Here is a 72,089-nt window from a genome sequence, read left to right as displayed (position 1 = left end):
CGAACATAAATGGTGGAGTACTCATTTCACATAAGCTGAAATATCATTTATACGGGGTCAAGTGTTTTAAGGAATAAATACATTGTAGGGTGTAACGGTAATCTAATCCCTTTACAGTGTAGATCATTCATATAGAGGATCATTGATCACATTAGGATTATAACAATGGATAACTAATGATGTGTCTATATGGTTGAACATATAGAGCATTCTATATAACTGAGAGTGCAATACTAAGTTCTATGCGTGGATTCAACGAAGAATTAATAAGTTAGTGAATTTTAGTAATAAATTCTTGATCTACTTATTGGAAGCTCGGTTATATAGACCCATGGTCCCCGCACTAGTTGAGATAATATTGCTTGTAAGACTCATATAATTGGTTTTGATTAATCAATTATAATTCTCAAATTAGACTATGTCTATTTGTGAATTTTTCACTAAGTAAGGGCGAAATTGTAAAGAAAGAGTTTTAGGGGCATATTTGTTAATTATGATACTTTGTATGGTTCAATTAATAAATATGATAAATGACAATATTATTTAATAATTATTTATAGTTATTAAATAGTTAGAATTGGCATTTAAATGGTTGAATTAGAAAATTGGCGTTTTTGAGAAAATCAGATGCAGAAAAGGTAAAAGTGCAAAATTGCAAAAAGTGAGGCCCAAATCCACTAAGCATGGCCCAGCCACTTTTGTAGGCAATTTAAACTGATATTTTCATTATTTTAATGCCAAATAATTCAAACCTAACCCTAGTGGAATGCTATAAATAGATAGTGAAGGCTTTAGGAAAATTACACTTAAATTTTCTATTTTTCCTTCAGAGAAAAACCTGAGCCTTCTCTCTCCCTATCTTTGGCTGAACCCACTCTCTCTCTCTTCCTCATTGAGATTTCGAAATATTTAGTGTATGAGTAGTGCCCACACACAGCAAGTAATACCTCAATCATAGTGAGGAAGATCGTGAAGAAAGACTTTCAGCAAGAAGGAGTTTCAGCATCAAAGATTCAGAGAAAGAGATCCAGGCTCAGATATTGATAATGCTCTGCTACAGAAAGGAATCAAGGGCTAGATATCTGAACGGAAGGAGTCATTTAATTCTGCTGCACCCAATGTAAGGTTTCTTAAACTTTATATGTGTTTAATTTATCGTTTTAGAAAGTTCTTATTTAGGATGTTAATAAACATACTTGTGAGTAGATCTAAGATCCTGGTAAAATAAATTCCAACAACTGGCCTCAGAGCCATGGTAATTGATTTACTTGCAAGAAATTTGGACTTTAAAACGATTGTTTGTATGTTCTTTGGACGGTATCATGTTGTATTGAGTGTTATTTGATGATTGATTGATGTTTGTGAAATTTTCGTGAAAAATAATTGCGATTTTATCTCTGGAATATTTTTATTGGATAGTATGAAAAAAATTAAGCAAGTTCGCCTTTTACAGAACTTAATTTGGATTTTATTTGAATTAGTTATGATTTTTTGAAGATTTGAAAAAATCGGGGCTGTGCTGATATTTTCCTGCGATCGCAAATCTGTCCGTACAGTTTCGAATTTTTTTGTTTTTCTTCGATTTTTCATGCTTTTTCATGGAATTAACTTCCAATTTTTTGTATAGTTTTGTATTTATACTATTATTATTCCTAATTCAATTCTAATTATTATTTTGAATTAATTTAATATTTTTTAAATTTAATTCAAGATATTAGTGTAATTTGAATTTGAATAGAATTAGTATCTATCTTCTTGCTTTAAAATCTATCTTATTTTTAAATTTGATTATATCTTATTTTTTTTTTTTAAATTTAAGGTCAGATTTTATAAGATATTTATAAAATCTTTTAAAATATTTTTAAGATTTCTTATCTTTTAAGATATTTTTAATTATATCTTATCTTTTAAGATTTTTTTTTAAATTTTTTTAGATATTTTGACCTTATTTAAATTTAAAATAAGATATTTATAATCATGTAATTTTAAATAGATGTAAGATATTTTGCTAACTTTTAAATTTTGTTATTTTATTTATTTAAATTAAATTTAAAATCTGAAAAGATATTTTATTTATCTTTTCTAATTTTATTTAATTTTTATTTTTTAAAATAACATTTAATTTTTAAAAGTAGTTAGCAAATTTTGAAATGATATTTAGGTTGGTTGAAACCTAATTTTTCAAAAAGTAGGTTTAATTTTAAATTTAAATTTTTTTCAACTATCCAGCTAACCTTGTTGCAGGAGTATGTGTTTTAGCTTGTTTGTAAGTTTTCAAAACCTATTATTACTTGATTGCAAATAGCCATGGTTACTTTTTGCCAGATCTAATGATCTGATGGCTCCCTTGGTCAAGTTAATAATTTGTAACAGGTATATTTACAATCTTCTTTCATCTGTGTATGACCTAGCAACATGATAGGACCCATCCAAAGTGTGCCTGTGTGAGCCTATGTGTTTAATTTTATTATAGGTACATATAGGTTGCTGTTGCTAAAATAAATTATCATAGTTCTTGATAGAATTTATTTAGGCCCATTTAGTTTTTGGGCCTATTCAATTAATAACAGTTGTTCTTATTAAGGTTAAATTCCTCTCTTTTGGGCCTTGTGTGAGAGTTGGGAGCCATAGTAGTGGGTACGACATACTGAACCCAGCACCCCCTCACATGAACTACCCCAATTGTGAAGGCCCATTTACTTTGATTTGAATAACTGTACTAGGTTAATTAAACTAGTTTAACCTAATAAAATTGATTAGCAACATAATTAATTTCATTTATTTTGAAATTAATTTAAGAAAATTATAGTTTAAAGAATTTTTTATTCTAAGCTAAACTATAAGTATTTTCTTGTATTTAATTAAATATAGAATTATAACCATCTAGATTCTTTCTGGAGCTTAATTTAAATTTTTCATTAAATATTCCTATTTAAGTTGATATTTAGTTATCTTCAACTAACCAACTTAAATCTGAATATCTTTTGGATTTAAAATTTCAAAATTAAGTTGAGGAATTTTAGGCATTGGTTATTAAGATTCTTTAGATATTTTTTAGGTTAATATCTTTTCGAATATTAACTTAAAATGGAATATTTTAGATATTTTTTAAGTTAATATCTTTTCGAATATTAACTTAAAATGAAATATTTTCAAATTAAGTGGTTACAACTTAATTTTTGATATTTAATTAAATTTAAATTTGAAAAATATTTAGGTTCTAGATTTTTTCTAATACAACCTAAATTAGATATTTTTTCAAATTTTGTGGAAAAGATACTTAGTCAAATAAGATATTTTCTAGATATTTATTTCTAGACTACTTATTATTTCTAATACTAAATAGGAAAATATTATAAATTGTGAAATTAATTATTTAAATAATTAATTTTGGTACAATTTATTTTAAGTATATTTTTTCCTAGTATTAAACTAGAGATTAATAATTAAGCCTTCTCTACACTTAATTATTTATTTCTTGAATTTAATTAACTTGAAAATTAAATATCTAAGTTGATTCTCATCATCATACTTAAATATTTCTTTTTCATGACACTTAATTAAATAGAAAATTATTTTTAGTTGAAATTTATTTTTTCAACTAAATTTAAATAATTTTCAAAATATATTTTTTCTTTATTTTATTAATCAAATTTCGAAATTGCATTTCTTAAATGCTGGAATTTCGAATTTTATTTGAAAAATAGATTAAAGTTGTAAATTATTTATTTTAATTTTGGACCAACTTAAATCAATAATTTTTTCATTTAATGATTAATTAAAATAAATTGAATTAAAATATATTATTAGAAATTGAATTTAATTAGTCAAAGGAAAATCTATATAGATGATATTTTTGCATGAAGTATTTTTCTAGTGTATTTAATTAAATAGAAAATTAATATTTAAGTTGATTTTCATCATCATACTTAAATATTTGAAATTTTTCTTATATATTTAATTAAATAGGAAAATTATATTTTTTGTTGTAAATTAATTTTATTAATTAATTTTGGGCCAACATTAAATTAGAATAATTTTTCCAAGATTAATTTTTTATTTTAACATGCATTTTCGAAAATTGTGTCCTAGAATACTTTAATTTTTCGAAATGCAATATATATTTATAGAAAATTAAATTTGAGTTGTAAATTAATTTAAATTAATTTTGTAACAACTTAAATTGAATATTTTTCTAAATATTTATTGGAAATTATTACTAAGATGGAAATAATTCATGTTATTTTCATATCCATCTAAGTAAAATTTATAAATATTAAATTAAAATTTATATTTAGAATTTTTCATTCTAAATTGGAAATTTTAAATAAATATATATTTAAAATAAATAAATTAAATAAAGAGAATCAAAGAAAATACAACTCACTTTAAATAATGAGCTTGATTATTATTAAGATATTCGATCTCCATTGTTGGTCTTACAAAAGTTAAATGTTTTCAATATAACCTCGAGCCGCTAGACTTCGTCCCCCTATGGATGGTTATTCGTTGAACGCATTTAACACCGTAAGATTTCATTTGATAAGTGTTTTGTGAGTTTTCGTCTCTATTTAGACTCTCCCCTACGGTGACTACTTAGAGATAAACTCATAAAACATGAAACAATGGTGGAAGCTCATAAAATAAGAATAACCTTGACTCTCGCCTACCGGGACAACGTTGGATTCTTATTTTGATCGAATAAAAGGTTGCTAGAATGGTTTCTATTTTAGATGAGCTGACAACTCTATTCAATAAATGATACTTTGACTCTCGCCTCTTAGGGACCTTTGTATCAGTTTGTTGAAAACCTTGGAAATTATTTAGGATTGTATGTTTTAGTATTTTCACTAGTCATTCCTACTTGCTATATGTTTATAATTTCTGAATTGTGTATGAATTTATATTGAACCATGTTATTTTCTGTTATTAAGTTGTAGTTTAATTTCGAATCTTCATTGTTGGTCTAACATGTTTGTTTTTCTAATGAGATAAATCCCTAATAGATTTTCACCATTAGACATACATAATAGTGTAAGATCTCGAAAGATAAATATTGTATATGCAACATCTATCTGTTCATCAATTGATGACACCTTAGACTAGTATTTTTACAATATGAAACAAGAAGATTACATAAATAAGATTACTTTGTCTTTCGCTAATCGAAGCATCGTTGGATTCTTATTTATAAACGAAATTATCCTAATTCCTCTTAGCTTATTCATTTCGGATTAGCTCAATAATATATCATTGGATGAATGGTCTATAAATCATTTCATGTCATTATATTTTCTCTTAAGAAATTAAATGACGCATATGATTATAATCCCGAAATTCTATTCCCAATTGATATAATTCCTCAATCTTAGAAATCTCCTACTTGTATGAGCAAATCTGACTTAGAGTTTGTATTAGTAGTGCTGGTCCAAGATAGAATTACTCATTATATTTGGTATAAATTTAAGTCTTTGACTTTAATTTTAGATTCCAAATAGAAATTTTCTTATATTTCTAATTCCAGAATACAATACAGTTACACTTTCTCAAGTGTTTAATATCCATCTTCTATTAATGGATTAAAACTGTATGGAATATGAGTTAGGTGATTACGTGACCAGGATCCACTTGCAGTATTCTAAGAACTCTTTGATGTAACTAAACCTATGTCATCAATAGACACTACCACATTTTTTTAATCTATGGCATTTGTATCTTGTTCATAGTGGATTTGACAAGATCAATCTCTGCAAAGAGTTAATATGCCTATATCCACTGAAAGTAGTTCATCTCATTTGTAGATGGATGTACATTCAGGGGTGGATATGAGTTCTTCGTTGTATTCTTAAAACGATAACTCTAGATTATACCTTTTAGCAAGAAATTTGAAATGTTTAAAAAATTTCATAAATTTCTAGCAATGGTTAAAACCATTAAGGTAAGTGGTTAAAGATCTTGCGAACTGATAGGGGTGGAGAAATAGTTAGTAGATATGCAGTTCAAAGATCATTAAATTGATTTTTGAATTATATCCAAACTTACCTCCCCAGAAATTTCGAGTTGCACATTGATGATTAGTTACTAGTCGTTGCCTAAATCCTTCTATGGTAATACAATTTCAGAATGATGTAATGGTTGGGTACTTAATGTAAATCATTACTAGATTCATGGATGGCCTAATCAAAATCTTAAGAAAAGCTAGACCTGTCAACCATGGTTTGTTAGCTATTCTAAGTGATTAGGGGTGGACTATCCCATTGTCAATAGATAAGAAAGTGTTTGTTCAAACAAATACTACTTTTCTAAGATAATGACTAAGTCTGAAAACAAGTAGCAAATAAAGGAGATATTTAATTCTTGATTCCAAAAGTGTTCTATCATCTTATTTGATATATGATGATCCCACTGCCTCTGTTGTCTTGTCACAACCGAAGAGGTCAATACCATTTAGTTTTCTTAGACATAATTCACGGTACCTCGTCGTAGTGGGAGAGTTTCTAGGAACTCACCTTCTTATGACTTGGGAGACACTAGTGATTAAAATCCATTGTGAGTTTAAACAAGTAATGGATTGTCAAGATAAGAAACTAAGAAGAAAAGCCAATAGTAACCTAAAGTTTTCTATTACAAGGACATAAAAGGAAATTTTCGTTTATAAGTCTATTCAAAATTCAATAGGCTTAACAAAACTTCCTGTTCCTAGTATTATAGGTTTGAGTTTATCTAAACCTATGGCTTGTGGTATACCTGGTAATTACTTACTCTAATGCAAGCAACTTACTTTAGTAAGATGCCGAAGCATTTTCTTTCAAATGGCAATCTATAGAAGCTTCACAACTTCTTAGGTATAGATTTTTTTTTTTATCTAAGGAAAAGTCTTAACTATTCTAGAAAAGATAAAGCCATGAAAGAATTTCTTAAATCAACAGTGAGAGGTCTTAGATATGCTTTTGTATGCCTTAGACCAGACACCTGCTGTTGAGTGGGAGTAATGAGTAGGTATCAGATTAATCTAGGAGAAGAACATTGGAAGACAATCAAGTAAATCTTAAGATTAAGAAGAGGAACTATATGTTAGTCAATAAGAGTGTGTTTAAAACTCTTAGACTACACCATATCAGATTTCGAAATTTGCCTTTGTGCTAGAAAATCTTTCTGATAAGATAGTGGTTACTCTGGGGGTGGAATAGTGATTTTGGAGAAGTGTAAAAACCTATCTGAAGTCTCTAGGTCTACCAGGAAGAGACTGAATGTTAAAGCTGCAGGAAAGGTACTTATTCAGTCTAAGGAAAGTTCTATACATCTTTGGCACCATTCCAAATTGCCTTAAACTACTAGTGTTAATTTCCTCATTAACCAAAAGTAGTTGCCAAAGGTATAGAATCCAGTATCCCAAGAGAGTAGACATATAGAGAGGAATTTCACATTATCAATGATTTTGTGATTAAAGGAAGAGTAATGGTGGAGAAAAGGTTGTGTTTAATTCAACCTTTCAGATCCTATTACGAGGAGTTTACTACTACTACACTTGATTTGAATATCAAGGTGTTGAGATTATTTGAAATGCACTTTTTGTTTTATATTAGTGCAAGTGGGAGTTTGTTGGGTTTTATGCCCTAAATAAAACTCATTTCAATATAATCAGATTTACTTATTAATATAGATCAGAAATAACATTTAATGTTCATGGTTCACATGATTTATTTCATGATTATATGTACATAATGTATAAATTCATCTGAAACCCTTTTCACATACTTGATCCTGTTTATTGTGCTGTCAACACATTGGAAAGTAAACATGACTATGTGAATAAAGTTTCCTAGATTTATCAGACATAGGGTTTTACTGATATGATAATCTACAACAGAGTTTACTCGCATTTGGAGAAGTGCTATGTTCTTTCCAGAGCATTGGTTAAAGTAAAGCTCAGGTTGGATGCATGGAGTATGCATCGGAAGGGATCGATATTGAACTTTGACTTAGATTTATTAAACTTACCGTAATATCTATTCAAGTCAATATCGCCTAGTTGATCCTAGATCAAATGATCTTAATCCTGATATGATTAGGCTCGATGTCAGGAGGCTATTCGTGTTCTTTGATTTGTTAGTTAAGCCTACTTTTAGGTCAGGGTGATACGTACATTTTGGGAACACGGTAGTGCAATTGAGTGGGAGCGCTATCATAAACATGGAATCTATAGCTTCTATCTGGCGAATAGTAAGCAAAGGATGATCTCCTTCGAGCTTGACCAAACGAACATAAATGGTGGAGTACTCATTTCACATAAGCTGAAATATCATTTATACGGGGTCAAGTGTTTTAAGGAATAAATACATTGTAGGGTGTAACGGTAATCTAATCCCTTTACAGTGTAGATCATTCATATAGAGGATCATTGATCACATTAGGATTATAACAATGGATAACTAATGATGTGTCTATATGGTTGAACATATAGAGCATTATATATAACTGAGAGTGCAATACTAAGTTCTATGCGTGGATTCAACGAAGAATTAATAAGTTAGTGAATTTTAGTAATAAATTCTTGATCTACTTATTGGAAGCTCAGTTATATAGACCCATGGTCCCCGCACTAGTTGAGATAATATTGCTTGTAAGACTCATATAATTGGTTTTGATTAATCAATTATAATTCTCAAATTAGACTATGTCTATTTGTGAATTTTTCACTAAGTAAGGGCGAAATTGTAAAGAAAGAGTTTTAGGGGCATATTTGTTAATTATGATACTTTGTATGGTTCAATTAATAAATATGATAAATGACAATATTATTTAATAATTATTTATAGTTATTAAATAGTTAGAATTGGCATTTAAATGGTTGAATTAGAAAATTGGCGTTTTTGAGAAAATCAGATGCAGAAAAGGTAAAAGTGCAAAATTGCAAAAAGTGAGGCCCAAATCCACTAAGCATGGCCCAGCCACTTTTGTAGGCAATTTAAACTGATATTTTCATTATTTTAATGCCAAATAATTCAAACCTAACCCTAGTGGAATGCTATAAATAGATAGTGAAGGCTTTAGGAAAATTACACTTAAATTTTCTATTTTTCCTTCAGAGAAAAACCTAAGCCTTCTCTCTCCCTATCTTTGGCTGAACCCACTCTCTCTCTCTTCCTCATTGAGATTTCGAAATATTTAATGTATGAGTAGTGCCCACACACAGCAAGTAATACCTCAATCATAGTGAGGAAGATCGTGAAGAAAGACTTTCAGCAAGAAGGAGTTTCAGCATCAAAGATTCAGAGAAAGAGATCCAGGTTCAGATATTGATAATGCTCTGCTACAGAAAGGAATCAAGGGCTAGATATCTGAACGGAAGGATTCATATTATTCTGCTGCACCCAATGTAAGGTTTCTTAAACTTTATATGTGTTTAATTTATCGTTTTAGAAAGTTCTTATTTAGGATGTTAATAAACATACTTGTGAGTAGATCTAAGATCCTGGTAAAATAAATTCCAACACTTGTGCAAGGGCATCAGCGCCCCTTGCGGGCCGTGAGCCCCCGACCAGGCGCACATTCCCTTATCAGGGTTTATGGCACGATTGTCGTGGGTGGGAATGTAGCAGTCCAACTCGCCCAGGTACCCGTCCTGGTCGAGAGTTCGAAGGCGCGCCTCCATAATCTTGGACGGAGGACTTACCCACTTGGCGCCCAAGGCACCCTGCCTCCTATGAGGAACCGCCGCAGCGAGCTCCTCACTGATGTAGTCCATGCCCTCAACCAGGACGTCTCCGTCAGCATCGACTGGCTGCCCAGCCTCATTGTACTTTCCAAAGTTTGGGGTTCAACCTCTCCCTCCGCCTCGAAAGGACTGCCCGGACGCACCTCGTCCAACTTTTCAACCTCCTGGACCTCAGCGTCCCCCTCACGATCCTCCTCTATTGGGACGGCCGAATCTTGTTCAGCGTCGGGCAGAGTGGCAAGCCAAGCCACTTGAGGATCAGTAGCGTCGGCCAGACGCGTGGTTTTCTTTGTACGAGCCATCATTCTATGGCTGGGTACAAGGCCAGAAGAATGTCCTTCACTAGAAGGAGGACTAGAACGAAGACGGGGATGATCTTCGTACAGAAGTTGAAGCAGATCCTGGTTGATTTGATGCACGAGTACCCAAGACTCACCTGAGTTCATCCACAGAAGACAACACACAAGATGAGTGTTGGATGGAATATCAAACGATAAACAAGCAAATATGCCGACCAAGAGTACTCAACAGATTAAAGAACGGCTATGTCTAAAGAAAAGTCAGAACTTAAGAAGTCACAAAAGTTTTCTTGAGTTAGGGCAAAAAAGTTCATAAAGCTTAGAATAAGAAAAATTAAAGATAGAGGCAATGCAGTTCAGAGACAAGCTCTATGGCTGTAAGCCTACATGAAAACATGATAAAGAAGAGTCACAGAAGTTTCTAACCCTAGGGTTTCCTAAGCATTTTTCTACAGCATAGTTGCATTCAAAGTGTAAACATGTAAAGGAAAGCATAAAGGAAATCAGAAACTTACTCAAAGATTCAAGTGTCTGGGTGCAAGCAACATCAATCCAAGCAGCAATCGTCTGAAGGCACTTCGGCAACTTTGAAGCCAGAAAACTCTCTTTTCGCTCTAGAGTTTACTTAACAGCGAAGGGTGGTAAAATGAGTTTATGTGCTAATGTTATGGGTATTTATAAGCAAGTCATGAAAAGAGGCAACTGCATCAAAGGAACCTCAGACGCCTCAGCACCCCGCCTCAAAAACGAATATGGAAAATCAAAAGTAATCGAGTGCAACCGTCAGCCGTGGAGAGAGAAAATCGGATTTCAAAATATTAATTGTCAGAGCATTTATTAGCCAAAAATTGAAGGGACGACCAGTCAGCTTCACATCGAGTCTCGAACGGTCATGCTCGACACGTGTCCCCATCCAAAGGCAGAGCCAGCTCGGAAGAAGTCTACACGCAACCTCAGAGGTCCCGTACAGACTTGGGGGGCAAATGTTATCCCAAATTTTGCACTCTGACGTGGCATCACGAGAATGGTGACACGTGGAGCCCACTTGGAGCATCTACTTGGGAAGATAGACCGAGCAGGATGCCTCGCTGGCACATCCAGAATGAGATATTCAGCGAGCCGTGCAGAGCACTCAACACTTAGCGGATTCAGCTTTCTCATCATGAGTCATCACTCAATCCCTATAACTCAGGGATCAACTTACGTGGATATGGCATACACACGATCCCACTATCAGTGTATTCAGCCTCAATCCCACGATCCTTGCATTCAGCATTGATCACACGATCTTTCTGTTTATGCGCATTGTAACGAGAGAGGAAACTCTTCCTCCTCAAGTTTCCTAGCCCTATAAATAGTGAGGAATGTTCACTGGGCAAGGGACCGAGAGATTGAAAGTCGATACGCAGCTAAGCTAAGACTATATTATTATCTAAGAATTATATATTCAGAGATACTGTGTAAGAGCTATAAGAAAAGGAATCTTCTTCCTTGTTCTTTAGTCAATACAAATAACGAGGATTAGACTATTACTGAACTGCTCAGGCCTGAACCTCTATAAAATTCCTGTGTCTTATTATTGCTTTATTAAATATTCATTATGACATATCATTTATCGCTTATCAAAAAGACTCATTGTCGTTGGCTAAAAGCAAAGTCAACAATAAGTATGGTTTCGGAATTGTTGCCCGAAACCATCTTGGTCACCTTGTTGCAGCATGGGCCGGTTGCCATGGTGGAAGATATGCAGCTGAAGTCATCGGAGCCATGGGGATTAAAGAAGCTTTCAGTTGGGTAAAGACCAATAATTGGCAACATATTCAGATTGAGACGGACAGTCTTGTTTCAGTACAAGCTATTCGAAGAAACCAAGCAATGAAGTCCACTTTCGGCCTTTTAATAAAAGACTGCCAACTTTTGTTATCTACCCTCCCAAATGTTAATTTATTTTTTATTAGACAATCAGCAAACCGAGTAACACATTATATTGCTAGAGATTCTCGGTATCAATCTGATCGTAGTATTTCTGATATTTCTATTTCTGGTAAACTCTTACATCTTTTGTATTCAGAATGCTAATTTATTTAATGAAGTTGATATTTCATTTAAAAAATATATATATATAATTTTTAAATATCTCAAATAAAAAAAAAAAAAGAAATAAAGCCAAAAAAAAAAATTAAAAAAAACATGATATTAATTTTAGAGTTATTATTATTATTATATATATAAATAAATAAAAACTAAAAAAATGTGATGAGGGATTTATAGTTATCATTTTTTAAAAAAAATAAAAAAATTAAGTAGAAAATAAATAAAGATATATATTTTATATTAATTAATATTTATAAAGTTAATAAAAAATTTATAAAAATAAGAGAATTAATGAGAGAATAAATAATGCTAATTTGAGAGATTTTAGAGTGTCACGTCACCGCCTCATATCTCTCCTTTATATATAGTTAGATAGATAGATAGATTTAGTTTACATTTATTATTATGTATTTTTTAAAAAATAATCAAATTAAGATAGATAATTTTATAGAAAATTTATTAAAATAATAATAAAATATTTTGTAAATTTATGCTCTAATAAAATATTAAAAAAATTGAGAGAATTAAGGAGAAAAAAAATAGCTTTAGAGAGATTTTAGACCGCCACGTCACCGCCTCAAAATTTATTAAATAAATAGTAAAATATTTTATAAATTTATGCTCTAATAAAATATTAAAAAATTAAGAGAATTAAGGAGAAAAAAAAATAATTCAGAGAGATTTTAGACCGTCACGTCACCGCCTCATACTTCTCCTTTATATATATATAGATATTGATTTTTTATATATATATATATATATTTATAGATTTTACTGTATGTGATTATGCTTTATAAATTATTATATATTTAACATTAAATTATTTTTATGGTTTGATATCTCAATTTAAGTATAATATGAAATTAAACAAAAAAAAATAATAAAATATTTTTATGTAATATCTAATGTTGGTGAATAAAAAAAAAATAGAAAAATAAGGATTACTTTTTAAAAGTGAAAAATAAGAGAATAGATATAGGGAAAAAAACAGAAAAATACAAAAAAAGAAAAAAATTACAAAAATACTTTGGGCCGGCCCATTAAATATTTATACAGTTCACATACAAATATTTACAAAAGTACCACATGCACCAAGCCTTCAGATGTACAGAGCGAACCATGAAGATGAAAATACCTTGATCGTTTCAAAACCGCAAAACAACCAAAATGAAACCAAAACGAGAAAAATACAACTATTAATTCTGGCGAAATCAACTGGAAAAGAAGACCTGCAATGATCTAAACAGAAAATGACGAAAAAAAATCAGAAAAACTGTGAAGAAACTGAAATTACACATTTGTTTTCTGTTTTATTCGATCAAAATAACTCCCTCTAATATCGAAATCTATATTCATGAAATGTAGATCTGTAACAAACAGATCTGGAGCTCCCATCAAATCCAAAACAATGTATGATGTGAAATTTTTTTAAAAAAAAAAACCTCATGAATAATACATCTACGTTATATACAGTTGCATTTTGATTGATTACTGGTTTCCAATATAAATATATTTTTTTAGAAACACAATAAGAAGAGTAAATTCGAATTAAGGTACAACCAGTTACGTATAAGTCTGTTTATTTTTTATTTTGGTTGCCTTATAGTTGCATTATCGTTTTATGATAGTTTATATATTATGCAGGAATTTAATTTGACGGGGACTAAGAAATAGTAGTTATACATAGTAATTTTTGTGCAAATAGTTGCATATTAGTTTTATAATGAAATAACATATGCAAGAAGCAAAACTATAATAAAACTACAAAACAACTGTATACAAACTAAAATACAGGAAAAACTCTTTGAACATCAACATCCATGATAAATCTCATTGTTACCCATTGATGATATAAAAATGGACAGGAAACAACTAGATAAAAAAATATATTAAAAAAATACATACAGAAGGTGTTTACACTATTAAAAAACTATGAAAAAACTATTACAAAATGAGAAATCAATAAACACAAAACCCACAAAAGTTGAATATGAAAAAATTTTAAAAATTGGGGAAAACCTAGAATAGCACAAACGAATACACAAAACCGAGAAAAATGTAAAATACAACAAAATCTAGAAAAAAGGGGAAAACTAAAAAGAAACGGTAAACAAACCTCAGTTCGAAGACCACCACCAATATTATCGTTTTTTTAAGCAACATCTTGAGCCATTTTTTCTTGGGCACCCACCTTCGATTTCTTCTTAGGAGGAGCTCGACCACACTTAGATAATGGAGGAGTAAAATCAGAGTCATCCTCCTCCATAACAGGTCGTTTACCCTTGTTCTTATTAGCTAAGGATTTTAAACCCATTTTAGAGCTTTTCTTTTGAACAGGGGAAGGAGATGATGAAGAACAGGTAATAGCCATATATATACGGATTGAGAAAGAAATAGAAAGAGGGGAAACGATTATGGGATTCGGTTACTGGGATTTAAAAAAAAATTGAAGAACACAAAGAGGAGGGAAAATGGTGGGATCGTGGAGAGGGAATGTTCAGCAATGGAGGTTACTAAATTTTTAAAAAAAAAATGAAAAGAAATGGAAAATAAAAGGAAAAAAGAAGAAAAAAAGAAAGGGAAATGATGGATGGTTGATTGATTGATAGTGTGTTGGAAATTATTTTACCAGGATCTTAGATCTACTCACAAGTATGTTGATAACACCCTAAATATGAACTTCTAAAACGATTATGAAATAAACACATATAAAGTATTAGAAACCTTACATTGGGTGCAGCGGAATAATATGACTCCTTCCGTTCAGATCTCTAACCCTTGTATCCTTTCTGTCGCAGAGTATTATCAAGATCTGAACCTGGATCTCTTTCTCTCCTTCTTTAGTGCTGAAACTCCTTCTTGCTGAAAGTCTTTCTTCACGATCTTCCTCACTATGGTTGAGGTATCACTTGCTGTGTGTGGACACTACTTTAATCACTACGTATTTCGAAATCTTAAGGAAGAAGAAAGAGAGAGAGTGGGCGGCCAGGTATAGAGAGAGAAAGCTCAGGTTTTTCTGAATGAAAAGTGTAATTTTCCTGAAGCATTCACTATCTATTTATAGCATTCCACTAGGGTTAGGTTTAAATTATTTGGCATTAAAATAATGAAAATATCATAGGTAAAACCCTACAAAAGTGGCCGGCCCTTGGCAATATGGAATTGGGCCTCACTTTTTACAATTTTGCAGTTTTATCATTTTTTGCACCTGATTTTCTCAAAAACGCCAATTTTCTAATTCAACCATTTATCAATGTATATTCTAAAATAAACAACAAAAATAATAACTAAATAGGGAAACCAGTTACCAATACAACCTAAAACAATCAAAAAATAAATTGAAACCTAAAAACTAGTTTTTTTTTTAAAAAAAAAAACAAAACAAAACAAAAAAAACTACCAATTAAATTGCAGAAACCAGCTACATTAGATAAATTAAAACATAAAAAATAGTTCTTAGAAGAAATAAAATAACAACTAAACTGTAGAAACCAATTACATATTAGATAGCTAATTAAACAAAACTAACAATTAATATAGAAACAAAAACATAAAAAACCTAAAATATTAAATGATACATTGAAATACGAAATAGCTAGTTCATTAAAGAAAAGTTCAAGGGGCATGTTTTAGTACATATCAAAGTTTGAGGGGCATGATTTAGTAGATATCAAAGTTTGGGGAGCATAGTTTAGTACATAAACAATCACTGAAACAATAAAATTGAATGAAATTAGACAAAAGTCCTTAAATTTAACAATCTCAATAGTTCAGGGGGAATTTTGAATGGCCGAAAAAGTTAAGGGGGCACGATTTACTACATGTCAAAATTTAGGGGGAAAAATTACTAGTTAGCCATAAATAAATTTAAATTACTGAAACTAGTTATGTTAAACAACTATTTAAAAAGTGACACAGAAAAACTAGTTACATAAAGGAAGCAAATAACGTAAATGTGACGCAGTAAAACCAGTTTTTTTAAAATAACAAAAGAAAAAATAAAACTTAAACCCCAATTACGTAAAATAACATACCAACAATTAAACACGAAAATCAATTATTTAGTACAACCAACTAACAAATTAAACATACATAAGAAGATAAATTAAAACAAATTAATATATTTCAAAAAAAAAATTCATACAAAAAATGAATCCTTAAAATTTAGATCATATTTACTTTTTTCTTGTGAATAACCTTCCTAAGAATTTTAATTTTAATTAGATAAAGTTTCTTCTCTAAGTCAAAACTTGAATCCTTAGCAACATATGTTAGACAATTTATATGTATAAACTGAAATATATGTATGTGTATATAAAATGCGGAATAAATAAATATATACACTATATAACTTAAGGATCGAAATACCTCCAGCCATTGATTCTTGAGCTTCAAAACCCACATAAGTTTTGATCTGCAAAGGAAACTGGTGGATGTGGGTAATCGGGCTTCCTCGCTCTCTCAACTCTCTTTAGATGGATTTTGCTGTTATGAACAGAATGAGTGAGGAGCTCGGGGACCGAGACCCTATATTTATAGGTGAGATACTCCATCAGTATCTATGCCACATTAATTGTCAGAATATTATGACAATTAATTCAGGAAATCAAATCAGGTAATGAATATAGAAATCTGACCATATATAGAATATTACGTAATTGATTCTGTCCAGATTCAATGAATATAAAATATTCATTTTTCAGAAAATCAATTATTTATTTATTTCCTTAAATAGAAAATCATTTCCTTAATTAGAAAATAATTTCCATAAATAAAATATTCTAATATTCTCCCACTTGGTCAGCATTTAAACTAAAATATTCAAACCCAACGTTCCTCATTATATAATAAACATACGAATCATAGCGACATGTCCTCATTATGAATCGAGTATTATCTTCCATGTATTACAATATATTTATTATATAACAATGTACTTAATGTGGTAATGTACTTAAGTGAATAAACCCTAAACCTTATGTTTATTCAGGTCCTCTTACGATAATTTTCTCAGATGAAATTAAGGTGCACATAAATATGAGAAAATATCGAAATTAGAGTTTCATTAAATAATTTTTGGTTGTACAAATAAAAAAAAAAAACTGCATATGGGTTAACTGAATCCCATTTTTACTTTATGATCCTTGAATTTGTGTTGCGGCATGCCTTTAGTCAAGGATCTATGCGATCACCCAATTCAGTTTGCGTGATTAATGACCACTTATCACGCCTTTTTATGGCTAAATACTTAATGTCGATATGCTAGCTTCGACCAGTACTCTTAGAGTTATTAGCCATAAATATTGTAGCTGAATTTATCGCAAAATTTTCTTAATGGCCTAATGAAACTGTAATTCTGAACTCTAGGACTACTATGAAACTCTATAATACATCATACGAGATGTATCCTCAAAACAATAAATGAATCTGACTTCTATAGTGAAATAGCAATCAAGATTCTCTACAATATAACTTACTGGTAATCTTAAGGACGTAATAAAATATTGATTTACGTTAATAAATACAACCAGTGAAGTATGTTAGAATCTAATTGGTTAACTATATTTCCAGATGGTCAATTCATCTTAAAATATGTATGAATATAATTTTTAGTATCTTAAAGATACATCATCACTTTGTATGAAAAATAAAGTGGTCTTAACTTTAGTTATTCTGATACTACTTAACGATCCTGAAACAAATGTAATGCAAAGTCTTATTCAAACTCTTAGGCATACATTAGGCTTCTAAAATAGAAGCAAATGAATGTTCTTAATTTATTCTCACTCCAGATCATTTTTTCAGATGCTGGTTCGAGTTGAATTTATCACACTTAAAGATAAAAGTTATATCAGATGAATAATACATAATTTTATTTAAACAGAGATGCTGTGGCTACTCTCTAATTAATTAAAAATATATATATTATTTATATTCCTTATCTCAAAATAATAATTTGAGATATGAATTATTTCAACTTATATAGAAAACTTTTATCATCATTTGCAAGTAACATATTGTCTACGTATAAAACAAATATTACTCCCACTAACCTTCTGGTATATAATTATTTCCATAATTCTCTTTTCAAACCTAAAGGAAAAGATGATATAATACCAATTTGTGAGATGTTTGTTTTAATCTATAGGTAGACATCTTAAGCTTGCATATGTTCACCACTATTAGAGAAAAATCTTTATGGCAGCTGTATACCTTCTTCTCTAGTTCACTGTTTGGAATTGATTAATGAATTGAAACAAGAAACAAATGCCAAAGTCTATAATAGAATCTTTTATAAAAACAAGTGAGAATGTAAATCTCATTTGTTATTGATTCTTAGTTCAAAATGAACTTCTTAGCAATGAATATTCTTTTATATCTTTATGTTTCTCAATGTTGCCTAATGAATATTATTGGTGAAAAAACCTATGCTTAATTAATGTTCTCCACCCCATTAGACAACTTTACTAAAGATAAACTTTATTGCTATTTAAGATATTCATTTCTTCATTCATGGCGTATTGTACTACAACTTCAATTCTTTATCATTCTATAATTTAATTTGTGTCTCAAATTAATATTGTAGTTGAACTCTTATTGTACAAAATGTAATCACTAGAAAACATTGATCTTACTGTTCTAATAAGTCATCTTAAGGATGGACCAACAAACTCTTAAAAGAGCAAATGGTTCAATAACATGTTATTTTAGAAATTGTAAGCAATTACTAAATAACATAACTTATTAGAATTTTACTAATGACTTGTATATTATTAATGATTAGTTATGAATTCTCAATAACCATTAATCTTAAGGGATGTTGTGAATCATAATTAATCTAACACTTGAGGTGGAAGTTTGAGAAAATATGAATGATCTTTCTCGGAAACTAGGTTCCTAGATTGATCACTCCCACTGATCAAGTCAATTCTTAATTCCACAATTCTAGTGTTGTGAGATGGATAATAAAATATGTAACCCTTAAACCTTATAGCTTTTCAAATGAAATATGCTCATTTATGGTTTAGGGCCCAGATCTTTTCTTTGACAATTGTACTCTAACTATATATGGGTATTTATAAAATGTGTACATGTCATCAAGTCGGTTTTCAACCTTATCACAACTCAAAATATGTTTGAGAAACAACTTTGGTTAGAACACGATTCGATATGTACACCCCATTGTTGAGTATCAATAGACAAAGATTTAGGAAAGATTGGAGTTTGCTATGTAGGCTCCACCCCATGTCCAAAAAATGCTTAGTTTCTTAAATCTGTTACACACTATAATTTGGGTGTACCAAGCATATGTATCGGGCAATGAACCCATGCTTTTAAAGAAACTTTACAAATACACTGGGAGTTTATCCATACTCACGAATTTTGATGTAGTATTCTCCATTTTATATTTGATCTCACTATCTTAATATGCAAAATGCACCATTTCTCTACTTAAGATTTAAATGTCTTTGAAACATATAAATCTATACTTTTGTAGAAAAATTATTTATGTGAGTAATCGTTAAAAATGAGATGCTAAATTTGAGTCCATGTATTCAAAATTAATTGATTTGTATGATTTCTAATATGATAGAATTCTAGTATGCACCGATTTTGACTTGTTGGAATACATATTCTTCATGAAATTCACACAAGTTCTAAATAAAGTTAGTAAAATCAAGTGAATATCCCCACCATTTACTAACATTTATTCTATTTATGGAGATATGTCCATAATCTTTAGTGCTATAATGTAGAAGAATTCTTATTGATAAGATATTTCTTATTGTCAGATTGAACTTGCATATCTTTATGAGTGACATCATTTTATAGTAAAGATCTTTAAATGTGTCTAAATCAAGTTTCAAAAGAAGCTTGGAACATAAAGGTCTTTGCTAATTTTAAAACAAAGTCACTACTATATTGCTTGTTCCTTAAACTCCTCAATGTGAGAACTTATCTTGTCTGTGGATAAGATTTGCTCACAGTTACTGACTTTCTTAGGTTTATTTGTAAACCTTGCAAGAAATTATGAATGTGGAATAACAATCTAAAATAATCCACTATGTGTTAATAATCACATTAACTATATTAGAATGAATTCATACACAATAAATTAAAATTTATTGGTGATAATAAAGTGTGATTTATTTTTCTTAATTATACAGTAAAAACTGTATATGCTAGATGAAGTTATCAGAATAAATTTTGAAAATTTCTACTGTTGTGGAAGAAATTTTCTACTAGTATGGAAGAAATTTATGAATAGTGATGTAATAAAATTACATGTATAGTTTTGAGGTTTAAATGAATCATGTTTTTACCAATGAATAAACATGCTTAAATATGAAATCTTATTAAACAAAAATTGCCTGTGGGCTAAATTTTTAATTTAATAAGATTAGATTTAGATGTAGATTATGATAGATTTACACAATTTATGAAAAACTTAAAGTTTAATATTTCTATCTCAATGAAAGGTATGAAACACTTAATTATTTATAAATGTTTCAAAATTTTATACTTTATGATAAAATTATTAAATTAAATCTACATAATTTCATGTGGGATAAATTAAGAGAATTTAATTTAACATATTAATCATGTGAATATAATAAAATCCCTGTAGGGTAAGATTATTATGTTCACATAATTCATGTCCATTATGTGATCTTAATCCACTTAATATATATAATTTTATATAATTAAGGATGCTGTGGCTACTCCCTAATTATTTAAAATTATGTGGTTCACTAGACACCAAAGTATAAACTTAAGATTAAAATTTTACTAAATCCAAAATTGCCTGTGGGCTAAATTTTAAATTTAATAAAATTAGATGAACTTTATGATAGATTTAATTAAACAATTAGTTTTGGAAAATGAAGGTTTATTATCTATCTTTAATTAAATTTGTGATAACACTATTAAATTAAATCCCCATAACTCCCTGTGGGGTAAATTAAGAGAATTTAATTTAACATATTATCCTAATTAATTATACAAATATAATAAAATCCCTGTGGGGTAAAATTATTATACCTATATAATTAATTACAAGGTATGTCCATTAAGGTGAATTTTAATTAATATATAATTTTATACAAATAAGGATGCTGTGGCTACTCCCTAATTATATAAAATTATATTTTCACTTTGACATTAGGTATTGGGCTCTACCTAAAAGTAATTTCGTTATTAACATAGTAGACAATCACTGAGATTAATGCTCCTAGTGTGGTCGTCCGAAGATCATTAAAAACCGTTCTAGATATGAGCATTTGTCCCAAATTCATGTTTTCTTATGTCAAACCACAAAATTACTTACATTTTATTCATATTTTATTCATTTTAGGAAGTTTTATGAATATTTTATGAAGTTTTATGAAACTTAATGTGCTATATAAAATATTCAACCTATCTTAATGTTTGAATATTTCTAAATATATCTAGCACTATAAAAGGAATTTATGTATAGCATTTAAATCATACAAATCTAAATTAATTGCATTAAACATAAATTTGCCAAATAAATACAAATTAATACAATTATTGTATGATAATAAATTAAATGCTTAATTCCATAATATATAATTAATTATGCATTTATGACCATATAATATCTTAAATATTTATACTAATAATTAATTTGTATAAATAAGGTAATTATACAAATTAGTACAATTAATTATATGGAATGAATTAAATGCAAAATTAAAGACTATACTTAATGGCAGATTTTTCAAATTTTATTAATTTAAACAATAAATTACATAAATTTGGTAATAAATAATTAAATGCACAATTATACAAATTGCACAATTATAACATGCCTAAATAAATCATGTAATTAATTACCATATTAAAACAAATTTCCATTTTCAGTTTATACTAAATAACATATTAATTCTAAATATATGTATTAAATTAAAAATGGAAATTAATGAATGTAATTTATTGACTAAATTAATAATAGGAGAATAATTTATATTTCCAAATAAATAAAAAATATATAAAAAAAAATCGAAATTTTTTCCCTTTTTTTTTTTTTGAAAAATACACTGCCATAAACGACATGATAAAATTTCCTTAAACTTCCAAAAATCACGAAATCAATTCCAAATGAATCTAAATGCAAAAATTAAGACATTCATATAGATTTTATGCATCGAAAATACATAAAACAAAGACTTTAAAAATCACCAAAATTTTCTGAAAAATAATTTTGAGATTTCTTTGTTTTTTCAAAGTGGATTTTCATGCTTAGAACAATCTATATTAATATATGAATGTATTAATACATATACAATATATATATAAATATATATACATATATATACAGAAAAATAAAAATACTGTATGTATATATATAAACATGAAATGTATATATGTATATATTTGTATATAGCATTTAGATATATAAATAATATATATATATATACAACATATATACGTAATGAAATGGAGAAAAAATATATATATATGTATATGAATATATATATATGAACTGAATGAATAAACAAGTATATATGTATGAAAATATATATGTATATATATAATTGGGATTGAATGAATATGAATATATAAATATATACACAAACGAAAATAAATATATATATCAACACTGAATTAAATATATATATATAAACACTGTATATACGAGTATATATATATATGAAACTCAAACTAAAATCAAGGCAGAGATAAATACCGCTCTGATACCAACTGTTAGACAATTTATATGTATAAACTGAAATATATGTATGTGTATATAAAATGCGGAATAAATAAATATATACACTATATAACTTAAGGATCGAAATACCTCCAGCCATTGATTAAACACTGTATATATTTATTATATGTATAAACTGAAATATATGTATGTGTATATAAAATGCGGAATAAATAAATATATACACTATATAACTTAAGGATCGAAATACCTCCAGCCATTGATTCTTGAGCTTCAAAACCCACATAAGTTTTGATCTGCAAAGGAAACTGGTTGATGTGGGTAATCGGGCTTCCTCGCTCTCTCAACTCTCTTTAGATGGATTTTGCTGTTATGAACAGAATGAGTGAGGAGCTCGGGGACCGAGACCCTATATTTATAGGTGAGATACTCCATCAGTATCTATGCCACATTAATTGTCAGAATATTATGACAATTAATTCAGGAAATCAAATCAGGTAATGAATATAGAAATCTGACCATATATAGAATATTACGTAATTGATTCTGTCCAGATTCAATGAATATAAAATATTCATTTTTCAGAAAAACAATTATTTATTTATTTCCTTAAATAGAAAATCATTCGAAAATAATTTTCATAAATAAAATATTCTAATAACATATTCCATTGTATCCTTATTGGAGGAATCAGATTCTATATGAACAAAACACAAAAAATAAATCGAAATCAATTTCATCTTACAACAACAATGAACACTATAAAAACCAAACAAAAATTAGTTTCATCACATAACAACAATGAAAATTATGAAAACAAAACATAAATGATAAACATTGAAGATAACTGAAACTAGTTTTGTCAATTAACCAAATGAAAAACGCACACACACACAAAATACAAAATTAAAAAAAAAAAAAACTTACAAATATAATTAAAGCATCATACGGCACAACAATACTCTAAAAACAAAATATAAGTGCCAAAACCAATATCGAACCTAGAAACAAAATAATAAAATGAAACTTAAAAATCAAAATATACATAATATATATATCATAAAATGGAGCAGTCCCATTACAAAACCCTTAAAAGATGTTAAACCAGTTTCAAAACTCTTAAAACATGTTAAACCAGTTTCAAACCTGTGAATAATGTGAAACCAGTTTCAAACTTGTGAACCCTGTGAAACCATTTTCGAACTTATGAAACTTGTGAAACCAGTTTCGACCATATGAAAAATTATAACAAAACCTGTGAAATCATAGCAAAACTTGTGAACTCATATAAAATTATAACAAAATCTGTAAAACTAGTTTCGATCATATAAAAAATAATAAGAAAAACTTCAAATGAAAAATAGAAAAAACACTACAAAAAATAGAGCAACCTCATTACAACAAAACATAACAACTAATTACGTAAAGTAAATAAATTAAATATTGATACACAAAAACTTAAAAAAAAAAAAAAATGCATTATAGCTTTTGGCACTAGATTTTGAAATTCTTTCTTGCTATGTCATTCTAAAAAAAAAAAAACATCTGAGTAATTTTGTTACAATTCTTTTTTTTTTACTATTTTAACTGTGTAGCTGCAAGTGGCCTTTAATAAGATCAGAACAATAAAAAAAACCATAATTATATATCACTAAGAACAAATTATATAAATATCTCTACTAACTATTCAAATTTAACATATTTAATTATTACAGATCTAATAAGTATAGCCTCTTGTTATGCTTATTTTTTTATAATTGGTCTACTTATAAATTGACTTTACTATTATTTTATATCAGATTTGCAAGTTTATAAGACTAATTAAAGCTAACTATACAAATACGACTTTTTAAAAAAAAAATGTACAAATACAGAATGTAGTAATCACTATGGGTGCCCCCTAAAATATTTATTAGTGCTTTGCATTCTTACTACGAAAGAGAATTTTCTCATCAATATCATCAATATATCTTTATATATTAAAAGTGCCTATCTAACCGCATTTCTTGGTTTAACATAATATACTTAAAAATAAAAGAATAATCTGTTAAATTTAACGATTAAGTTTGATCTCCCGTTAACAAATAAACCCAATAATTAAACCATAACTCAAAAAAATAAAATATATATATATATAAAAAATAAAACTACGGTCGTGATGAAATTAATTCTCCTCAAATTACGATTCCATTTATTAGATTCGTTAACTCAAAAAAAAAAAAACATATATAAAAAATAAAACTTTACGATCGTGATGAAACTAATTCCCCTCAAATTACGATTCCATTCAAATCAGCAATTTTACTGGGATGAGATGCAACCAACATCGGTAGAAAAAGAATTCCAAAATAATACGAATGTTTCTGCTATATGACATCCGACAAGAACCGAACCATGCCTCGTCTTCGTTCAACGGAGAGAGCCCCGTGAATGGAAATTCGACACCAGTGTCTGCTCCTGATAGTTCCGGCGCTTGTATGGCCATGAAGCACAACCCGGGTATAGCCATGGATTGGACCCAAGAGGAACAGACTGTTATTGAAGAAGGCCTTGCCAATTGAGTATTATCTCGATATGTTGTTTTGTTCAATTGTTTGAAATTTCTTCTTGTTTTGACTCTTGAGCTTTCTAACTACGTTTTTTAATGAATTATTTTGGCTTCTCCATTATTGAATTTTTGTGTTAGGGTAATTTGAATTTGTGCTAACTCGGTGTATTAAAATATGGGTTTTTGGTTTTGACAGTAATAAAATTGTTATGTACAGTTGAACAAGATATATCTCCAAATTTGGAATTAATGCTTTGTAATTGGGAAATTTAGGTGGGTTGTGATATTTTGTTTCCTTTCTATATTATGGCTACGAGTGGGCCTTTGAATAGCAATGCTTTTTTTGCTCTCAGTTAGACCTAAATCCAGTAAGCTTTTTCATTCCATTTATTCAGAACATCTTTTTAAGAACACAAACCAAATTATGTTCTGTTTCTATTCTTAGTGTCAACTTTTAAAGAATGAGTGTCCTGACAAATTTAAACATTCATCTTTGGTTTGTGTCACGAAAGTTTTATCTATTATGATTTCTGTTATTTCTGCTATATTGACTTGTCGGATGTCATATGTGGCTATTATTAATAAATTTAATACCATCAATTATATTTTGATGAAAAGCATTATTATTATTTATTTTAAAATTATATATGAAATTGAAAAAAAAAAATTATAACCATAATTAAAACCTAAAATAAAACTTAGTATACGTGACAGGTCACGTATACATCTACCTATATATATATATATATAAAATCCCAAAAAGAGTCTAAGTGGCATGTTATTTTTTTTTCTTCCTATTTTTTCTTTTTTCTAATACACTCTTATTTTCTTTCAAAAATACACTACATATATAAATTAAAAGTCTCACATTAGTTAAAGACTTTTTAGGTGTTATCCATGTAAGTTATAAATAATAGCTTTATTATTTTACTTACTTTTGTTTAAGAAATATTATTTTTTATGGGTGGTTGATTAATATCTTACCCAATAAGTAGTTATTTATTTTCCAATAATTAACTTTATAATAATAATTTTTAATTTTATATATATATTTATGAAATTAATTTTATTTTACTCTAGATTTTTATATTGTTATTTATTCGGGTTAAAAATATTTTCTCTTAAACTTTTTATTTTTTCAAAAGTTAAAATTTATCAGGTGAACATACTTATATGACTATTTGAGAATTCTTGATTATATATATATATTAATTTTTTGTTACTTTTTTTATTATTTAAATTTTAGAATATAAAAAATATCTATTTCTACAAATTGTTTTTTTATAGTATAGCATTTTTCTTATTATAATTTTTTTAAGTTTAGTTTAAATTATTTAAATCAATATCTATTGTTTAGGATGTATTTAGGGTGATGATGTGGTAGTTTAGAAATTGAGTGATCCAATTTTTTAATTTTGTGGTTTTTTTAACTTTTACATGTTTTTTTTTTTCAATTCTCTTCAAAAATTTTCATTTAATGACTTTTCAATTATTTTTCTATTTATTGATTTAAGTGGTGACCTTTCAATTATTGACCCATAGATGCATTTGTTGTATTAATTTTGCATGGACATTAAGTATAATTATAATTAATGATATTTAGAAAGTGAAGAGACTCAAAGTTTTTTGAAACCTATGAATTAATAATGATGACCTTATACGTGAGTCATATAGATTTGTTTCTCCTTATCCACCATTAAAAGTAATACCATAACTTCATATATGTATAGTTAAAATATGAGCATTGTTATTAGGCACTAGTGATGTCTAATAATTTCTTTACATGTTATCTTGTAATTGGCTAGCGATACTCCCTAAAAATAATTATATTAAATTATATGGGATCCGATACTTAAGTACACCAATAGCGATATTAACCTGTAAAAGGGTGTTAGGCACCACTGGTGCCCTTTAGCATTTCCCTTAAAATATTGCATAGTAAATTAATTCAATTAATCAAAAATCAAGAAGCAGATATGCTTTAAAATAATAAAGTTTTCCAAGCAAAAGTCATATATCAATGTATTAATATTTTTTGATTAGTTTTTATGTGAGTTTTGATTTGCTTAACCAATATCCATGTAACACCCTAACTAGCTTAGGCGTGTTAACGTGATTTTAAACTTACTGTGTAGCTCGTTGCTAGTCAATGAGGTTAATGAAAAACGTGATTAATTAAAAACTTATAATATTACATACAAAATATTTCGGGATCCCGTTTACAAAATACTTTACAAAAGATTTCTATTCATTTACAAAATATTTGTCGCCCAGCGACTAACAACAAAAGCCCTGATGTCTCAAGGATCGTACGCTCCAGGCCTAACCGCCCCGACATGTACAATCTTCATTTGCTCGTCCTCACGGTTCCTCGGCCTTAGCCTTGCCCTTACCTACACATAAACATAGCACTGTGAGTCAACAGACTCAGTAAGAAAAGCATAAATCATATAACATACATATATCCGGGTTATGATCAGAGGCCCATACCCCTGACCATAACCCTAATCCCCGTGTCCCACATGGTACTGAGTCTCGAACGTTCGTACGACGGTACTTTTGACATAGTAACAGCCTATACTCGGTTCGCTAGTCATACTCTAGCCGTACCGATGTGATACTGTCAAATAATAGGGTGCTAATGACCACAATATCAGTCTATACTCGGTACGCTAGTCATACTCTAGCCGTACCAATGTGATACTTTCAAATAGCACGAAAGCCAATATATATATCTAATGTAATCTAACAGGCTCACTAACATGCACGCTAAACATGTAAATACATATGCATACTGTTATACTAATCTTACCTCAATTCCGAATTCAGGTGTGTCGGTCAACCTGAGTGGAACAATCTCCTCGGCGAATTACAGGCTCCTAAATCACATCAATCACAACATTGATAAGCGATACGCTAAATCACTTCCTGGGGACTTAAACTTAAAACTAAAAGTTTTCCTATCGATGAATAACATGGCAATACCCTAAATAACACAAAAATGGGAAAAACTAAGGTTCCCAAATTTGCCCCAACCGGTAGACCAGTTCCCCAACCGGAATTCTGAATCTGGGAAGAAATCGTGGAAGCCAACCAGAATTCTAGTTCCTACAGGCCTCTCTGAACTGGAATTCCGGTTCAGTGCAGGAAACACCAAAAAATTCATATCTCGACCAAATCAACCCCAAACCAATTCTAACTTTCCAGACCTGCTAATTAGACCCCAATGAACATTTCTAAGGCAACAAAACAAAGATTCAAGCTCAGAAACAAGATTTGCCATGTGAGAGCAAAGCTTGAGCTCATAAACTCAAACTTTGACAACTCTCACCACAAGCCCCCAAATCAACTAAAAATAACCTAAATAAGCATAAAACAACCTCAGAAAACAAACCCAAACACAAACAATAACCACAACAGTTACAACACCATTTCACCATTAAAACCCAAAGATTTGAGTTCAAACTCCAAACTTGAATAAAATCAACTAACAACCATAAGAAACTGCTTAAATCTTCATATCTAAACATTTTAAAGCTTTAGAAATCAACATAAAACATAAACAGCATCTACAACATCAAAATCACCAAGCATGCAAAATTTACTTTTCCTTACAACTCAAGAAACTCAAAGAGACAAAGTTAAAGGCTTACCAAGAGTTCAAGATCCCTTATGTTGGAAATTATTTTATCAGGATCTTAGATCTACTCACAAGTATGTTGATTAACACCCTAAATATGAACTTTCTAAAACGATGAAATAAACACATATAAAGTTTAGGAAACCTTACATTGGGTGCAGCGGAATTAAATGACTCCTTCCGTTCAGATCTCTAACCCTTGTATCCTTTCTATCGCAGAGTATTATCAAGATCTGAACCTGGATCTCTTTCTCTGAATCTTTGATGCTGAAACTCCTTTTGCTGAAAATCTTTCTTCACGATCTTCCTCACTATGATTGAGGTATTGCTTGCTGTGTGTGGGCACTACTCTAATAAACAAGGGGTTTCGAAATTCTAAGGAAGAAGAGAGAGAGAGAGTGGCGGCCAAAGGTAGAGAGAGAGGCTCAGGTTTTTCTAAATCAGAAGTGTGTTATTTTTCTGAAGCCTTCACTACCTATTTATAGCATTCCACTAGGGTTAGGTTTGAATTATTTGGCATTAAAATAATGAAAATATCAGAGGATAAATCCTATAAAAGTGGCCGGCCATGGCTTATTGGATTTGGGCCTCACTTTTTGCAATTTTGCAGTTTCATCACTTTTGCATCTGATTTTCTCAAAAACGCCAATTTTCTAATTCAACCTTTCAAATGCCAATTCTAACTATTTAATAACTATAAATAATTATTAAATAATATTGTCATTTATCATATTTATTAATTGAACCATATAAAGTATCATAATTAACAAATATGCCCCTAATAACTCTTTCTTTACAATTTCGCCCTTACTTAGTAAAAAATTCACAAATAGACATAGTCTAACTTGAGAATTATAATTGATTAATCAAAACCAATAACATGAGTCTTACAAGCAATATTATCTCAACTAGTGCGAGGACCATGGGTCTATATAACCGAGCTTCCAATAAGTAGATCAAGAATTTATTACTAAAATTCACTAATTTATTAATTCTTCGTTGAATCCAAGCATAGAACTTAGAATTGCACTCTCAGTATATAGAATGCTCTATATGTTCCACCATATAGACACATCATTAGTTATCCATTGTTATAATCCTAATTTGATCAATGATCCTCTATATGAATGAACTACACTGTAAAGGGATTAGATTACCGTTACACCCTACTATGTATTTTATCCTTAAAACACTTGACCCTGTATAAATGATATTTCAGCTTATGTGAAACGAGTACTCCACCATTTATGTTCGTTTGGTCAAGCTCGAAGGAGATCATCCTTTGCTTACTATTCGCCAGATAGAAGCTATAGATTCCATGTTTATGTTAGCGCTCCCACTCAATTGCACTACCGTGTTCCCAAAATGTACGTATGACCCTGACCTAAAAGTAGGCTTAACTAACAAATCAAAGAACACGAATAGCCTCTTAAGATTGAGCCTAATCATAATAGGATTAAGAACATTTGATCTAGGATCAACTAGGCGATATTGACTTGAATAGATTTTACAGTAAGTTTAATAAATCTAAGTCAAAGTTCAATATCGGTCCCTTCCGATGCATACTCCATGCATCCAACCTGAGCTTTACTTTAACCAATGTTCTGGAAAGAACATAGCATTTTTCCAAATGCAAGTAAACTCTTGTTGTAGATTATCATATCAGTAAAACCCTGTGTCTGATAAATCTAGGAAACTTTATTCACATAGTCATGTTTACTTTCCAATGTGATGACACCACAATAAACAGGATCAAGTAATTGAAAAGGGTTTAAGATGAATTTATAAATCAAATAGACAAGCAATTGATAAAGTGAACCAAAACATACACAAATGAATGAAAAATACTTCTGTTTCTTTATTGATGTTAAATAAAATAAATTACATTGAAATGGAGTTTTATTTAGGGCATAAAACCCAACAAACTCCCACTTGCACTAATATAAAACTAATTAGTACATATCAATTAATCCTAAATTCTGACGGTGCTTTTCAAATGCTATCACGGCCAAGACTTTGGTAAATAGATCAGCTAGGTTGACCTCTGTGTCAACTTTCTCAACTAGTACATCCCCTCTTGCCACGTATTCTCTGATAATGTGATACTTCCTTTCAATGTGTTTGCTTCTCTTGTGGCTTCGAGGTTCTTTACTGTTTGCTATTGCTCCATTGTTATCACAAAGTAGGACCAGAGGCTTTTCCATTCCAGGAACGACACCTATACTGGTGAAGAACTTTCTTAGCCAAACAAGTTCTTTAGCAGCTTCGGCTACAACTATGTATTCAGCTTCCATAGTTGAGTCCGATATCGCGGTTTGTTTTGCACTTCTCCAAACCACTGCTCCACCCCCGAGAGTAAACACCATCCCAGATGTAGATTTCCTGTCTTCAAGACTTGCCTGGAAATCTGAATCAATGTAGCCTATGGGATTTAAAGCACCACCCTTGTAGACTAACACAAGATTCCTTGTACTCTTTAAGTATTTCAGAATATACTTAACTGCATTCCAATGTTCATGTCCTGGATTAGACTGATACCTGCTCACGATTCCCACTGCATAGCAGATGTCAGGTCTAGTGCATAACATTGCATACATTAGACTTCCAACTGCAGACGCATAGGGAATTTTCGCCATGTCCTCTATCTCTTGAGGATCAGTCGGAGACTGTTCCTTAGATAGACGAATACCATATCTAGAAGGCATGTTTGCCCCATTGGTGTTGTTCATGGAGAATCTCTCTAAGACTTTGTCTATGTAGGTTGTTTGCGAGAGAGCAAGAGATCTGTTCTTCCGGTTTCTAATAATCTGAATACCAAGAACATAGGCTGCTTCACCCAAATCTTTCATATCGAATTGAGTATTGAGCCATTCCTTGATGTGAGTCATTTTCTTAACATTGTTTCCAATAATCAAAATGTCATCAACATAAAGGACCGGGAATACTACTACTTGGTCTTCCTTGAGTTGCTAAACACAAGGTTAATCTTCATTCTGAAGAAAGCCGTAGGTCTTGATAATTTCATCAAACCTTTTGTTCCATGAGCGAGAAGCTTGCTTAAGTCCATAGATAGACCTATTTAATTTGCAAACTTTCTTTTCCTGCCCAGGAAGAACATAACCTTCTGGTTGCTCCATATAGATGGTTTCTTCAAGTACCCCATTAAGGAAGGTAGTCTTGACATCCATTTGCCAGATTTCATAATCGAAAACAACAGCTATGGAGAGAAGAATTCAGATGGATTTGAGCATGGCAACAGGACTAAAAGTTTCCTCATAGTCCAGGCCTTCTCTTTGGGTATAACCTTTGGCTACAAGTCTAGCTTTAAAAGTTTTGACTTCGCCTCCAGCTCCTCTTTTCTTCTTGTAAACCCACTTGCATCCTATCGGATGATAGTCGTTAGGTTCGTCTACATATTCCCTGACTTTGTTCTTTTTCATGGAATCCATTTCTGAATCCATGCCGGTCGACCATCGTTTCCGTTGCGGACTAGCCATTGCCTGTTTATAGGTTAATGGATCGTCATCAATACCGTCACCTACGACCATATTGATTTCACCATCCAAGCCATAACGAGTTGGTTTTGTTGAAACCCTCCCACTACGACGAGGTGCGGTGATCTTCTGAACAGAAACTTTAGTAGTAGATTTCTCAGTTGGTTCCACTGAGGGAGTGGGATTGTCTTCTTCACGAGTGGAAGAGGACGGAACATTGGAAGGACTTATATCTGATAGCAATTCCTCTAGAACAACTTTACTTTTCAGTTTGTAGTCTTTAATATAGTTCTCTTCAAGGAAAGTAGCATTTTTAGAAACAAACACTTTGTTATCCTTGTGACTATAAAATAGTCCACCCCTAGTCTCTTTAGAATTTCCGACAAACATGCATACTTCGGTACGTGATTCAAGTTTGCCTTCTTTCTTTCTTAAGACATGAGCAGGGCACCCCAAATTCTGTAATGGCGTAAACTAGGTGTACGACCATTCCAAAGTTCGACGTGTGTCTTAGGGACTGCTTTAGATGGAACAACAATTAAAATGTCATTTTCCATCTGTATAGCATATCCCCAGAAGGACGTAGACAGAGTTGAATAACTCAGCATAGACCTAACCATTTCCAAAAGAGTGCGATTTCTTCTTTCTGCAACTCCATTTTGTTGTGGAGTGCTTGGGGCAGTGTATTGGGATTCAATTCCAAGTTCAATTAAATGATCTTTGAACTGCATATCCATATATTCTCCACCCCTATCAGTTCGCAAGATCTTTAATGATTTACCTAATTGGTTTTGAGCCAAAGCATGAAACTCCTGAAACTTTTCAAACGTTTCAGATTTCTTTTGCATTAGGTAAAGAAAACTATATCTAGAGAAATCGTCAATGAAAGTGACAAAATACTCATAACCACATCGGGCTTTTACATTCAAAGGTCCGCAGACATCAGAATCACTACTAGAAAATTGGGTTTTAGTGACACACATTGAGTAACTCTAAAACTATATAGTGACACTTCAACGCGTGTCACTAATGAGGGTGACTGGAAATACAGTTTTTAGTGACACTTCACACATGTCACTGAACCCTTTTACATTCATTTTCTGCGCGTCACTATAGGCGTATAGAGTCAGTTTTTGTGAGACTGAAAAAGTAACAGCCACACACATGAAGTGTCACTATATCCCTTTTTTTCTTTTTCTTTTTTATTTTTATTAATAGTTTTGGAGATATAGTGACACACAAAAAGTGCCACTATATTAAATATTTTTCTACAAAAAATAATATTTTATTGTGTTTTTTCCAAATTTTGATTTTTATTTATTACCTAATGTTATTGTTGTGAATTAATATATAAATTTTTTTTAATTTAATTTAATTTTATTTTTAATGAAAAAGACACTAAACTTAAAACTACAAAATAATATGGAAAGTTATTTCTTCATATAATAGTTTATACAGTGTACTGTATATACAATTCAACAAACTATTTCTAGCAAAAAAAAAAAAAAAACACAAAACAAAAATAAAATACACAACAATCATTCAATATTTACAGGTATGAACATTAATTCTAACTCATAATAATTCAAAATAAGATCCGAAATTCGAAATAGCTACAAAGTAAATCCATGAAATACACAAAACAGACAAGATTCGAACTCCCCTTCAAATACTAAATCTGTAAAACACCGAAGGCCCAACCCCCCTCAACTAAGATTCGAACCCAGAACTGCCCTTCAAATACCAAATCTGTCAAATGCAAAACAACCAAGACCTTCGGTGCCACCTGCATAAATGAGACAAAGAGAGAGAGAGAGAAACAGAGAAATACACAAAACAGAACGAGAAAGAAAATAACTTCGGCGCCACCTTGAACTGTCGAGAGAGAACGGGAGAAATAGAGGAGTGTCGCAGGGGGTGGAGATGGCCAAAAGTCGTTGAAAGTGTCTCCTTGTGGTGGAGTCGAGAGGAGCGAGCGAGAGAGAGATAAATCAGGGGAGAGGGACGAGAAAGAGAAAGCAAGCTCGAGATTTTTCTTGGGCATGGACGGCTGGAGAACGGCTGGAGAAGGCTGCCGCCGATGAGGGAATAGAGAGCAGAGAGCTCGTGACTTAGAAGATGAAAAGTGATGGGCTTTAGGGTTTCATCATTTTCCTTTTATACCAAACGTAAATAAATAAAATTAAAAAAAATAAATTAAAAATCTGCTGTAATAAATTAAAATTTGCAGTGAAATAAATTAAAAATTGGTCTGCCTTCTAATAAAAAAAATTTGATTTGCCTTTTTTTTTTAACATATAGTGACACGCCTAGCGTGACTGGATACACATGTACCAACACGTCTGGCGCGTTACTGTATCATAATTAAATTTATTTAAAATAATTTAATTTTTTTAACATATAGTGACACGCTTGGCGTGATTGAATACACATGTCCCAACACGCTTGGCGTGACTCTATAAGTTAACATTTTAAATAAAAAAATAGAAAATGATGGGTATTACTCTTTAGTGACTCTTCATATTTTTAGTGACACACATTACAAGAGACTAACATCGTAAGTTTAGAGTCTAATCGTGCGCGTCACTAAAAATCACTCATAACTCTTTAGTGACACACACAAAAGTGCATGTCACTAAATAGTGTCACTAAAAGGCTAAATTGTAGTAGTGAATGCACTAACCCTAGATGGATTTTGGCACGCTCTCCCTTTGCAGAGAAAGAACGTGTAGTCATTTTTCCTTCTAGGCAGGACTCGCATACTGGCAGTTCACCTAAGACGATATTTTTCAATGGACCGCCTTTGGTTAGCCTATTGAGTCTATCAAAGCCTATATGACCTAAACGTAAATGCCATAGATAAGTTTGATCATCATTATCAATCTCTTTTCTTTTGAGGTTTCTAGGTTTAGCTACATTGAAAAGTTCACTGTTTAGTGAGATTTGTGTATTCGGTCTTAAAACATAAAGCCCTTGTTCCATGGTAGCAACACATATTTGAAATCCATTACGAGAAATTGAACAATTTGTACTCGAAAAATTCAATATATAAGATTGTGTTTGCAAACATGAGACACTAATCAAGTTTCTACTAAAGTTTGGAATAAATAAAACATTTTCTAAAATTAAAAATCTTTGTTGAAACTTGATGCGGGCTTTTCCTCTAGCTTTGACCGACACTAATTCCCCATTGCCAACTTTAAGCTTTAACTCCCCTAGAAGCAGATTTTCCCAAGTTTCAAGCAACTGCAGTGAAGAACATACATGGTTAGTAGACCCAGAATCAACAATCCAAACGGATTTGTCGTTTTCTAAAACACATGATTCAAAGAAAAAAGCATTACCTTCGTTTGAATTGTTTAGAAGCATGGGACATCGTTCTTCTTGATGTCCCTTTTCATTACAATTCGAACATAGAAGATTATGTCTGATAATTGTACTTGAAGAAGCAGCTTTGCTAGACCCTTCATACCTAGTCCTTTTCCTCTGATTATGAATTGCAAACCCAGGGGGACCCATTGCAATCAGATTCCGTTCATGAGCTCGTAATTCTGCTTCGAGCTTGTCCATGTCGGAGGAGTTGAAATTGTTGATCATATAAGAAATAACAAATTCATTATACTCCGGAGGAAGACTATTAAGGATGAGTTGGACCCATTGTTCTCTTGATAAATCAATTCCTAGTAGATTTGCCTTTTGGAACTTCAGATTTATCATCAACAGGTGCGAGTTTATGCAACTACCAGGGTGCATTTTCACACTATAGAGTTCTTTTGCTAAGATATTAACTAGGAGAGGATCGGGGTGAGGGTTATTCATAATGACACTACAACACATCAATAAAACAGAAGTAAGGTTTTGGTTCATAAATTCATACACAGTTCAGAAAATAACAAATAAACACATATGTTATAGAAATACTAAATCTAACATAGTTTATTTTCCAAGCTCTTTCAACAAACTGATACAGTGTCCCGTTTAGGCGAGAGTCAAAGCATCATCCATTGAATAGAGTTGTCAACTCATCTAAAATGATAACCATTCTAGCAACCTTTTATTCGATCAAGATTGGAATTCAGCGTTGTCCCGTTTAGGCGAGAGTCAAGGCAATTCTATCTTATGAGCTTCCACCATTGTTTCATAATTTGCAAGTCAAGTATGGTCGCCACCATTAGGGTGATCCATACCATACAAAACACTTACAAACTACTTATCTTTCGAGATTAAACGGTGCGGAATTGCTAATGAACGTTCCTCCATTAGGGAGGATTACTCACTAAAACAAACGCGATGTAAAACCAACAATGGAGATCGAATGTCTCTTGATTAAAAGCTCATTATTTAAAAAAAATATGTATTTTTTATAATCATTTTATTCGATATTATAATAATGAAAAATTACAAATTAAAGTCGGTTTAAATAAAAAAAAATCAACTTTAATTAATTTTCAATTATTATTTAATTCGAAAAATAAATTCGAATAAATATCGAACAAGTTCCATATTATAATAATAAAAAATTACAAATCAAAGTTGGTTTAAATAAAAAATCAACTTTAATTAATTTTCAATTATTATTTAAATTTGAAAAATAAATTCGAATAAAATGGAACAAATTTGAAAATATCTTGTTTAAGTTGTTTTAGAAGAATCTAAAAAAAAATCAACTTAAATATCTTTCAAATCAGATTTAATTAAATTAAAATTAAGTTGTAACCACTTAATTTGAAAATATTCCATTTTAAGTTAATATTCGAAAAGATATTAACTTAAAAAATATCTAAAGAATCTCAATAACTAATGCCTAAAATTTCTCAACTTAATTTTGAAATTTTAAATCCAAAAGATATTCAAATTTAAGCTGATTAGTTATAGATAACTAAATATCAACTTAAATAAAAATATTTAATGAAAAATTTAAATTAAGCTTCAGAAAGAATCTAGATGGTTATAATTCTATATTTAATTAAATACAAGAAAATACATATAGTTTAGCTTAGAATATAAAATTCTTTAAACTATGGTTTTCTTAAATTAATTTCAAAATAAATGAAATTAATTATGTTGCTAATCAATTTTATTAGGTTAAACTAATTTAATTAACCTAGTACAGTTATTCAAATCAGGCAAATGGGCCTTCACAATTGGGGTGGTTCATGTGAGGGGGTGCTGGGTTCAGTATGTCGTACCCACTACTATGGCTCCCAACTCTCACACAAGGCCCAAAAGAGAGAAATTTAACCTTAAAATGAACAACTGTTATTAATTGAATAGGCCCAAAAACTAAATGGGCCTAAATAAAATCTATCAAGAACTATGATATTTTATTTAGCAACAACAACCTATATGCATCTATTATGAAATTAAACACATAGGCTCACACAGGCACACTTTGGATGGGTCCTATCATGTTGCTAGGTCATACACAGATGAAAGAAGATTGTAAACAGACCCCCCACCACAGACTTAATTTTATAAGGACAAATATAGAAAAAGACGTATATTTTGATGGAGATGAAGACATTCTTGAAGTACAAGATGCTACTATACAAAGCACCCACGAAACTTTGAATGATAGTGTTGAGTTTAGCATTTCAAGAGATCAACTTCGTGAAATGGCTAATGTCCGTGATGAAATTGCTGATCATATATGGAGAGCAAATCGACGATGAAGATAATGAGTGAAAATTATTAACAATTAGAACTTTTTTAATAGTTTTCTTCAAGATTAAATAATTATTAGTTCATATTTTATTATGAATTTGTCGGTTTTGTGTTATAGATAATGTGTTTCGTGATTTTAAATTACTTGAATTTTTTTAAGATGTTAATGAGTATTTTTTATTTGATTTCTTTTATAATTTTTATATATTTGTTTAAAAATAAAAATAAATGATATTCATAATTTTTTATTTAAAATAAGAAAAAAAAAATCAAAATTTATGTTTTTTGTTTTTAAAATTGAAAAATAAAAATGGTTACAGAATATACTTTTGATTTCTGTTTTTAAAATTATAAAACAAAAGTGGTTACAGAACACACTTTTATTTTCTGTTTTTAAAATTTAAAAACAAAAATAATTATAGAACACATTTTTATTTTTTAAAAACAAAAAATCTACTTTCATTTTTCTGTTTTTAAAATTAAAATACAAAAGTGTTACCAAACGCAACCTAATAAATTTTTGAAAACCCATATTTGCTGTATAAAAAAACCCTTTTTTAAATTCAATTACTATTAGATTGTATCATGGGATTGGGATGCCCACTACTCGCAGTACTCATACTCATATATATCCCGTGGCCTTCTAGTAAAACAGACCCCCCACCATAGACTTAAATGAGGTCGTTCACTTGGAATAATTGCTCAGTTCATCAATGGCTTCGATGTTTCGAAAATCCCACCCTTCCAAAAACTTCAGCTCGATTCTCTCCAACGATCGCATGGTCAAACTTTCTTCTTCTTCCCACTTCCATGGGCTTACCTATACCTAGTTCCTAATCTCCATACCCACACTCTCGAAGTTTCTCTGATTCATATCAATTCCCCGTTGAAATTGCTTTGCATTCTGCAATGACGGCCATATCACTACCTTTATTCACCATTACTCATCAATCCAAGTTCTCACTCCCTCCAGTTTCAAGGCTACCGAACAAGCCATTTTCACTACCCTCCATTTTTTACAACGCCGCCGCTGCTTCTCGTGGAGCCAAGCCTGTGCGAGCCTCCACCAGCGAACCGGCTTCCACTAAGTCGGCGGAGACGATAGCCGTTGAGAATGCTGATTCCGAAGAGTCAACTCTCTTCGTCATCCGTGCGCGTAACCAGATCGGACTACTCCAGGTTATCACCAGGGTCTTCAAAGTCCTTGGCCTGTCCATCGATAAGGCCAGCATTGAATTTGAGGGCGAATTCTTCATTAAGAAGTTTTTCGTTACCGACTCGCACGGAAATAAGATTGTCGACGAAGAGAGCTTGGAGAAGATAAGGAATGCTCTGATGGATGCAATCGGCGATGGTGGCGACGGCGATGTGGTGGGTTCAGCGACGAGGGGTGTGACTGTGAGGAGGCCAGCGTCAGGGTTGGTGTCCGGGGAGCGGAAAGCCAAGGCGGAGAGGATGTTTGCTTTGATGGATGGGTTTCAGAAGAACGATCCTATGAGTCTTCAGAAGGATATTCTTAATCACGTTGAGTACACTGTCGCTAGGTCCCGCTTTAGTTTCGACGATTTTGAAGCATATCAGGTATCCCGGTCGCGGCCATTGCTTTCTTCTATAAGCTTTTCAGATTAATATGTTACCGAAAAAAAAAGGGAAAAGAAAAGAACAAACACACTTCTTGCAGTTCCTATGCTGCACAATTTGTTATTTGCGCGGGAAATGTGAAATTGTGTTCTCTTCGATTTTGGCGGGAAAGACTTATTGTTTCGACATGTTGGTCATAAATTGATTGGTTTCCATGGTGTTGAGGGGTACTGGAATGAGATATGTTCAGCTGGACTTTAAATTTGTAGATTGCAGAGGAAGGTTTTGGATGAAGATAAGACGAATCTTGTTAATTTGTAAGGGTTATGCCATCATCATTAATTTACTTAAATGTGTGATGCTTTCAGGGTTTGTCGCATAGTGTGAGAGATCGGTTAATCGAGCGTTGGCATGATACTCAACTCCACTTCAAGAGGGAGGATCCTAAGCGCGTATACTTCCTCTCACTCGAGTATCTTATGGGTATTTATGTGTTTTTTCTCTTCTTCTATATATGTACTTTTTGGTGAAGGTAGTGGCCTCCTGGTTTAAGTCATAAATCTCTCAACATTGTTTTTATGTCCATTTTCGTTTAATTTATTGTAATATGGATTATTTATTTTTCTTCATATGAATTTTCTGCTAATTTCATGGAAGTTACATACCCGCGTGACTTTTAACTACAGGATAGTCATTTTGGTGACAATTATTAAAAAGAGTCATTGATTTTCTTCAGGGTGGTCTGTATTACATCCTTTCAACTGAGGCAGATCAATTTTGATGCTTATATTTTCCTTTATAATCTCAAATACAGTGAAACATCATGTAATATATATTACTTGCTTGAAAGTTGTAAGGCATGCAATGTTTATAAACTGTAATGCTGACATTGTTCAACACATATCTTCAAAATTGTCATCTTATAGTGGAAAGTGGATAGATGATTTTCATCTTGCACATGACTTCTTTCTCCCAACCTGTATTATCTCGGTGTTCTAGAGATCATTATTAATAGTGGATTGAACTTGTGTATAAAAAACTATCTTTGTTTTTGATGGATTTCCTGCCAAAACATCTACTGCTATTTGAAATCTCAGGTAGGTCCTTGTCAAATAGTGTTATTAACCTTGGTATCCGGGATGAATATGCTGAGGCTCTGAACGAACTTGGCTTTGAATTAGAAGTCCTTGCAGAGCAGGTTTGTTTGATAACTGGTTTTTCACTTGTTTCTTTATCTCTACTGTGAAAAGTTGTGTGGTCAATCTTCTGTATGTGCACTTGCCATCGTGCTTCAAGAATATCTGGGCCATCTTTTATAAAATAATATGTGCCATTGGAATCATTCATCACAAGCTAATTAATGAAAAAACAAATGTATGGATGTATGACAATTAAGGACATTCAACATACACATTATGCTAACTATTAAAACTTAAGATACCTGCAGTAGCTTAGGTTGGAAATTTTGTTGTAAGCACTTCATTTATCTTCACTAGATAAGATCAAGTTCTATTGTATTTTGATCTATTTTGCTTTAAGGTCCATGGTGATTTTGATTTCATATTCATGTGTTATTTCTGCATTATACAAGGAGGGAGATGCTGCCCTTGGAAATGGTGGACTTGCTCGTCTTTCAGCTTGCCAATTGGATTCTCTAGCAACTTTGGACTATCCTGCATGGGGGTATGACTTATGTGTTGCTTTTCTATTTCATCAGGTTACTGAATAGGAAAATTAAAATAAAATACCAGCTCTGGCTCTTATTTTCTTGCCCCTCCTTTTATCTGTTGGTGTGTTAAATAGCTTCCTTTAAAAGAGAGAACTTCAATACATTGTATTTTATTTTTCGATAAAACATATAAATGTATGTTAATTTATACGGTTTTTTTTTTTGTTTGAATTGATTTATCATTCACGTGGTATTAAAAGTTAACTAAATAATAGGGTACTAAGCTGGTGATACTGAAATGGTATAAACCCTGGGAGCAATTCTGATTGGTTAGTAAAAATATATTTTAGTGCTATTTCTTTTTTCCCTAACTTTGACAAGCGGAATTAATTTTCAAAAATAAATTAGATCCTCTCTTATCACCATTTCTTTTTCATAACAATATCAAAGAATTTGTTGAATCTTATCTGTCTATAGTTATGGACTTCGCTACCAATATGGTTTATTTCGCCAGCTAATTCTGGATGGTTTCCAACATGAACAACCTGACTACTGGTTAAATTTTGGAAATCCATGGGAGATAGAGCGAGTTCATGTAACATATCCAGTGAAGGTTTGCAATAACTACTCTCTATCAATAGTTAATATTAATCACTATTTAAGCTCTTTTTGCTAATTTTATTTATCTGTTTTGAATAGTTCTATGGAACTGTCGAAGAGGAACTTGTGGACGGAAGAAAAAGTCGGGTTTGGATCCCTGCAGAAACCGTAAGCTTATAAACTCTTTCACATATTAATCCTTTGGTTTTTATTCGTCTTTGTTATAGAGAACATCATTTAATAATCACAAATATATTTATTAAATGATCCCAGTGGTTTATGTTTCTCTTAGGTTGAAGCTGTAGCTTATGACAATCCTATTCCTGGCTATGGAACTAGGAACACGATTACGCTACGCCTTTGGGCTGCTAAACCAAGTGATCATTATGATATGGTAAGAACTCAATGAAAGTTCAATAATATGCAACTGAAGCATGAAACTAGAATTCCTCTTATATAGAATGACATATATATATTTAAATCCATTTATTGATGTATATTTACTATTACTTTAGACTTTCTTAACCTTTTTTTGTTAGTAGGCGAATTTTTTTATTTTTTTTTTTGTAAGGGTTAGTAGGCGAATATAGTTTACTAGAATAAGTGTAATAGATGTGGCTCATGTAAATAAATATATATTTATTTTTGTTTTGTTTTGCTTAGTTGTTTTTCCTTCAGGGCCAAAACTAGAGTAGTAGTTCCTTGTTTTTCCATTTCTATTTGAGGTTTTAAAGGATTTTTATTTTCCCTGTATTAAAGAATCTTTAATTTTTCCCTTGAATTAAAGGATCTATTCTACATATATTTAATGCAGGAGTCTTATAATACTGGAGATTACATAAATGCTGTTGTCGATCGACAGAAAGCAGAAACAATAAGTAGCGTCTTGTATCCTGATGACCGCTCTCATCAGGTTTATTCATCTACCTCTTGTTCTTCTTTAGAAATAGATGTTTTTTTATTTATTTTTTACTTATTGTTCACTTTTATCCTGAATTTTTCAAATGTTCAGGGAAAGGAACTTAGATTGAAGCAACAATATTTCTTTGTCTCAGCATCCACACAGGACATCATTCGAAGATTCAAAGATGCTCACGACAACTTTGATGAGTTTCCGCAGAAGGTTCTAATTTCTATATAATTAGTGTATTTTTTTTTCTGTAACCATATGAACTCGACAACCATGGAATGTTATGCAGCTTCTTTTTCTCTGCTCCTTCTGATGGTTTTCTTTTTCCTGTTATTGTTGTACACATTTATTTGTGCCCAGCTGGATATTTCTTAAAATGTACTGTTTACTGATCACAATATCCATTTACCTTTTAGATTTTGGATTTGGGATTTAGAAGGATTTTCTTCCATTATTATGGTACTATGAATTTGTCTTGTTTGTTATGCTTGTAAGTTTATGTTTCCCCATCTTATTCAGGTTGCACTACAGTTGAATGATACTCATCCATCACTTGCCATAGCTGAAATCATGAGAGTTCTCATTGATGAAGAGAATTTGGATTGGGATAGAGCATGGGGCATTGTTTGCAAAATCTTCTCATTCACAACACACACAGTATTGGCAGAAGGACTTGAAAAAATCCCCGTTGATTTATTGGGCAGTCTACTTCCTCGCCATTTGGAAGTGCGATATTTGGAATATCTCTTCTCATTTTTATAAAACTTGACCACTTCTTGCAATTATTTAGGATGACTCAATTGTGATTTTGAATAAACTTTTGCATTATACTTTTCTTGAATCAAAATTTGATTTGTGGCAGATTTTTTTTTTTCTTTTTACTGAAATTGTGGAAAGTTAACTAGAGGTTGGAGATGCTTTATAACATTTTAAAACGAACGGGTCGTAAATAATACATTTTCATATAGATGCTCCAAAAGCTTATTTATTTATTTATTGCAGATTATATATGACATTAATTTCAAATTTATGGAAGACTTGAAGAAGAAGGTAGGTTTAGATTACAGTCGACTGTCTCGTATGTCAATTGTAGAAGACGGTGCTGTGAAGGTATTTGCACATACAACATGAGCTCATACATTTATTATGGTGCATTTTTGTTCATTTTTATGAACTTTTTGTATTGATGTGTGCGTGAGATAGATTGATAGAGAGAATTATAATATTATTAATAAGTTGTAAAATCTGCATCATATCTTGTTTATGTTCATTTTATATATATATAAAAAAAAAGAAATTCCAGCTCCATTTGTCTGCTTTTCTCTTGTCAGGAAAATACAGTATCATGATTTTGTTGAATTTTCTAAAAAAGAGATACCATATTAGAAGAGGGTAAATGTGCTCCAATGGAGAGTGTCTCACTCTTTTGTAGATTGTAATCTGATTGCTTAACTGTTATTTCTTAATATACCTTTAATTTTTACATCTATTGTTCATTAAAATCGATTACCATTTAATTTGACAGAGCATTCGGTCAGCAAACCTATCAATTGTTTGTTCACATACTGTAAATGGTGTTTCAAAAGTACATTTTGAGTTATTAAAGACCAAGGTGTTCAAGGTACTGTAATTTACTATCATTGTCAGTTTATCGTTCAAATTAATTATTTTAGAACAATGAATGGAATCACCTGACTCCTCTGTTTCTCAAAAGGACTTCTATGAGCTGTGGCCTGAGAAATTTCAGTACAAGACAAATGGTGTAACCCAGGTAGAAATGGTGCATTGCACCTTCATTTTGCATATTGGTTGAAAGCATCTCATTGAAATTACACAGGAAAAATTGATTGCTTGTATTGACCTGCTTTGTTTTTGGTCAGCGACGATGGATTGTAGTAAGCAATCCCAGTCTTTGTGACCTTATCACAAAATGGCTTGGAACGGAAGCTTGGATTCGCAATGTTGACCTTCTGACTGGCCTTCGAGAATATGCTACAGATGCAGTTCTACAGCAAGAATGGAAGATGGTACTTTCTAGCCAATATCACGAGCATTGATGAAAAAGTAATGTGTTAACATGTTCTGTTCACATTGTAGGTTAGGAGGGTTAATAAAATGAGGCTTGCAGAATACATTGAAGTGCTGAGTGGTTTGAAGGTCCGGACAAAATGATATCTTCATTTAATTTTTTCGGCTATTAATATACTATCATAAAAGATGCTCAGATATCTTGAGATTTGTGGCATGTCATTTTAAATGCAGGTGAGTTTAGACGCAATGTTTGATGTACAGATCAAGAGAATACATGAATACAAACGACAGCTGCTTAATATTCTTGGCATTATCCATAGATATGATTGTATCAAGGTGACTTAATTTGACCTTGGCACAATATACTAAGTACAAGATCCTGTTACTGCGTCAACTCATGCATACTTATTTCCTGCAACTTTTCATGCCTCTTTCGTCTTATCATTATTAAGTGTTATTGAAGTGGTCACATTTTTCTGCAGCTACCAAAATGAGTAGTCCGCAGTAGTTTGGATCTCTTTCTTTTTCCTTCTTTCACTACATGCTAATAGGGAATGCATTATTCTAATACCATTTGAGATTTGCAAAATTAAATGTTTTGTCAGTAATGATCACATATATAAACAATTATGACAAGTTTAACTGGTGCATTTAATTGGATTTCTATACTAATGTATTCTCTTCTCTCACTTTTTTTTTTCTTTTTCTTTTTTCTTTTTTCTTTTTCCTCTTTCCTTTTAATGTTGTAAGTATTTTTGAGTAAGTAGCTGATAGTTGGCTCTTCCCTTTCCAGAATATGAATGAGAGTGACAGGAGGAAGGTTGTTCCTCGTGTCTGCATAATTGGAGGGAAAGCTGCTCCAGGATATGAGATAGCAAAAAAGATTATCAAACTTTGTCACGTTGTTGCAGACAAAATAAACAATAATAGTGATATTGGAGATCTCCTAAAGCTGGTAAAGAGAAACTTCTTTCTTATCCTTTTCTCTTTTGATTATAAGTATTCCTAGGGCAGACATGCCCATGGGGTGAATGATGTGCCAAATCTCACAAGTTTCACATGTGAAACTCTTAGTTTCATAGTATGATGTCAGGGTGATAGAACTCAGCCAAGAAACCTGCACACAAACCAGAAAACTCTCTCTTTATATCTTAAACCCTAACCCCCTATTAGAGTCTAATCATACAAAGAATAGAACAGTAGCTAATTTGAGATGGCTAATTCTCCAAAGTCTAAATCTCAACTCAAATCCACTTATTTAGACTCCTAAACTAACTGCTGCTCTTAACAGAATAAAACTCCTAACAGAAACATAGCAACCTACTAATACAGCTCAGCTAAGTAAAACAACTTGCTTAGTTGTTCCTCTTGTTCCTCCTCTAAGTGAACCTTATGGGAGGTTTATTACAGGATAACTAAGCTATAGCTTAGCTTCTTCACTCTTGCTTGGATGTAGTATACTTCAATTGCACTAGCAGAAGAGCCGTGCTACTATGCTGTCATTCTTTTTGTTGCTAAAAGTTTATTTATAATTTCAGGTTTTTATACCTGATTACAATGTATCTGTTGCTGAGTTGGTGATACCAGGGGCTGACCTTTCACAGCACTTGAGGTGTGTTATTTTGAAAGTAGATATGCTGGATCCTAGTGTTTATTGTACAATATCTTTTTAATAATTTGAAATTGATAGTTATTTTATTGGTTGGTTTTATTTTCCTTCTAATTTTTCCTCAAGTAAAGAGTCACTTTTGTGGTAAAACCAACAAACTCAGAAGAGTAACCCGGCCCATTTTAAACATTAGCTCCCACTTCCACCTGGAATAGAAAAATGCTCTTTCAGTTTTCCCAAATGTTGAGTTAAATTTCCCCAGAATGCTAAATGCTTCAATCATGAGTGGTGCTTGAAAAACCTATATTCTAGAAAATGCTAATTCTATATTCAGGAAACCATCCAAAGCCTTTAGGCCGGGTCACAGGTTATCCTGTAGTGGAAATGGTTTCTTTGGTCGTGGGTTGAAGTTTCACTAATGATTAGTGAAGGGGCTTCTAAGGAATTAGGGAGTAGAGCATTGCTTTTTGGTACTACTAATGACCAATATTACCATGAGGTGACACTTTACAATTGGTTAACTATTTTCTATAATAGTTATGTAATTAAAATATGTGGGATCTGATGTTAACTTGCACAAATAGTGATATGACATCTCATGGTATTGTTGAGCACCATTGGTGCTCTTTAGCAATTTTCTTTATTTTATCTAAGAGCCTATGTACTTTGTGTGAGCATGACCGTTTCTATGCAGCACTGCAGGGCATGAGGCCTCAGGAACTGGTAGCATGAAATTTCTTATGAATGGATGTCTACTTTTAGCTACAGCTGATGGTTCAACAGTTGAAATTATTGAAGAAATTGGGTCAGAAAATCTGGTACTAATGTTGTTATTTTGAATTCCCTTTTTATAATCAAAAGTATGGTATCATGGGTTGAGCGGAGAAAAATTTATTCATAAATATTTAATAGTTTTTACAAGATGGTTGGTGTTAGTGCTAAGCATGATGTCTGCTTATTTTTGTATACAGTGTGATTGCGTTTTCTGTCTATGGTTCACCCATTATTGGTTGTGTGAGGGCAGATTTCTGAGTACAGTTTTCTATTTCTTTTTCTAGTTTTTGTTTGGCGCAAAGCTGGATGAAGTTCCCACTCTGCGTGAGAGGGGACCTAACATGAAAGTGAATCTGCAATTTGCACGGGTTGTAAGGTAGTTTCTATTTTTCTTTTCCTAATTTTTTTCTGCCAGTTTATTATTACCTGATCATGAATATCCCAACAAATGCTTGCCACATCTTTGTCAAATAGTCGAGCTGACGATAAAATTTGTTCAAAGGAAAAATTGTCCTGGCTGTTTTTGGAAGGCCAAATAATAATTTAAATGTAACAATGATAGTGTCCCGTATTAACATTTTGATGCAAGACTATTTTGACATATTGTTGTACGTTCTAAATGTAGGATGATTCGAGATGGTTATTTTGGCTTTCAAGACTATTTTGAGTCACTATGTGATACTGTCGAGGCTGATAAGGACTTCTATCTCCTTGGTTCTGATTTTGGAAGCTATCTAGAGGCACAGGTAATTCTTGTTTTTTTTTTGGGGGGGAATTTATTTTCTATATACCAAAACATTGTGTACGGAAACTGACTGAAGAGTATATGGGCACAGGCTGCTGCCGATAAAGCATTTGTGGATCAAGATAAGTGGACCGAGATGAGCATCCTTAGCGCTGCTGGATCGGGAAGATTTAGCAGCGACAGAACAATCCAGGAGTATGCTGAAAAGACATGGGGGATAGAAGCATGCAGGTGCCCTTTCTGATCACCATAAATAACATAACTAGTTTTTATGTATCAGTAAATTCAGCTACTTTTAATAAGGGAATTAGTAATTACCGTACAATGTGTATACCACGGTCCACTGTGACAGTCTTGTAATTTTCCCAGATGAACTGCTGAAAGAAAATTACTTTCATTAGTGCTGCTTGAGAATAAAGGCTCCAAACCATATATATCGTCTATTGTCGATGTCCAAGAAAGTTTACATCAACAACTGAAATTATGTAGCCAAATAGGAGGCCATTTTCTTTAAATTAACGGTGTTCTTTACAAAATCACGTTACTGTTTTCAAACTTTTAAGCCTCTTATTTCATCAAGGGGTTTTAACAAAAATATGGAAGTTATTTTTTGTGATTTTTTTCTTTTTGAACAATCAACAGAGATTTTTATTTCTTTGGAGCTATTGTTTTTCAAATATTTTTTTCCTTCCATTTTTTTTTATTTTATTCTTTATTTTTTCACTCTTTTTTTCCCCATAATTTTATATTTTTGTTTTCTCATTTTACTTTTCATATACTTTTTTTTTTTCCATTTTTTTTACTTTTTATTTTCATTGCATTCTAATCTTTTTTCTGCTTTTATTTTTCTCTATTTATTTGTTCCATTTTTCATTTCATTTCATCTTTTTACTTCATATAAACTAAGAAACAAATCGAGCTTCATGTGAGTTTATATTTTATTTATTGATAATTAAATTATAAAAATATATCAAATTTTAATATAAATTTTTTAATATTATGAGTAATTATTCTACTAAATTTTTTATAAAAAAATAAATAAATTAATGTTGTAGAAAATTTTATCATATGATTTCTTATTTAAAAGAGAAAGCAAATTAACGAAGAGCTATCTTTAAATATTACAGTAAAAAATAATTGAGATTGAACAATTCTCCCATAAAATAGAGATTTAAAAAATATATTAAATCTATAGAAAATTCATTATATGATTTCAAAATTGTTGTCATTTAAAATCGATGTTATCATCACATCTTAATTCTAATCGTCACTACATCAAAGTTGTTATTATCGTATCACATTTGTGGTCATCACTATACTTGAGCTAACTGAACATATCTTGATTCTGAAAGCAACCTTCGAGCATAATCATATACAATTAAAAGATTCGCTTATTTTGTAAAAGATTCACTTCTTTCTTTGCTTCTTGCTTATTTTATTTTTCGGCTAGATCTTGTAACTTTATGGCCCAGGCCAACTGGGCTTTTATCCATAATTTATATGGTTGTATTGACACTACTATTATTCCTAAGAACATTTGCTGTAATGACCACGAGGTCTAATATATTATGAATGAATGAACGTTGCTTTTTAAAAATATACAATTAAAATAAATAAATAATCGTTTGAAAGAAAAATAAATAAATTATTTTTCATTTAAATTAAATACAAAATTATTGTGAATATATCAATTTTTTAATATATTAAATTGTATGAATTAAATTTTGAGCAGAAACAAAAAAATCAAGCATTTTTTGAAATGAAAATCATGTAACTTTGTTTTGTTTTTTTTCTTCTTTTGTTTGAAATGAGATATTAAATTTATAATGGTACTACTGTATTATATTTGAAATCATAACTTCATTTTTTTAAATGAGATATTAAATGCATAACAGAATCAAGTTTAGCTGAAAAACATTTTTTTGTCTTTTTGTCTTTTTTTGAAAATTTAATATAAAAATATATAAATAATTTTTGAGAAATTTTAGATTACCCATGTCATTATTTATAGGGATTTTTTTATTATTATTTTAGGATAAAATAATCTAAAATAAACATTTATCTTATTCCAATCAAAACTAAACATTTATCTTATTCCAATCAAAACTAAACATTTATACTTTCTACTAATTTAAAAAACATTATTTATAAAATTTTTTATTACAAAAATACGGTAGAGATGTGAATCCCATGTGCAAAACGAGAGAGTAAGATACACATGTGGAAAATATAGGCGAGTGAGACTCACACGCAAGTGGGGGCAAAGTCATTGGCTGGCGCACGCATAACTGTAACGTTAGAAATGCGACAGTGACTCTGTCGCTGCCACGTGGAAGTTTTGACGAAGTGAGCTTGAGCGTGTTGGACTGCTTTTTCTCAATACAATAGATATGCAAAAACAACTAAATAGCAACACAAAAACGACTTGACAACAACCAAACTTCAAAAAAAAAAAAAAATATTAAACATTAACATATTGCTTTAACATAATTAAAATTTATAAATAACACAACAACACCGTTAAAAAAGCAACTAAATGAACATATAAAAAAAATTAGAAATTCTTTGCAATAAATAGAAAAAATTATGAAACACATAAACTAAAAAAAAAGTATACAAATTACACCAAAAATAATATTTTAAGAAAACTTAAATTGATTAATAGAAAAAATGCACTCAAGTAGAAAACAATCACAAACATATCTCTTTTTATATTAAATGTGGCTATATCATGAAAATTGTTGGTTTAACGGTTTATTTTTATTTTTCCATTAAAATTAACGGTTAAAATTAACACCGTTAAATCAATCAATTAATTATTATTTTTTTAAAAAATAATAAAATAGTTTTAAATATCTAAATTTAATTTATTTATTAAATATAACTTAAATAATTATTAAAATTTATTAACAAAATTAGATAATTATTTTTTTTTATAGAAATCTTAATTTAAATTATAAAGAAAAAAAAACATTAACCACCATTGAAAATTGAGGATGTCATAACCCTCATATTTTACAGGCAGTTGAAAATTAATATCAAATAAAAAAAGTTATTTAGTAGTTGTTGTAGAGTTGTAAACACGTTGTATGCTTTTATTTATTTTAAAAATATGTTACTTTCGTGTTATTTTTACATTGAATTTTAGTTGTTAAAATTCAAAAATTTCTTAAATTTTAACTATTACATAACTATTGTATTTTTTCAATATATATATATATATATATAAATATATATTGAAGGCAAAAAATATAAACAAACATTAACTATTACAATTAAACTAATACTTGATACATAAACTTTAGTAATTCTTTGATATAATTGTTAACATGTATTTAACATCTATATTAAAACATGAAAACAAGAGTATATAAAATTTGAAATTCTACAAATTTTAACTACTAAAGTTCAACATATAAACAACATGAAAACAACATGTTTAAAAAAGTAATGAAATCAAACAACGTAATTACAACTTTACAACAACTATAAAAGCAACAAACAATGTTACAAAACATTAGTTTTTGATTGCATGTAAAGCATGAGGCTTCTGTCATACTTAATTTTTAATAGTGAGTAGAGCTTTTTAACTTGATAATATAGTTGTATGTGTGTTGTTGCATATTAATAATGTACTTGTATCTATCGTTTGAATTATGTAGTTATTTTGTTGGTAAACTGCAATTTAGCGAGAAAAATTAATTAAATATACAACAAAAATACAACTAGAAAACAACACTAATTAAATATATAAATTAATTAGACAACAAAATATGTTGGTGACAACCTTAAAAAAATATAAACACAACACAAAAACAATCATAATACATGTACTTATGAAAAAAAAACTAAATATTTTAATTTTTCTACTATTTGCACAACTAATAACAACACACAAATAACTGTATAACAACCCGACTTAATATACATCATCATGTTGTGACAACAAAAATAAAAATTGCAAAACAACACACTAATATCTCACAAATATAATAATAATAATAATAATAATAATAATAATAATAATAATAATAATAATAATAATAATATAAAAACTTTAAAACAATTACAAAATACTTATATACTAACTCAAAAGTATATATGTACTCTGAAAAATTAAGCTTACATATTTTTTTTTCGTTGAACAACTAAATAACAACTAACAAAAAATTAGATAATAATCAAACTTTTATATGAAAATTAATTAGACACTAAAAATTAAGTCAAAGCTCAAAATAAATATTGAAAAAAAAATACATAAAATAATAACATAAATAAGTTGTACATTACCTTAAAAATATTCATAAGTATTTATATGAGTAAAAATAAAAATAAAAATTAATTCGATCTAACATTTTTTTATGAAATTAATACAATTTGTTTGTATTTGACAATATTTTAATGTTAGATTTAATTTGTAAATATTATTGAAAAAAAATAAAAAAAATAATAAAAGTAAAGTATTTTTTTAAAAAAAAAAAAATAAGTGAGTATATTCACAAGTTATATCTCTCATTCTTTTTTAAATAACTAATCTAATTATTTTTTATAAAAATAAAATAATTTAATTAATATTATTTTATATTACTTTTACTTTTTTAACTTTCAATAAATAAAAGAAAAACAAAAAGGAAATCTGACAATAGTTTATCAAAAAAAAAAAAAAAACTTTTTAAGTGCCTAATGGTGCATCCTCCTCTCACCGGCACAAAGTGAGCGGTCTCCATTTTCTAAAGAACTTGACCTCGTAAAAAAATAAATAAGAAAAGAAAAAAGAATAAACATGAAAAAAAAAAATGCGAATCACGATAAAAAAAAAATGCTAATCACGATAAAAAAGATATGTTAAATTTAAAACTAAAAACTACACTAATATAATTTGACGAAAATATAAACTTTAAGCGCGCCGTCAAAAATTTCAAACCGCATGTGCCATGAGGTGTGGTGATGAACACTTGTTGATATGGGACGCAGTGTTTTTTGTGTTTTCGGTATAAATTGTCGCGTCGTTTTTTTTACATTTCCTTACTACTTAATGTCGTTTTGAGTGTTCTCCGTCGGTTGTAAAACGACTCGAACGACATATTTAAAACACGTTACCGTAAGGAAAAAAAAAACGGAAACGCCGTCGTTGCAGCCAAAGTAGCTGCCGGGGAAAGAGATCTCGATCCGATAGGGGTCTGTGAAAAACCAGAGATTGGGAAGCAGAACAGCTCCCAATCTCAAGAAATGGCGACCCTTCAATTACTCTTCTTCTTTCTCTTTCCTGCCTTTCCTTCTCCCCTCTTCGCTCTCTCCGAAACGACTACGATTTCAGAGAACGACAGCTTCCGAGATTTGCAGCAGATTAAGCTCAACATGGCTCACTTAGGTCTTACTTCTATTTCCATTTCCTTGCTTTCATATTGCTCGATTTTCAGCTTCAATGGAAAATGAGAAATGAGCTTTAACGCTACTGCAAAATTCGTAAAAAAAAAAAACAATCTCAATTTCATTTTTTATAACTTACGAAATGAATCAAATGATTGATAGCTTAAATCTTAATGTAGAGTCAAGACATGAGGAAATAATACGCATTCTGAATGAAAGAGGATTTCACATTGAAGAACAGGAAAAACTTGTGGAGCAACTGTCTCATAAGATCCAGCTTCTGCAGTCTACTGTCTCAAATTTTAAGGTAATACACCTTATATATGAACATATATGTATATGTATAGGTGAGTGCATATGAATGTTTAAACAGAACTGGTTTGTGCGGTATGGTATGACCCATATATGTGATTCTGATTTCAGAGCAATGAAAGGATTAATGCACTGGAAGAAAGGATTAAGGCATTGGAAGAAGAGGTTTATCACTTTTCAATTGCTGTTATTAAATTAATTTTTATTTGATGTTGGTTTTCCAATTCAATTTATATCAATAAGCATAGCTGATTTGAGAAGTAGGCTTTGGGGGTACTTAGGTGTCACAACTCTGGGCTTCTTCAAGAAACAACAACTTTGATATTCATGTTTTAAAGTCTAAAGCATATGAGGCTGAGGAAAAATTGAAAAAGGTTGCCTCTAAAGCTGAGAAGGTTGTTGCTCAATTTGATTTTTTTTGTTATTTCCTGTTAACTGTTAAGAAACGGTCATGACTATGAAATTTGTCGTTCACTTCTTTTGTTTTTGCTTTCAGATGGCTGACATTGTTACAGAACAATGGATTCAAATTCAGCAACTTGAGCAGGCTCTTCATATTGCTGAAGTATATATCTCACTCAAATGATTTCGCCATTTGTTACCACGTTATGATAAATTTTCCTGGAACTTCATAGTCTATACTATGCTGTTTCAGGAATGTTTTTTTTTTTCTTCTTTTTTTAAGCTCTCTATATTCAATTGCATTGAACAGAGGCGGACTTTGAAAGCTAGGAGGAGCTTAATTTACTCTAGATGCTCATTCTTAAAGGTAAGTGAACATTTCATAACAATGGTTTTCTTTAATTTAGATTAAGTTATCCTGGAATTATGCAAAATGCGCATTCTTGACAACTAGATGTTAAATCTTTAATTTTAATCAAGTTGTATGTGGTTTGTAGTTCATAAACAAAGTATTGGGCGGTCATCTTGAAAATGGGTTAGAAATACTGGACCCGTATATACTTCAGTCTAAAAGAGTCTTTGCAGTGGCTAAAGAATATCACCATGAGGTCTGTACTTTCAAAATCTCTGATTCTTAAGCATGTAATTGATCTTTTTTGAAAGCAAAAATGTTTATCCAACAGTTTTGTGTCGATTCTGAAGTCAATTTGCAGTAACAACTATGCCACTTTTTCATCATGAAAAGATAGTTTTATTTTTCTTGCTTTAATCCAATTTTCAATTTTATGATATGATGTAATTAGATTATCTAATTCTTTCTTTTTACTGCAGTTACAACGCTTCATCAAACGCGAAATGGAGAAGAACAAATTTACAGCGGCTCTTGCCAACTGGGAATTAGTGTTTTTCATGGTATGTCATCAAGTGGAAGTGGTTCCCTGTTTTGTTTATTGAACTTTGGTTACATTAACAATTTCATTTTTTAGTTGGTAACACATTCTTATCTGCAAATTTCCAGGCTTCTGCTCTAATTACTTTCCCAATATTTAGTGCTTGGGTACTACTCTCGTCACAGCTGCGCTAGCTTGGATTATTTGAAAAGGTTTAAATAGGGATACTGGCTGATGTAATTGGATGCTTACTGGTTGAAAATAAGGATCTCAACCACTGTTATAGGTTTTACTTATTCAAGTTTGACTTAGTGTACTTCTTTTACAATATATGAATCTACTAGAATCTTCACTAGTTAAAATTTTACATGTAATAGAGTAGAAGCTAGCTAAATATATCGTGCATGTATTAGTTTTGTTTGCCCCTTTTGTCTTGACTTTTGAGCTTTGATACCATTATGGCAGCTTAACCACTTCACTAATCTCAGCTGTTGTTAGTAGACTGTAGATAATATATTAAGCAGGTAATGAAACAGTGGACGTGTTACCTAACTGGTATTGACATTGGTCGCTCTGCTTTTAATGTTCCTAATTCTGATTTGGGGTGGATAGAATGATCCTAACTAAACCAATCATTTACTGAAATTTAAATCTTTCAATTGATGTCAGAAGCAAGTGGTAGTAATAACAATTTAAGAGTTATTGATTAGGGTCGGTGAAACTTGAAAGTAATTGGTTATGGTCCATCCTTAACCATTTAATATTTTCTTGTAGTGTGGAAAAAAATAAGTTGGAAAAATTAGACAAGACTTGTCCATTTGTTTGGGGATTTAATGTCAAATGGAAATCATACATTTCAAAGGCTCAAAAGAGTAGCGTAGCTAAAATAAAAATAAAAGTCTAAATATACCCCAAAACATTATCTGGGCAAATCTGATTAAAAAAATTGGAGAGTATTATCCATATGTCTAACACTAAATCAATCTCACTATCATCAAAAGGAGGCCTGCATAAGTTTTTACAAATTAAGGGATTTAATTCAAAGAATCTTAAATAATCTCTTGTTTTTTTTAAGCTATTATCCAACTTCTCTTGTCTTAACCTCTCACCTCCATCTTTGGCGAGAGAGAGAAATGGACGAAGAGATAACATGGGAAGAGAGAATTCATGCCCTAACTCATGTCCTAACAAGCCCCACAAATTCACCATCTCTTCACTCACAGTTTTTCATCTCCACCCAAATACCATGCTACCTAAACTGGGACTACCCACCAGTCCTTTGTACCAAATATTCAAAAACTTTCCCATCTCTTGATTTGAAATGGGGTATATCCCTGTTCCTGAAAAGGGTTTCCAGAATTGGTGTCCCTGAGACTTCTTGGAGGTCCAAATGCCCATTCCTTCAGCCACCGCCATTGATTCTGGCCAAAGGAGTTGAAGAAGCTCAGTGGGGTGAAGAACAGAGAAGACAATATTTCGGGAAAAGACTCAGAAGGAAACCTCTTCTCACCAATATCAACCCTTTCATTCCTATTCTACTTCCCAATCTGTTATTGTTTTCTCTTTTGCTATGGGACCCTGATCTTCCCGATGCCTAATCAGATTCGCTTTTCTTTTGGTTCAAAATTCCTGTAATATTTCTTTGTATTATTACTGTATTCCATGTATTTCCTTTTACGAATTATTGAATTGTATTCTGCTGATTTGTGTAATTCAGAGCTGAAAGTACTTTTGAACTCTCTTCTATCTTAGCATAGCAATTGTTAGATTATTAAAAGAGAATTGTTAAAATGTATCTAGCACTTTATTTGGTGTGCTATTGGTGCAATTAAGTATCGGATCTCTTATAACTTAATAAAATAAACAATATCGCTAACTAATCATAGAGTTTTATTTATGAAGGGCTCCTTTGGAACGTCTATTGTATTGTATTGAATTAAATTATATATATTATATTTTTATATAATACTATGTTAAACTTTAATTTATACTAAAATATTATATATTTATGTGTGTATAAAGGATAATACCACGTATAATTTTACATAAAAATATTCCATAAAATACAATTTAATATGATATTTCAAATGAGCCCAAAAAGTGTTGAGTACTACTGATGTCCGATAACAATGCTCTTATTAAAACATACATACAATGCAATCCATTAAAGTGAATAATAATAAAATGATAATGTAGATAGTGACTGAGTCACTTAGTGCATGTTTGACATCATAATTAAAAAATTATTTTTTGTTTTTAAAAACAAAAAATTATTTTTTGAAAATAATTTGGCTTGTTTGGTATTGTTTTTTGAAAACAATTTTCAGAAAATAAAATTACAAAAAAACAAGAATTTTGAAAACAACCAAATGTTATTTTCAGTTTTAAAAACTAATTCACTTTTAGTCAATATTATTTTTAAAAAATACTAACCAAACATGATTTGTTTTTAAAAAGTTCAAAAATTATTTTTTATTCTTATTTCTAAAAGTAATTTTTTAAAATAAAAAATAGAAAACAATACAAATATGTTTTTATGTTGTTAGTATTTTTTTTTTTATTAACGCGGTTATGTTGTTAGTCAGCCAGTTCTAATATGGCTATGGGTGGTTGTGGCTGTGGCTTTGGCGATATAGGTCTACATGAGTTGTCCGGATGTGGTTATAAATAAATATTCCATGCTATATTAATTTAACTAACCTTATCTACTCCCAAAAAAAAAAACACTAACCTGATCTACTATTAATTTGACTCATAATGCTTTGTGAGTGGTGCTTTCTTCTGATAATTGTTATTAAATCAAATTATTATACAAAATAATATAATAAATTGCTCCAATCTATACTTCTTAGACACTAGTGCTTTTTAAAATATCTCTTCACAATTTGATTGGGTGTGATTTTTTTTTTGTTTGTTTGTAAAGGGATAGGTTTTTCACCTTTTTTTTTGTCTTCTTTGGGCTTAGAGGGCATCTGTCTCGTATATATATAAATATATATATATAAATTTTTTTTTAATAAAATTGTTTATATATTATAGACCTCATGGTCATTACAAAAGATAGAATTTGGGATAGTAGATACCTCTTTCATGCCGTTAATATTGTTGGCAACCGCCCATTTAGCCATATTATGAGCTGTAAAATTAAAATTTCTAGAAATAAAAGAAAAATTACAACAAGTCATAAAAGTAGAGAGAAGTTTGGATTGTCTTGTATAGTTCTCAATCCCCTTAAGGATTCAACACCTTTTAGGTTCCTGATAACACTCTCAGAATCACTCTCCACCACAACAAAAGGATGATGCATTGAGGTCGTCGTCTCCAGAGCTAACAAACAAGCTGCCGCTTCCCCGATGAGAGAGTCAGCAAAGTGAAGCTTGTTTGTCGCCACCCACAAAATTGACTCCGTATGATCCCTCGCAATCGCCACAGCACACATGGAATCACCACCGACTCTGACGTCGCAGTTAATTTTGACTCAATCCTCCGGCGGGGGCGACTAAGCAGAACTACCATCATCTTGAAGGGACTTGAACAAACAGGAACCATAATCTGCGTAGCAACAAAAGATAGAGTCAATATAATATATCAAGCTACCCAAAGAGTTGTTATGGACCTTGTCATTCCGAGTCCTCCATCTGTCTTGTATATTAATAAATAAATTTCTCACCTCTAATTTTATTTTGGTCTTGTAGACTTAGAATTTTATTGAAAAAAAAAATGATTATCAAGATTTTATTTTCTATTAAATTAATATATATATATATATATTAACAAAACTAACTATAAGAAATAAGAATAATATTGGGGTAAAAAAGTAATTTTAAGAGATTAAAATGAGAAAAAAAAAGATAAACGTACCATATCATTAAAAAGCACCTAACAGAATTTTCGAAGGGGTAGAAGGGGGAAACATCGCCCAAGTTGACACCTGGGACTTGCCATGCGCCCATGTTGACATTTTGTTAACTTGAGCTATTTCTAATTTAATTTCGCAAAAAGTGCTCTGGGCATCTTCACCGTCATAAAAAATAACAAAGATTCAAGTAAACTCGGGGAGAAAACCACAAACTCGAGTCCCTAGAAATAGGGCCCAACACCTAGGTTGACCTGGTGGTGGGCCTAGCGTCTAGGTTGAGTTGGTGCTGGGTAAAGTGCGTAGGTTCACAATTAACCTGGGATGCTGTCTTCAATTGCTCAAATGTCAAATTCGATGGGACCATTGAATCTGGCATGGTCAAAATCTGGGGAGAATACCCCGTCTTCATGTTCAGAAGCCTTGGAAGTATCAAAAATAGAATCTCGAAAGCTTGGTTTAAAGGCCCTAGCGCCCAGGTCAACAAATGGCCTGGTTCGTTTGGGATCTACTTATCTGAATCAGATGTCATTTTGATCGTTCGTCAAGTTTTTCACAAGTGCAATGATCCATGAAGTTAGATAAACCAAATTCACAACTTTAATTTTGGCTCATTCGGAAGCCGAAAGTTTTGTCTTCCGTTTCCATAAAATAGCAACATCTCCGAGAATGTGTGACTAGCTTCACCAAAACATATAAAAAGACTAAGCGGTGTCAAACAATCACTTAGGCATCTCAAAGGATTTTCCTTGCACATTTTTACACTTTTACAGCGTCTAGTTTGACATTAAATGTCAACTTGGGCACTGGAATGTCAACCTGGGCGCTGGATGTCAACTTAGGCAATGAATGTCAACCTGGACGCTTGGACCTGAACTGCTTCAGTAAAAAAACCATAACTCACTCAATTTTCATCTGATTGATGTGATTTAACTTGCATTTAAAGCTATATAAGTCCTCTATCAAGTCTTGTCTCATACATTAGTCAAAATTCTAAAGCTATCATTGTAAAAATTCACCCCCAAGGGAGTTACAAAAATAAGCTCTGGGTAACTCGCAGCGGGACCCACCAGACATAAAAAATTAGCCATCACCACCAAAAACTAATTTTCACTGTTGGATCATCATCAATGGTGGAAAATGCTTTTGTTATAGTGCAAATTTTTTGCTTAGAAACTCAAGAGCAGTCTCCTATAAAATTGACACGTGGATTCAATTCCCGAGAAAAGGATGAATTATCAATTATTGACTCTCAAGGGATTAGCCTCGCTTGATCTGAACTCGCAAGATGATGCCACCTTGACAAGGTCTAGTCGCATAATATGCCTTACATAGCCAAAGACAAGCGGGACCGAAAGGATTTTATACAAGTCATATATCGAAATATATGCGATGACTAAGTAGTCTTCTCCTACGACTAAGTGAAGATCACTTCTTTACATGATAATTGGTTCGAATGACGAATCGTGCTTGATGACTTGACAGGATTGCATGCCTCATGTTGTCAACACGCAATATGTTCGTCAATGCGATTCAAGGTGAACATAGACATCCCAGCAATAAGCCCATCAACCATTCAGCAAATATAGAACACACCTAAAGCTTGCGAGCTTGTGTGAGAATATGAACAGGAAACTCATGCACGATAAGTCGCATACGTTGCTGCACTTAATACAAGAACGTATTAAATTGTTCTTCATTTATTCTTTTACATTTATTTTCATTTAATATTGTCATTTATTGTAAAAACAATTCTAAAACCGACCAGTCATGTATAACTAAAAGGACACTTGCTTTTTATATAAAGGAGTGATCCAAATCAAATAAACAAAGCAAAAATTATTTGCAACAGTGGACTAAGCAAACCGTGATCTGACTGAACTACTATATTTTCTTGTATCCTTATTATCTTTCAGTTGTTCTTTTGTTGTTGGTAGCTCACTGTTGAATACTCGCTACTCTAAGTGAGTGTCCGTGCTTTTTGTTCGATTCATTTATTATGTACACGTAGTTTGGTGTTGTTCAAATTCCTCCGACAACTGCTTTATTTGCATTTTATCTCCTATTTTTGTGGGCCTCCTTCACTTATAAAAGGAGAGCTCCCTTAGTTTATTTTCACTTTCAGAAAACTACCAACAAGGTCAGAGCTTCTCTCTCTAGAGTTTGGAGTTTCTGATACTTAAACACTTGTTATAATTACCATTTCGTGAGAAATAAAAACTCAAAGTAGACGTAGCCCTATTACTATCGCGATATAGGGGGTGAACTACTATAAATTGCTGTGTCTCTCATTAATTACTTTACAAAATTTTCATATTATCATCAATCTAGCGAGTAGATGTGGCTTAAAAGTCAAGTCCAAATTTTCGAATCAACATATAAAATATATGAATAAAGCATATTTTAAATATTATGGTGAAAAATGAAATATTATATGAATACTCAAAAAAAGAAAAAATGAAATATATTAATTTAATTATTATATGAAAATATTAAAATTTAAAAAATGTAATTATTTGAATTTTAAAAAATAAATTAAAGTAAGTAAAATAAAGGCTAATTTGGATTTTCGCCTTCTGAACTTTGACATGTACCAAATCATGTTCTCTGAACTTTTCAGGTCGCTAAAAATTCTCCCCAAACTATTGAGATTGTTAGATTTAAGGATTTTTGTCCAATTTTACTAAAAAAAAGTCTTATGTGGATGAAAATTTAGGAGGCACAATTTTGTACTTTTGAAAGATCAGGGGCATGATTTAGTAGATATCAAAGTTCAAGGGGCAAGATTTAGTACATGGACAATCGTCATATTAGTGAAATTGAATGAAATTGGACAGAAGTCCTTAAATCTAATAATTTCAATAGTTTATGGGGATTTTTTAACGACCTAAAAATTCAGGGGCATAATTTGATACATGCCAAAGTTCAGGGGACAAATATCCTAATTAGCCTAAAATAAATAAAAATAATAAAAATATCAATATCTAAGAGTGGGGACTTAATATTGCTAATAAAATAAAAATTTGGAGGTAAACTTGTCAAAACGTGTATAGTTTGGAGATTAGTTTATTAAAAATTAAAATTTGGAGATTAACTTGCCTAAATCTATACAGTTTAGCGACCTACGATACAAATAAGCATAAAATATTACATCCGTTTAAATCTTTTTTTTTTCTTGAGTTCCATACTTTTGAATGGCCAATTAACAAATCCTTATTTATATATATATATATATATATATATATATATATATATATATATATATATATACTAGGGGCAAATGACATGCAAGGCATGTGATTAGGCTTTTTTATATGTCTTACCTATTATATAGTTTAAGAAAAATAATTACGAGCAATTATGGTAATAGTTAGTTATTGGGTTTGTAAAGATTGATGAAGTGTTAAAATTGAGAAAGAGGATATGGCTGCAAATACTTATTTATTATGAAAAGGTATGCATTTTGAGAGAGAAAAAAATAAAAAATGAAAAAAAATAAAATTATTTTTAATTTTGTCTAATTATTAATTAATTTATTCTAATATTATTTTTTAAACTATATCAGTATCTTTGAATTAATGTTGAGTTGTTTAATTTACCCTCCACATAGATTTAGTAAATTTTAAGTAATATAAGAGCCTATATCTCCTAACAGAAATTAGTATGTAATTTCATGTACATCTTTCTTTTCAATTTTTTTTTTTCCTTTTTAAAACAACGTGTATCCTTTTAATTAAATTTATCATTCAATTCATTTATTATTTATTTATGATTGCTATTTAACAAATTTTAAATTCCAACAATCTAATAACACTTCAAACAAAATAATAAATTGTTTTATATGATTAATTAATAAAAAACATTATATTTATATATATCCAAATAATCAAAATAATTTCTTATAAAGAATTTAAACAATGAATAGTAATATTGTTGGTTTTAAAAGGCAGTAAAACATTTGTTACATAAAAGAATAAAATGATATAATAATAATTTTTAAATCTTAATTAGATATGATATTAACTATTTTTTTTTTCTCAAAAAAGAAAAAAGAAAAAACTATTTTTTGAACATCTAAATTTTTAATTTTGTTTTCTAAAATTTGAGAAAATCGTGATAAGAAAATGATTTACTAATATATATTTGATTCAATTCTATGTATCAGTTTACCACAATCTTATTTTCCAGTCATAGGATTATAATTAACATTCTTCACTTGTTTCTGGCATCATTCAAACATTTGAAGAGATTTTTTATCATGAAAGATTATTAATTTTTGAATGAATCAATCAATTTCCACATAATATGTAGTAATTCATTGGGACTAAAGGAAGTAAAAGTAAGTAAAACTTAAAAAAAAAAAAAAAAAAAAAAAAAAACAACTCACAGTAGCATTTCTTTGTCGTTTGAAACTTACAAATTGATATTAATAATAATAATAATAATAATTTTGAGACATGGGAGAGGATGACGCTAATAATGAGGGAAAAACAATAGGAATGAGAACAATGTGAAAGAAGAGACACTTACAATATTTGAAAAGTTATCATTTTTTGAAGAGTTACAATTTAACTTTTTAACAGTTTAATTAAAGTCTCTGTTAAAACTAAGAGATTTGACACAACAAATTCTGTTAGATACACATTTATATAATAGGTAAGATATTTTGAGATAAACAAATCTCTATATTTATTATTGTCCATAATCTCAAGTTTTTGCTAACACAACACAAGTTTATCTCTGAAGGAGACATTTATTTATTTATTTTATTTTTTTTATTATTATTAAACAAAAAAACACAAATATTTCACCATTTTTTTTTTTTTTTAAGAAAATAAGTTGAGGACTTCGGATACCATTTCCTTTGTTTATTATTATTATTTTTGTTCGGGTAATGCCCTTTTCTTTAATTTATGTCTTTTTCTTGGCGCTAATACTAGTAGGATAGGAAGTAGGGAGCGGGAGGGATGACTCTGGCTTGTGGGCTGCCCCAACAAAAACTCTTCCTAACAGGAATTGACCAATACAATTTTACACACTTTCAAAACTTGAAAACTATGTTCTTCCGCTAATTACGCTCCATATTTTTACATATTCAATGTCCAGAAAAAAAAAAAAGAAATGTTAAAGGGCATATATGGGGCTTAGTAATATTAGGTCCATTTATTTTAATTTAATATAAAATTACGAACTATCTATAGAATATATTATAATAAAGAAAAAGTGAAAGGCTGTGTTTGGTCAAACAGGAAAAAGTGAAAAATAAAATCATTTTTCTTTTGTACAAGTGTTGTTCCTTCTTAAATATATCCATTTCAACCCCACCACTTTGTCAATCAATCCTCATAACACAACTAAACCCAACCCAACTCTTTGATGGGAGACTTCATTTGATGATCACCAACCTTCCAACCTTGATTGAATGCCTAACTAACGCTATATGCCCACTCATTCCACAATCCACATGTGTGCATCCATTAAACATATTTAATTTTATTTACTCCAATTTTCTTTATGTGCCCTTTTAATGTTTTATTATTAATATTATTATATAAGTGAAGTCTTTAACATATTGTATAATCTATATAATATATTACTACGTGGTGCTGTCTAGCACCACAAATATCTAATAATCATAATAATGATATAAACATATAAAAAACTTATAATTGACAAAAATGACAAGTCTTCGTTACAGTTAATTGTTGTTGGACTTTAATCTTGGTTCTACTAAGCTTGAAAAGTCATGTCATCAATTATCTTTCGGCATCAAGGGGGTCAATTAGATATCTACTTTTACCATTTAGATTTGGAGGTTTAATTATATATTTAGCTTAACAAAATGTAACCAAACAACCAAACGTTTCGATTTATACAACTTTCTAATCAAAGAATAAAGCTGCTAGGATTTCTCGTTTTTAAATCCTTAACTCGTGAAGGTTGTCTTTTTTCTCGAGATAAGCCTACCGACCGTCCTTAGGTTTAGGTGTGGCTTAGTCAGAGTCTGTAGTTTTGCTACTGTAATTAGGCAATTGCAATTAGATTTTTGCTACTATAATCAATTTTGTCTCTGTGCGTGGTTTTGATGTCTTTTGTTTAGATTAAACTGTGATTAGTCTTGACTCTATAATATGATTTTGTTTCATTTTGTTTCGTTATTGATTTGTCTTCTTTTTTCTTTGATGAATCGCTATCAAATCGTTGTTAGTGGTAGAAAATAGTAAATTAGTTTGAAGGGGTTGCTAGTGGTGCAGTTACGTACCTTGCACAATAGTTGAGTGCTCAAGCTAAGAGGATGAATGAACTTGCTTGAATAGTTTTTATTTTTGTGCCTTTTAAGCGGTAAAAGAAATTAAATATAAGTGTTCTTAAGATTTGTAACTTTTTTATTCTGATTTTATTTTAATTTTCTTTATCAAACGATTCAAGAATTAGAAGACTCATTAACTGACTCGTTTTTTTAATTTTGATTCCGACTGTGTTTCCAACAGAAAAAATGTCTGGATTATGTTACAAGAAATTTTTTTTGTTGTTTTACTGATTTATAACCTAGCTTCTTATATCATATATAATTATATTTACGTACGTACTGGACAGGCGAGGACCTTTTGCTTTAGGAAAAACAAATCAAGATATGAAAAATGATATTGTTTATGCTTTGGTTTTGGTGAAGGTGCGAGCAAGTACTGGACAAGCGAGGAAGCTTCTTCTTAACATCTCAGTATTCACAACCTTTTGCTTTCTACAGTATTCCGAATTTGATTAAAAAAGTACCATTTAGATTTAAATTAATAGCAAGAAGTTTTGTACCAAAAATACATTTTTTGTCACAACAAAAAGCTATTTTTATGATGAGTAATAGTTTTGATCATAATTTTCCATCTAAAATTAAGAATTTGTGCTGTGTTGATTTGAGTTTTGGTTTGTTAGAATTTTGAGTATGGTGAATGGGATTTCATCTCAAAACTAATTGGTAATGGAAGGAGTAGCTCATTCCTCTTATATATTCTATTATTTTTCTACACATTAGCAATGTGAGATTCTCTAACACACTCGATCATAAGCGGCTCTTTTTTGACTAACTATCCCTGATCACAAGTGAGTCTTTTGCTCTATTTTTTGGATCGGTATTTTTGGATTTTTGGTGGCTCTTTTTTTTTTTTTTTTTTTTTTTTTCGCTCACTATTCTCAAATCACAAGTGTCATTTTTTGACTTTTGGCTCTTGGATAAGTTTTTTTTGGATATTTGGTGGCTCTTTTTTTTATTTGGCTTTACATCGATTGAGTTTTTTTTCTGGGGTTGGATAGTTGCTAGAGATTTTTTTTTATTTATTTTTGCTCTGATACCATGTTAGAATTTAGAATAAGGTGAATGTAGTTCCATCTCGAAACCAATTGGCAATGAGTTTCTTTTTCAGTATAAATTTATATTTTTATGAAAAATTATGTCTTAAGTACTTAAAAAGTTGTTCAAAAAAAAAAAAGTACTTAAAAAGTTAATTTTGATGCAAATAAGTCATTAACCCTAAAAAAATTACAATAATAGTTTCCAAATTCGAGATTCTCGTAAGTCCATTAGTTCTCATTTTGACATATTTGTTAGTGTTGCTTCCAAAAATGACATGTGTTGATATTAAATTGTGGCATAAGTCTTCAAAAAATTTACTTTGATGCATATAAGTCCCCAATATCGAAAAATTGTAGTATAGATCCCCAAGCTCGAAATTATCATTCGTCTGTAGATACCCAATTTAAAAGCTCCATTCCTAGTTCTGAAAATTGTAACATACCGAAAGTTTATTGGTCCACATATCATAATTTTCTTTTGAAAATCATTGAATTAATAAAAAAAAATTTTAAAATTCATTTACATAACAAAAAAATTATTAAAACCTTTAATAACATTTTTTTTATTTTCTTTCATTAAAAATTTAAAAAACATTATATACATATATAAAAAATAACAAACTTATACAATTTGCCATCCATCCTTCTCAGTGGTGAGGCTTGCCATCAACCAATACCATCCCTTTAAACCGCAATCGACGACAAGCACCGCCCTTTCAGATTGTTGCCGACAATATTCGACCACATCATCACTTTCCTCACACGCGAGGCTCGCATCAACGACTCCAATCTCAACCATCAACTTCTTCATCTCCACCTTCTTCCCCATCCCACCCCACTATCCCAAAAAACCCAAAAAACTAATTAAGCAAAATAAAAAAAAATCGAAAAAACCCTAAATCGATGTACCTTGCTCTGAACCTCTCGCTGTATCTATTCTGTTGGCCCCCCATCTCTGGAGATCTGTGTTGTTAACCTACAGAGAGAGAGAGAGAGAGAGAGAGAGAGAGAGAGAGAGAGAGAGAGAGAGAGAGAGAGAGAGAGAGAGAGAGAGAGAGAGAGAGAGAGAGAGAGAGAGAGAGAGAGAGAGAGAGAGAGAGAGAGAGAGATGTGATCGAGATCGAGATCTTGAAGATAGATAAAGATTTTTGTTTTTTTTCTTCTTATTATCCAAAAAAGAGACATGGTGGGAGTATGCAGTGGTGAAAGAGAGATGTGGGTAGTGGTGGGTGGTGGGTTTTGGTGGTCGGTAGAGCGAATCGGGGCTTGGTAAGTTGGGCTGGGAGTGAAGAAGAAGAAGAAGAAGTAGAAAGATTAAAAAAAAAAATTAATTAATTTAGTTTTTAAAATAATTTATTTATTTATTTATTTTAAAGTATTTTCAATCAAAACTATGACTTGTAGCAATAAAATATCAATACGTGGTATTTTTAGGAGCAACAAACAGAATAGTTACATTGGGTACCTACGGACATACGAGAAGCTCAAGTTTGAAGACTATTACCGTAATTTTTTACAGTTAGGGACTTATCTGCATCAAAATAAATTTTTGGGACTTATGCCTTAATTTAATATCAGCATGTGTCGTTTTAGGAGCTACTAATAGATTTGTTAAAATGAGGACCAACAGACTTACAAAAATCTCGAGCTTGGTGACTATTATTGTAACTTTTTGAGGTTGGAAATTTATCTACATCAAAATAGACTTTTTTGGAGCATATAACGTTATTTTTCCTTTTATTAATTAAATTTTTTATCCGTTTGTTGGTTTTTTGATTTATAAAATATTTTCTTTTTATTAATTTAAGGAATATTTAGAGTATTTCTTTCTTACTTTTTATTCATAATTTCTTATTATTTTCTATTTAACTTTATATTATATTTCAATGTAATATTATGATATTATACATCTAATATTCTAAAAACAAACTTATATGTTTTTGGAAAAAAAATTATGCTATGCTTTTCAAATATGAGTATATATATTTAATTAATTTATTTATTTTCTCAACTTGTGTTTATGCTAATTCTCTTTTTAATTAATTTTGAATTTTCTTAAAATAAAATGATAATTTAATTTTTTTTAAAGTAGATCTTTTCTATTATTTAGTTTATCTAATATGAAAAAGATTGTTATCTGCTAGTTGGTTTTGGGTGTGGAATTTAGGGTTACAACCTCAATTATCTCAAGCCAAGGTAAACGTAGGTACAACAATTTTTCATTCTCGGGGTTATTATGGGATTAGGTGGGCTGTTAGGGACCATGATGGGAGAGGGATGGAGGGGCGTTTTTGTTGTTTTGATGGAGTGTTTTATGAGGGTGTAACTGAAGCTGTTGGTATTCGAGAAGTATTGAGTTAGATACAAATGTGATTTCGATGGTGCTCAAGTCAAATTTTCTACTTGCTGGACAGGAAATTCATGACAATTTTTCTATGCTTTCACCTTTCAGTGTTATTGTTAATTACTGTAAAAAACTGTTACTACTATCAAAGAGTGGTGTCTCTTTGATTTTTATTTATCTGTTTGCGAACAAGGGCGCTCATAGTGTTGCTAGAGCTTTTTATTCTTTCTCTAAATCGTAGTTTAAATGGGAGTGATGTTCCAGCTAATTTTTTGTCTATTATTGCTGGAGACATCAATTATTATTAAAGTTTGATATATTTTCAAAAAATACGAAAAGATTAATTATTTGTCAAAAAAAATATTGATATTTATTTTATAAAAATTAGAATAAATGTTTAACAATAATATATTTCATACATTTACTTAATTATAAAATTTAAAATTATTCGTTCATTTATTAAGAACATATAATAATATTTTTAATATCTTCAAATTTGTGAGTATTATTCTGTTAACACGAATTTTTGTTAACCAGATATGACCCTTGAAGGTGATAAACTTGCACAGAAAAATAAAAGTAGTAAAGAAAGAAGTATGAACACAAAGGTTTTTTACGTAGTTTTGTAGTTAAAATTCTGCATAGTCCACGAGTCGATCTTATTAGATTTCTGATAGTATTTTAGGGCCTTTTCTCTTATGAATTTTTTCGTCTCTTTTTCAGTCTAACTTGTCCCTATTTATAATTACATAGTCAGCCAGTTAAGTACATAGTTGACTGTTATCTTTACAATAATTATCCCTCGAAATCATGGGGTTTGATTACATACGTAAAATAAATGCGGTTAATATTTGAAAATCACACAGCTGTGATTAGTCCGCTTAGCGAGCTGGAACTTTTTCCCTTTCTTTCCGAGGTTGACAATGTAAGCCTCATCGCTTCTTCTCTGAAGACATAACGCTCCATCTGACAATTTCAGTTCTTGGTGACGAGGTGAACTTCAACAGCCAATATCATTTGAATGTCAGCTTTATCTGAGAGAACTGGCTCGTTAAGACTATAAATCTCATTAAGAGATGTCTGAAACTGATTGGTGAAAGTACAAGGAGCGTGCCATCCTATGGCGAGATGGGCACCTCGCTATTAGTTGCATGGGTTTACCCGACTATTATACTTAGTTTTTATACGGTATATTATGAGCTAAGTGTCTTCACAGTCATTATACCTCGCTTACATCTACTCATGCGTAACGAGGTTGATGTCTCACCTTGTTCATCCAATACCGTATGGTTTCTCGTTAATGCATGACGCAACAGTTTGTATATCTTTATCTCGCATAAGACCTTATAGTCAACAAGTTGTAAATATACTCTGTCACGTCTTCATTTAATGAGTTATTATATTTTCAAATATAATTACCGTTACACGCATTGATCCATATTCTTCCTACCTTGACACGTGTCTTCCTTTGAAATGGTAGCCGAATTTTGGGTATAATAATAACCCTTAAAAAAGTTCTTTCTTAATAAAAAGTGCTTTTTAAATGATCACAGAGGGTACATTTGTCATAATCCCTTTCTTCAAGACCACGCATGCCCTTAAATTTTATGGCTTCACGGTTTCGAAGGTCATTATTAGCATTAACGAATTGCCCTTTCATCTTCTACCTCGCTCCCAATCGTTAGATTTCCCAACCTTTGCCCTTACCGTTACTGGGTTCTAAGTATAAAATGGTAGTTTAGGCTGGACATATTCCATAAACTTTTGGTTTTTGGTGAATTTAATCCAGAAATTGGATTGTTATTCTCTTGCAAAGATGTCCCATCCAGGTTCAGAAATTTATCCCGCAAAACTTGTAGCTCTGGAATATACCAAACACCTATCTTTCCCCAACATTCCCAAAAACATCAAACCTCAGTTTAAATTGGAAACGAAAGATTCCAAGACTGAAGATCATCCGATTAATCCAAATCAAGGAGATAATGTCGATCGTTATAGGCGATTCTTACAAGGGATTTCTGAAAGTAAGCATCATTCTTTGTAAATGGTGGTCTGATCTGAATTTGTTTTTTTACCACTGTTGCTTCATTGATCTTTTATCTTTGTCTCTACAGGAATGGACGTAGATTTTGAGAGCGTGTTCAAAGGTCCTCCCCAAGCCGATAAGAAATCCAAGAAGAAGGTAACCAAAGTTGATGAAGTCTCAAGTTCTACCAAAGAACCCAAATGGCTCAAGACAGAAGCTTACACGAGAAAATCTTTGAGCCAACCAATCGCAAGCCTTGATAAGTTTTCTGAGGCTGGGAATGAGGTCTCAGCTGCAGGAAATGGGATCCTCTGATGCGAGAAAATGGGATCTTCTGATGTGAGGAATAAAGGTCCCTACTGCAAAGAATGAGATCTATGCAGCGAGGATCATAGAGGGACATCTTACTAAATCAGTGCATCAGGTCGAGTCCTCTTGCTTGGAGCCAGTCTTTCTTGAGCCCTCCTGTTCCCTATACAGAACCTTGTAATCTTTTAGGAAAATGGCCAAATGGTTTGCCCATTGTGGCACTTTTGTAAAGACAAGTTTGTAAACCAACTTAGCTTTCTTCTTATCTTAAATGCCTTGTACTTTAATATATTTGTGTTTGCTTGCATTTTTATTCACAATGTAAACAATTATATATTTTGATCAAATGAAGAGTACTTTTGGTCTTTCCATTGCACGTAATTCTTCTATTTAAGTAGTTAGTAATCTACTATGTGTGCGTGTAGTTTATTATCTACCAGACTTTTGATCTACGAGCAGTTATTAATTCTGCCTTGCAATAACAGTTATAATCTGTCTTAAGCAAACTTAAATATGCTTTTAATGTTCTCATCACTTTGTACATTTTTGATTACTTATATGAATAGTTTGATCATCTATTCATACGTTAGGTTTAAGTACTTTTATCGAGACACCTTGATGTTTTTAGAATTTATTTTACCAGGATCTTAGATCTACTCACAAGTATGTTGTTTAACACCCTAAATATGAACTTTCTAAAACGATAAATTAAACACATATAAAGTTAAGAAAACCTTACATTGATGCAGCGGAATTAATGTCTCCTTCCGCTCAGATCTCTAACCCTTGTATCCATTCTGTAGCAGAGTATAATCAAGATCTGAGCCCGAATGTCCTTCTTCTTCAAGTTTGATCCTTCACAGTCTTCCAATCTATGATTGAGTTACTGCTTGCTGTGTGTGGGCACTTACTCTTTCACTAGGGTCGAAATTTATGAAGAAGAAAAGAGAAGAGAGGTTTCAGCCAGGTATAGAAACTAGGGAAGGCTCAGTTTTTCTGAAGAGAGAAATTTCTGTCAGAAAAGGGTATTGAAAACTTGTGATTTGACTGAGCCATCACTTTCTATTTATAGGCAACTACTAGGTTTAGGTTAGGAATTATTTGGCATTAAAATAATGAAAATATTAATTTGAAATCCCACAATAAGTGGCCGGCCATGGT

The 72,089-nt window shown here is 30.8% G+C and overlaps 3 protein-coding genes across 3 annotated transcripts; all 3 read left to right on the top strand.

Moving 5' to 3' along the window:
- Positions 1–38,738: 38,738 nt before the first annotated feature.
- LOC115696998 (uncharacterized) lies at positions 38,739–48,515 on the top strand. Its single transcript, XM_030623897.2, has 22 exons — positions 38,739–39,734; positions 40,103–40,217; positions 40,832–40,932; positions 41,326–41,417; positions 41,881–42,016; positions 42,103–42,171; positions 42,296–42,397; positions 42,818–42,916; positions 43,016–43,126; positions 43,433–43,639; positions 43,916–44,023; positions 44,439–44,534; positions 44,628–44,684; positions 44,794–44,940; positions 45,011–45,070; positions 45,176–45,280; positions 45,738–45,899; positions 46,483–46,556; positions 47,248–47,371; positions 47,612–47,703; positions 47,953–48,073; positions 48,164–48,515. The coding sequence occupies exons 1-22, from the start codon at positions 39,063–39,065 to the stop codon at positions 48,314–48,316; spliced, it is 3,003 nt and encodes a 1,000-aa protein (XP_030479757.1). The 5' UTR covers positions 38,739–39,062; the 3' UTR covers positions 48,317–48,515.
- Positions 48,516–52,885: 4,370 nt separating this feature from the next.
- LOC115696219 (uncharacterized) lies at positions 52,886–55,474 on the top strand. The gene is made up of 9 exons (XM_030623121.2): positions 52,886–53,443; positions 53,622–53,749; positions 53,866–53,919; positions 54,036–54,149; positions 54,251–54,319; positions 54,467–54,523; positions 54,654–54,764; positions 54,988–55,068; positions 55,175–55,474. The coding sequence occupies exons 1-9, from the start codon at positions 53,302–53,304 to the stop codon at positions 55,238–55,240; spliced, it is 822 nt and encodes a 273-aa protein (XP_030478981.1). The 5' UTR covers positions 52,886–53,301; the 3' UTR covers positions 55,241–55,474.
- A 311-nt stretch (positions 55,475–55,785) lies between these two features.
- On the top strand, positions 55,786–56,782 carry LOC115696990 (uncharacterized). Its single transcript, XM_030623886.2, has one exon. It carries the CDS (start codon positions 56,180–56,182, stop codon positions 56,642–56,644), a length of 465 nt encoding a protein of 154 aa, XP_030479746.1. The 5' UTR covers positions 55,786–56,179; the 3' UTR covers positions 56,645–56,782.
- Positions 56,783–72,089: the final 15,307 nt, after the last annotated feature.

This window comes from Cannabis sativa, chromosome 7 (genome assembly GCF_029168945.1).
Source record: "Cannabis sativa cultivar Pink pepper isolate KNU-18-1 chromosome 7, ASM2916894v1, whole genome shotgun sequence".
Lineage (NCBI taxonomy): Eukaryota > Viridiplantae > Streptophyta > Magnoliopsida > Rosales > Cannabaceae > Cannabis > Cannabis sativa.
This window is presented reverse-complemented; position numbering and strand designations above follow the sequence as displayed.

Bases quoted from the DNA above. Each gene is read 5' to 3' on its own strand.
- LOC115696998 (XM_030623897.2), top strand. From the start codon at position 39,063: ATGACGGCCATATCACTACCTTTATTCACCATTACTCATCAATCCAAG. The intron at 42,172-42,295 runs GTAAGCTTATAA...TGTTTCTCTTAG, and splicing joins TTTGGATCCCTGCAGAAACC to GTTGAAGCTGTAGCTTATGA. The intron at 46,557-47,247 runs GTGTGTTATTTT...GTTTCTATGCAG, and splicing joins GACCTTTCACAGCACTTGAG to CACTGCAGGGCATGAGGCCT.
- LOC115696219 (XM_030623121.2), top strand. From the start codon at position 53,302: ATGGCGACCCTTCAATTACTCTTCTTCTTTCTCTTTCCTGCCTTTCCT. The intron at 53,920-54,035 runs GTTTATCACTTT...GGGGGTACTTAG, and splicing joins TTAAGGCATTGGAAGAAGAG to GTGTCACAACTCTGGGCTTC. The intron at 54,150-54,250 runs GTTGTTGCTCAA...TTTTGCTTTCAG, and splicing joins TTGCCTCTAAAGCTGAGAAG to ATGGCTGACATTGTTACAGA.
- LOC115696990 (XM_030623886.2), top strand. From the start codon at position 56,180: ATGGACGAAGAGATAACATGGGAAGAGAGAATTCATGCCCTAACTCAT.